The sequence below is a fragment of the Indicator indicator genome, chromosome 9 (assembly GCF_027791375.1).
Source record: "Indicator indicator isolate 239-I01 chromosome 9, UM_Iind_1.1, whole genome shotgun sequence".
NCBI lineage: Eukaryota > Metazoa > Chordata > Aves > Piciformes > Indicatoridae > Indicator > Indicator indicator.
In genome coordinates this window covers 37,744,601-37,813,254 of record NC_072018.1, presented here as the reverse complement: position 1 = coordinate 37,813,254, position 68,654 = coordinate 37,744,601, and the positions used below count along the sequence as shown (strand labels likewise).

The window sequence follows — 68,654 nt, the reverse complement described above, 5'->3', positions numbered from 1 at the left end:
CCCTGTCTCAGCAGTCCCCTCTCAGTTCATTGCTCCCTTTATGCCACCAGAGTGGCATTTGCCCCATGAGGCCTGCAGTGGAAGGAGGTCAAAGCCAGGGTGCAGCAGGACCTGCGAGCAGCTCTTCCTGCTGGCTGGGAATGAGAATGTTGCACTGATGACAATGCCCTGCCCTGGTGGTGGTCTTACTGCCCTCCCCTCTCTCCCTCAGCGGCCCAAGCCAGAGGAGAGCTGCTATTGCTGCAGCATCTGGGGCCCAACATGCGACGGGCTGGACCGCATCGTGGAGCGCTGCACCCTGCCCGAGCTGCAGGTGGGCGACTGGGTGCTGTTTGAGAACATGGGAGCCTACACTGTGGCAGCAGCCTCCACCTTCAATGGCTTCCAGAGGCCAGCAATACACTATGTGATCTCCAGGCCAGCCTGGTGAGTAGCAGTGCTTGTGCCACAGCTGGCTGCCCCTCAAACAGGGCCAGAGTCTTGGTGGTGTTGCCCTTGGAAAACTTCTATGTGGTGTGGAGAAGGCAGTGCCTGAAGGCTTCTGCTGTGTGCCTAGGACAACCCTACCACTACCAATTACTCTCTCTTTTCTCTCATGGACTCCTGCAGGAGAGCTGCTTTTAAAGAGGTAATGTTAGGAGTCTTGCCCTTTAACCTGGGCTGCCTTAGTCTTGCACAGCATACAGAATCCTTACAGACTCCTCACATTTGGCTTCTGCAACCAGTAACTAGTCCAGTCAGTCCCGGTTCTACCAGCATACTGCCTTTTGGAATGATAGCTTGCTGAATCCTGACTGCAGGAGCCAGGAGCACTTAGCAGTACTGCTTCATGATGGGATCTGTTTATCTGGGAGCTCTTCTGTGGTTTAGGTTCAGCTCTGCTCAGTGCAGGGTGCTAGAGCTCCAAGGGAGTTATTTAAACAGGCAAGCAAAGAGAGCAGAACTGCCTCTGGAGTTGGAGGGTGCTGTGAAAGTGCACCTTAAACATAGCTTAAAGTAACCTGGCTGCACTTCTGTGCAAGGCTAACCGATTGCATTTGATCCAAAATTAGGGGGTGCAAGAGTCAGTCTGCCTGCTGTGAAGTGGCAGAGCACCTTTGGGCAGCAGAGTTATACTAAAGCAGGGTGTTTTCAAATGCCACTGAAGTGGCAATTCCTGCTATAAAAGTAAGAGGAAGCTTCCTCCATTCCTTTGCCAGCCTTGCATTTGTAAGGCTTGACTTACCTCTAGTGAAACCTTCAACTGAAGCATTCCTCAGACCAAAGGAAGCTTTTGGATTTTCTGCAAGACGCCAAACTGGTGTCTAATTGAACTAAAAGTGGCTCTGCAGGAGAAGAATTAGCTTTTCACTGCATCACTGCAATACTTGGTGTATGGTGAGCTTTATGCAGAGCCATCAGCCAGCTGCAGCCCTCTGTCACCTTGCAGGGCTACCTGCTTGTCATGCAGCTGGGGAGGAAGCAACAAAGTGGTGGTGCAGAGCTTCATAGAACAGGCAAAGGCTTTTTGAAATGCAGTCACAGAAAGGTGCAGAAATAAACCCGTGGGCAGATAGCTGTGAAGGGACAAGGTGGCTGCAGCTGTCAGTGGTCCCTGGGGAGCTGTGTAGTAGCACAGCTTCCTGCCTTGGGTGTGGTGTAAGGTAACTCAGCCGAAGTTCTGAGCTTGTCTTTGAGCACAGCTCCTGCCTGAGCGTGGAAGGGGTTGGGTGCTTCTCACTGGTCAGCTCCTTTGCATTCTCAGTCTGTCACCTGTGCTTTGACTTGAGTCAGGGTCCCCAGGAATGTGATCGTGTCAGTGGCACGGCTCTGAAGTTCTGAACTAATGCCTGAGCCATTAATTCTTTGTAGCATGTGGCTCCAGGTGTGTGGTTGCAGCTTTGCAGGTCTAGATCCTACCTCGCAACCAACTTGTGTTGGCACTTGCCCTGAAGCCTTAGCAGCCACAAGTGGGCTGCACAGGTTCCTTGGGTTTGGGTTTTGGTTTGTTTCTTTTTGCTGTTAGTGTTCTATGAATTGCAGGTGATGAGTGAAGAACTGATTTCAAGCTTCCTGGCAGTTACAGATTCCTTGCCCAGCTGTTTGGGCACTTGGAGGTGAATAGTCCTTTTAACATTTGCTCTTTTTCTTTCTAGGCAACTAATGCAGCAGCTGAAGGAGCAAGGGTTCCTAGCTGAAGTGGAGGAGCAGGATGTTGCTAGTCTGCCACTCTCCTGTGCCTGGGAAAGCGGAATTGAATATCCAGCAACTTGTGCTTCAGCTAGTATTAATGTATAGGTAATAATTAGTAATTAACTGCAAGGTCAGTCGTGGAATTTAGGGCATTTGGGGGACCATTAACTTAATTCTTGCTAAAATTTTAAAGTGGGGTTGTTTGGGGTTTTTAAAGCTTAGGTTTGGCACAAATGAAACAAGGATTAGGAGCTGGGTCACAATTATCTGTGTTCCTATGGAAACTATTTGAATATTGTTTTATATGGATTTTTATTCACTTTTCGTCTATGCTACTCAAGACTGATCCTCAACTGTCAGACAAGTATTTGTAGCTTGTGTATGACAGACTGGGCTGAGCTTAGTGTTTTGTGACCTCCCTGTTTTAAAATAAAGTATATTGAAGTAACTGGTTCTCTGTTTGCCTCATCTGTGGAGAATGAGCCTGTCCTGGGTGGCTCTTGCAGCACTTCTAAAGGCAGCCCAGGTGCTGTGAGCTCAGAGCTTGCTAACCAGTGAATTACAGAGTTGCCATCTCCTCCCATCTCCTTGCTGGAGTGAAGGAGCCCCTTGGTGGGCAGGACAGCTCCTCTGTGTTTCTTCTGGGCTCTGCAGCAGCTGGGTGCTGTGGGGGTTGTGTGCTCAGCTGTGTCACAGGGTGAGCCCAGTGCTGGCCTGGCTCCTGTAACTCTGTCCCTGCTGTGCCCAGGGCTGCTGCTGGCTGTTCAGACACAGCCCCCTGGCTGCTGCTGACAAGCTGCTTGCTCTGTGTTTGAGGGTTTGGTTATGTCCTGGGGAGAGTTAAGCTGAAGCTGTAGGTGAGGGCTGCTCTAAGCCTTGTTGCCCGGGGCTTTAGTATAAAATAGGTAAGAGCTGGGTCTCAGCATCCTTTGTGCATGCAGCGGGGTTAGAAGCTCTTGCTGAAGGTCATGACAGTGCTTGCTGCCTGCTAGCTGTGGTGGATGACAGTAAACAGCTGGAGCAGGGAGAGTTGCTGGCAAACCCAGTGGGTTCTGACTGGAGCAGAGCTTTCTGGCTCCTTCACACTATGCTGGGTTACTGCCACTTACACTAAAACTGCAAAGTTTCTGCCAGACTAAGTGGTGCCAGGCCTGGATCTCTTCCAGTTGTCAGAAGGTTCTGGGCTGCAGGCATCCCTAAGCAAATACCTGGTGTGTAGAGAGGAGAACTTCAGGTGTCAAAGTGTTTTAAAGCCTAAGGCAATGTAGAGCAATTAGCAGTTACAGGCTCATCCCTCAGCAGGCTGAGAGGTTCTCATCAGTGCTTACAGGTACCTAGGGTCTGGGTGTCAGGAGGATGGGGCCAGACTCTTCTCAGTGCTGCCTAGTGACAGGACAAGGGGTAATGGGCATAAGCTTGAACATCAGAAGTTCCAACTACACATGAGGAAGAACTTCTTTAAGGGTGACAGAGCCCTGGAATAGGCTGCCCAGAGAAGTGGTGGAGTTTCCATCGCTGGAGACATTCTAAACCCATCTGGATGTGTTCCTGTGTGACCTTCCCCAGGTGCCCCTGCCTTGGCAGGAGGGTGGGACTGGATGATCTCCAGAGGTCCCTTCCAACCCTGCCATTGTGTGTGATTCTGTGATCAATCCAAAAGGCAGCACTGCTGGTGGGAGCAGTGGCTCCAGCAGGGTGAGAAATGAAGCTGAAAGAATCAGCCTCCCTTCTGCAGTTTCAGCTGAGGCCGCTCCTCACTATGGCCTAGTGCAGGGCAAACAAGTGATGGTGCCTCCTGCCTGAGCCTACTGAAGCACCCCAAGGGATTTATTTTTAATTTATTCTTTCTTTGCTTCACTCCTAGCTTCAGGCTTGTCCTTGAGCTAGCACTTGCCTTTGTTCTCATGCATGAAGGAGTTGGGGTTTTGCCTTGAGGTGGGAGGAGGTCTGGCAGGGAATTGTCTGCTGAGGCTAGGGCTGGCAGTGTGCTAATAATTAGCATTTTGATTAACTTCTGCTCCCTAAAAGAGCTGTAGCTGATCTCAGTTCTTTGCCTTCCTCTTCCATGGCAGGTGTCATAACCTGAACTGGTGCTCTGTAAGCTGTGTCCATGGAAAGTACTCAGGGCTGCAGGAGCTGTTACTCCTCTTGGACATCATCTGTGGGCAAGTAATAAAGAGAACCCCAAACACCAAACCCAGTGGCCTTTGCTAGCTGACTTTTAGTGCTTGGAGGAGCAAATCCTAGGCAGTGGGGATGGTGTTTCTCATCATGCTGAGCAGATGTTCTGGGCTTTGGGACACAGTGAATGGTTCTCATCTGACAGCTGCCCTGCTCTTGGCTTCCAGAGATCTGTACTGATCCAGTCCTACTCTTTCAAAACACCCAAGTAACAGGACCTGGTTGGCTGTCTGCAGGGGTTCACTCCCATCCAAACTAAGGAAAGGGGTTTCCTAGGGCAAGCTGGAGCACTATGTAGGGCAGCAAAGATGGAGCAAGGCATGCAGTGAACCCAGGGTTTAGTCTGACCTCCCTTCCCTCAGGCTTGGTCCACCAAAGCTTTAGCTCTGTTTGCTATGGTCATTGGCCAAATCCAGTTCTAATTGTAGCTCTTCATTGTTCCTCCCTGGAGCAAGCCTGTCTGATGGAGGGAGTAAGCTGCATGTCTCATGGTTAGCTCAGCAAACACCAAAGGGGGAGCCAGGAGCAGCCCAGGTCACTTCTTGCAGTACCATGCAGCAGGGTTAGGATCTGCCTTGCTGTGGCCACATCTGTCTGTTCTTTCCTGCTCCTCACTTACCCCCTGTCACTCCTCTCTGACACCAGTTGTCTTGGGCTCACTCCTGGAAAAAGGGACTTCTAAGGGCATAGCTTCTCTTCACCCCACTCTGAGACTTCAGGAGTGCACTATGGCTGTAGTGGCCTGCCCTGGGCTCCAGCTGGTGTCCTTTGGGGCAGATGTAGTTTCACACACCAAAGATGGTGAAGCAGGAGTCTTCTGAGACTGCATCAGGTAGAAAGGCAAAGGTGGGGATGTGTGAAGGAGAGGGAGAACACTGAGCTATGAACAGGCAGAGACAGGGTGGGAGCTGCTGGGACAGCATGCAGGGGGCAGCCTGCTCCTGGCTTGCTGCAGGAGTATGTAATGGAACTTGCAGACTGCAGCATGGGGCTGGCAGGCAAACAGTGCCTTAAGCTCCTGCAAGAGCTAAGTCTGTGCCCCCCCTTTGCACTCCCAAGCCAGGGGGAGGAGCAGCAGGAGCAGGGACCCTGCAGCTCCACCTGCAAGAAGGAGACTTCCTCTGGGACCAGGCCTGGAGCTGGAGAGAGCTCCCCTCACAAGTGGGGGGCATGGTTTGGACTCAGGTGGAGTTAGATTGGAGGGAAGGGAGATGAATGTTTGCACAGTGATGGTGGTTGAAAGCCTGGCCCAGGGTGCCCAGAGAGCTGGGAGCTGCCCCACCCCCTGGAGCTGGTCTGGGTGGGTTACCTGGGGCTCTGAGCAGCCTGCTTTGGTTGTGGATGTCCTTGCTGGCTGCAGGGGGTTGGACTGGATGAGCTTGGAAAATCCCTTCCAACCCAAACCCTTCTCTGACACTGGCTGTTCCTGCTCTCTCCTGGCCAAAGGCAGCCCCAGGCTGCAGTAACCCTGGCCCAAACCCCTTTGGTCACTGGCCACAGCTACTGCAGGAAGAGCTGAGATGAGCAGGGGTTTGACTGTCAAAAGGTGAAATATCATCAATTATTGCAGCAGTAATAATTATTGCTGTCTGTTTTCTCCTGCAGTAAGCTCTGGGCAGTGCCAGGAGAAGTGTCCCTGGGTTGGGCACGCAGCACCCTCTCATCCCTATGGCTCTGAGGACAGTTGAGACCTCTGGCTCTGGTCTGCTTTCAGTGGCCATGTTCTGAAGGTCTCCAGTTCATCTCTATGTACTTAGAACACTGCTCTGGACTGTCCTGAGAGTGCACAGACAGGTGTGGGCCTTGGATTTCTGTTTTGGCAAGCTGAGCTTGCGGTCCTCTGTGTGTGGGAGTGTTCATAGCAGCTAAAGCAAAGCAGTGTTTCTTCTGGGGAGCTGATGCTGAGCACTCAGAGCACTGCAGCCACCAAGACGTTGCCCTTTGCAGGGTGAGGAAGTGGAATTTTGAGCATGACCAATAGAGGCCCCTTGCATGCCTGTTTTGGTAGGGAGAGGTCACCCAAGTTACAGCAAGTGCTGGAGCCCTGGCAGAGGAAGGGAGGATCCCTTGGGAGCATGCTGCAGGCCTGTGTGCCCTTATCTTGCAAGCATCACTGCAGGCCAGCTCATGCTAGACCCTTACTCACCTGTGTTTCTTGACACATCCACTACAGCAGCAGTTTCCCTGAGCCAAAGCACACAGTGTGCCTTGGCACACTGAAACCTGCCCTCATTCCAGGGAGCTGGCCCCAGCCTTGCCCATGCTCGTCCCACGGAACAGAAGTGGCTTCATGCTCCTGAATTCCTGCTCTGGGAGTGCTCTGCAAGGGACCTATGGTTTCAGCCTGCCCTTGTGCTACTGCCCCTGCTGCAGGCCAGAAAGTGGTCAAGAAGCAGCAAAGCTGAGCAGGGAAGGAAACCAGGGCAGAAATGTTCCAGAGCAGTGCTGCCAGTTGATGCTCCACCATCCTGCTTAAAAGCTCCAGTCACTTGCTGCCAGCTACACCCAGCAGCAGCATTTCACCACTGGGCTGCTTTTCTGCAGCCAGGCTCACACCAGGCCAGTGCAGCATCTGACCAAAGGGCAAAGCAAAACAAAAATCCAACTTGCCATGGATGCTGCTGGGGTGGGATGGGGGAGGAAGTCCTCCTCCACCTGCCAGGCTGGGTGGCCAAGCTCCCTGGGTGGGCGCTGCAGGGCTCCTCTGCTTGTGTCCTCGGGGTGTCATCCCCTGTGGGTGCCTTTGCCTGGAACCTGGGGGGAGCCAGGGTGGTCCTCTGAACGGGGCCAGCACAGGTCCCCAGATGAGCCAAGCAAGAGCTGCAAGGTGGAGCGCAGCTCAAAGGAAAGCATCGACAGCCCCTGTCTGACAGCCAGAGAAAGCTTCCAGGCCAATCCCACATTGAGCGCTCTGGGCTGGAAGGGCCCTTCCAGGGGCATCTCGTCCAACCTCGCCCTGCAGTCAGCAGGGACAGCTGCAGCTAGAGCAGCCTGCCCAGAGACACATCCAGGCTGATCTGATGTCAGCCTGCAGCGTGAGCCAGCTGTGGTCAGAGCAAGTGCAGAGGAGGAAGGCCAAGGAAAAAGTGGGAGCAAAGCAATAAAGGATTACACAGTTCAAAAAAACCACAGCTCCTGCCCCAGCTGTCCTCTGAAACAGGAAATAGAGTGTTTGAGGGGTTTCATACACAGAAAACCTCAACATTATTGACTTTTAAAAATGTATTGATTAGGGCATTACCTCAAGTCTCTTCAGCTTCCACCCTGCTGCCTAAAGCCCAGCCTAAGGCTTGGCTCTTCAGTAGCTGAGTGCCACTTTTTATTCTTCCCTATGACTGCTGTGGGTGACTGCAGATCAGCGTTGGCAGGGGCTTGGGGAAGTCCAGGGAGCTGATTCTGTGCTGTCTTTCATAGAGCAGTTTGGCAGGGAGCCTGATGTTAAGTGACGTGGACAAAAGCTGGAGCCCAGGGGGTCAGGCTGGGTGCAAGGAGAAACCAGGAAAGGACCAGGCTGCTGGCCAGGCTCCAGCTCTGGAGGCTTTCCAAACCTGATGGGCTGAAGTCTTGGGCAACCACTATCTTGCAGCTCATCCTGCTTGGAGCAGGAGCCTGGGATAGAGACCTCCTGAAGTCCTTTCCAGTGCCAGCATAATGCACACCTCCCCCTCCTCCCCACCTCCCCAGTGGGACTGGCAGTGCCATGGGGCTGAGCCTCTCAATGGCACTGCCAATGGCTCCGCCTTGGCTGCCTTCCCACTGGTGGGACTCTGCTTGGTGAGGTGTCTGTGCCCCAGTGCTGAAATGGATCTAAACTGGACAACTGCCTTTGAGGAGCTGCTGAGGAAGGAGGACCCACTGCTGCCTCAAAAAAAAAAATCAGGTGGGGTAGGGAAGAACTGGCAGTGGCTGCTGAACCAAAGCCCCAGAGTGGTTGTTGGGGAAAAGGAAGGAACCACAGCCTGGGCCATGGCCTGGAAGAGGTTCCTCACTACAGAGCCCTGACCCTTGTAAGGTGGCATCTTGCCTTGCTGAAGCAGTTTTCTGTGCCCCCAGCTGCATGTGCTGCCCACTAGGCTGGGGCTGCTTCTCCTGGTTCAGCCAACAGCTCCAAAGGGCTCCCAGAGAGAGCTACTGGCAGCCCCAGGGCAGATCTGCTGGGACCCATGCCCACATCAGCACCAGGGCATGGCAGATGTCTGCCCCCAGGGGAGGAGAATCTCACTGGGTGGAAGGATGCAACCCAGCAAGCATGGGAGCAGGGGAGAGCAGCCACCATGTGCCACCCTGGCCTGGCCATACCTAACGCAGCAGCTCTGCCAGCAGCCTCAGGAGGGATGGACTCAGCAGGGAGGCCTGGGGAGATCTGTTCTCCTTGATGGCTCAGAAGAGGAAGGAGGCAGTACCCCAGCGACTGCACAGACAGCACACTGAACAGGGCGTAGCTAGATGGCAGCAGCAGCCTGTGCTGCAGCCTCACTGCTCCCTGCTGCATCCCAAAGCTAGCAGCTGCTGGCTGCTGCCAGTCGCTCTTCAGTGGTTTGAGCCCTTCCAGTCTGGGACCTTCCTGGGGCTCAGGTTACTGCCTGTGCACTTCACTTTGGGGGCAGAGAGGAGAGGTCTTCATTATCAGCAAATAAACTGACCTCCCCCGAGGGAAGCAGGAGGGGACCAGCACTTGCAGGACAATTCCTTTGGCTTTCGAGCTGAGAGAGAGCAGTGGGAAGAGAGGAGGTCAGAGCAGGCAGCACTGATGTGCCCTGCCCAGGATGCATTCCCCCCAGGTGGGTTCCCAGCAGCCTCAGGCATCCTTCTGCCCAGCATCACCAAGTCCAGAGGTTTGTGGGGCACAGCAAAGTCCCTGGAGTGTCTTCAGGTGCTGAGAGTGAAGGGCAGGCTGGTGGAGCAAGGGCTCCCTGCAGCCCAGCTGGCAGCCTGCACTCCATGTGCAGTGCAGCTCCTTGGGCATGAGCCTGGCTGACAGCAGCTGCAGCCCCCCTGGCTCCTCACCACAAGTGCCACCCACAGCCAGCAGGGCAATGCTTCCAGGAGCTGTGGCAGTTCATGCCACTGGAGATGCCAACTGCTGGCAACTGGGTATGTCTGAAAGTGCCACAGGCCAGCAGAGAGCAAGTGAGCAGCAGGTCCTCACCTTGCCAGGAGGCACAGCTGTCCCACAGCCACCTGCCACAGGCAAGGAGGCTTGCAGAGACTTGTGGCACACTCAAGCCAAGCAGATGTGGTCTGGTGTAGGGGGGAACCACCCTCAATTGGTGCTGGCTGAGGAGTGAAGAGGAAGATGACAAACCACCCAGATGAAGGCACTGAAGCTTGTGGCTGGGTGGAAGCAGCTCACAGAGGTGGCTGGCACAGACATAACTACAAAAATGTTGGGGGCACTGCAAAGGTCAGCAGGAACCTCACCACCTGCTGGAGGATTGGTCTAATGCCAGCTTTGAGAACCAGCTACCTGCATGTGGAAACTCATCAGAATTGTCCTTCAGTGTCCCCTCCATCCCTGCCCTGTGCCCTGGATGGTGCCAAACCCCACCCCAAGCTGCAGGACAATACAGGGCTCAACTGCCCAGCAGCAGCTCTGCCAGAAGGGTGCTTCAGTGCAGCAGACAAGCAGGGGGCCCTGGTCCCCTCTTGCCACCTCCCTGGATCATGCCACGCATGGTCACACAGCTGCTGCTTGGGCTTTCTGGCCCAGCCTGGATGTTGTCCCTCTGCAGTGCAGGTGGCTGTGGGGGGCTGCACATCACCCACGAGCAGCTGAGGGTTTTCTGCAGGAAGGTGCTTTGCTTTGGGAAGAAAAAAAAAAATCATCCAACTCCTGGCTGCTATTTGGTTGTTGCCAGAGCAACTGAGCTGACCCTGGCCTCTGCTGTCTGGAGAGCAGCCCCCAGGCTCCAGGCAGGGGGCACAAGAGCTGCGTGGAGGTGTGGGCAGGGTGGCCAGGCATGGGCAGGGTGGCCAGACGTGGGCAGCTGGTCCCTGCACAAGCACCACAGGACAGCATCACACTCAAGGGAAAAAATGAAACCCCATTTTCCTGGTTTCTATTTTCCAGCAGCAGCTGCACAGGCAGCTACCAAGAGGTGGGGGGAGGAGGGGGCAGCATGGAAGGGACCTCTGGAGATCATCCAGTCCAAGCCCCCTTCCAAGGGAGGGTCATCTACAGAAGGTGACACAGGATCACACCCAGGTGGGTTTGGAATGACTCCAGAGATGGAGACTCCACCATTTCTCTGGGCAGCCTGCTGCAGGGCTCCAGCACCCTTATATTAAAGCAGCCTCACCAGTCCTGGCAGCACCAAACACCAGGTGTGCAGAGAGGAACAAGGAGGGGACCTTGCTCCTCAGCTTCAGTTGAGACGCAATTCCCTCTGGTGACAGCCCAGGCAGTTAGGATTTTGTTTGGGAAGGGCCAGCCTGCTGTGGTCCTGGTGCACAACCTGACCAGCCTCTGGTGGTGGCCTTCCTCTTGTGCCTCTGAAGACAACATGCAGCTTTTTGCCTCCTTCTGCCCAGTGGCTTCTGACTTACATGGCCTGGCCACCAGCTTGGGATTCCCTCTGGGGCTGCACTGGCTGCCCTTTAGCCACAGTGACCAGGAGGGAGGACCAGCAGGTAGGGTCTGCTTCCAGGCTCACTGCTCTCAGCAGTGCAGACACATCTCCCAGGCTTCCACACAGAGATGCTCTGCTCTCCTCCTCACATCCTCTTCCCTCCCAAAAGAGGTAACAGTAATTCTTGGGTTCAGCAGCAGCAAGCTCTGTCATCACAGCTCAGAGAGCTCCAAATGCCAGCCTGCCCACAGGGCCAAGGAAGCCAATGACTGTTCCTAACCTTTAAATATTAATAGAGGGTGCCCTGCACCAGGGCCTATCCATGGAGACCATCTGCCTGGTGGCTCCAGAAATGCTCATCCTGTTCTTTGCAGGGGTTTATTACTCAGAGGCTAATGCTAAAAATAAGCTGCAAGGGCCTTACTTAAAACAAAGCCAATGGAAACCTGGTGGCAGGGAAACATGAGACCAAATCCAAGCCCCTCTGCACCCCAGGTGCAGCTAAGATGCAGCCAGACAGGTCCTGATGCAGTGTGAAAGGCAAGGGCAGGATTCTGAACAAGCTTAGCAGGGCCTGCAGCTCACACAGAAAAGCCCAAATTCGAGTAGCAACTAGCCCGAGATCTCGTGTGAGAAAATAATTACACAGCTCATTAAGGGAGGTAAAAAAGGACCCCTTGATGGGGTTTGGTGCCAGACTCAGCTGTTACCAGTCCCACTCTACTTTTTTGTTAACCATACAATTCACCAAGTCCCTTAACAAGTTGAAGCTTTCCACTTGGATATCATTGCACAAGTGATGAACCCCCAGCACACCAGTCCCTGCCTGGGACAGCCCTGCAGCAGTGAAGCTGGGAAAGCTTTTCCTTGACTTTTCCATTGGTCTGACCTCTGCCTGCACCAGCTCTCCAAGGACACATCCTGGAGGAGCAGCCCAGAAACTGCTCTCCCCTCCTCGTCCTCATTACCAGCCAGGGGAGCAGCCATGTCCTCGGAGGAGCTCTTCAAAGCACAGCTGGGATGTTCAAAGTCACAGCTTCTGTCTCTGAAGCAGGTCTGATTTTTCTCAGGAGAGCTGCTTGGCAGCAGCAGATGAAGCCTTTCCCAGTAATGAGCTGGGTTGTAATCAGAAGGTTCTCCATATCAGAAGCCACCTTTGAAAAGCTCATCCTGGCAGGGCTTCAGAGCATCTCCCCGGCCTGGTCAGCATTCCATATGTGCCTACCTCTCCTGGAAATCCTCCCCACTGGTTTCCTGAAGGCCAGCTAGCAGTGCCTTGCCCTGTGCCAGCCCGGGTCCAGATGACCTGCCCAGTCCTGAAAAGAAGAAACTCCTTAAAAGCTGGGAAAGCAGTGGGGAACAACCTAAAAACCATCAAAGATGAGACTGGGAAGTTTGAAGAGGCAGGGCAAGGTAAGAGAAATTGGGCGGGATGAAGCAGGACACAAGCCCTGTGTCTGCAGGGGCTCCTTGGTCCATGGCAGGCAGCAAACTGCATTGGCACAGCTCAGCGAAAATGAGAAAGGGACACAAACAGGATTTTGGTGCCCACTGGATTCAGACTCTTGCAGTTTGTTTCTGCAAAGACAAGGCCAAAATGAGCTCTTGCAAGGAGATGTTTGTCCTGATCAAATGAGAAGAGCTTGGGCCTTGTTATGCTGCTCCTTAAACCTGCTACTCACTGCAGCCCAAAGTGGAACCAGGAGAGGGGCGATGCCAGGAGAAGGTGGCAAAGCTGCCAAAAGCCTCACTTCCAGAAGCAGCTCAAGGATGCCAGAGAGGTGCTGAACTTGTGAGGGCCACAGCCAAGCAGCTTTCATGGCCTTGGGTACTCAAGAACAGGACCTCATGCCTGGCACAAACCAGACTCCAGAGCTGCGGCCCTCTCAGAGGCACACCATCCTGCCACAAGACCAGAGATGCCCCTGCAAGGAGCTGCCAGAGCCCATGGTGCCCATCAACACTTAAGCCTTATGCACCTCAGCAAGCACTGCTCAGCTGGGGCAAAATCCAGCAGTGTAAGCACCTTCACCACCAGGCAGGCTGCACTGACACAAAGGGCTGCAGTCAGACTTCAAGCACCCAGTAATTGCCTTTTTAAATTAGCTTTTCTTGCGGGGTCCTCCTGGGAAAGGCAGGCAGGCTCCTGACTGCCCTCCCTGCCTCTCAGGGCTGCAGCCACCAGCAGGGTGCCACAGTTCAAGGCCTCTTGGTTCTGTAGCTCAGCTACAGATTGCCAGGAAAAAATGAGCACAATTCTCTGCCTGGCAGTGCCACACGAGCAGACCACGGTAGGGCCTTCCTTTTGGACATGGCAACCACCTCTCTCCCAAGAGCAGTGGCAGCTGTCCACTGCCAGCACGCTGCACAAAGCACTTCGCTGTGTGCTGAACGCTGCCCCAGGGTCCTGAGCCCTGCCCCAGGGCCAGGCTGGAGCCTGCAGACTCGAAGCTGGGGAGCTCTCTCCAGGCTGCCAACGCCAAAGGCTGCAGCAGCAGCACACCCCTTGGTACCTGACAGGGCAGAGATGCCATTCCTCTATAAATCCCTGGTCACAGCAGCCCTGGGCCAGCAGCTTCCCCTGCATGGCCTTGAGCTGCCCTGCATCCAGCACACCCTGAGCTGTCACCTTGCAGCCATCCTCACCATGGAACTGCCTTCAGCCAGGGCCCAGCTGGCATGGAGCAGGAATGGTGTGGCCAGGAGGAGCAGGGCAGTGACCATGGCTGTGCTGGGCACTGCGGAGGCCACAGCTTGAGCTCTGGGTTCAGTTTTGGGGCCCCCAGTGCAAGAAGGACATTGAGATGCTGGAGCAGGTCCAGAGAAGGGCAACAGAGATGGGGAAGGGTTTGGAGAAGAGGGCTGGGGAGGAGCAGCTGAGGGAGCTGGGGGTGTTTGGTGTAGAGACGAGGACGCTGAGGGAGACCTCATTGCTCTCTACAGCTCCTGAGAGGAGGCTGCAGCCAGGTGGGGCTTGGGCTCTGCTCCCTAGGATCAGGTGATAGAAGGAGAGGAAATGGCCTGGAATGTGCCAGGGGAAGGTTAGGTTGGAGAGGAGGAAAAATTTCTTTGGTGCAGGAGTGGTCAGGGAGGTGGTGGAGTCCCAGAAAGGTGTGGCCATGGCACTTGGGGCCATGGTTTGGTGGCCATGGTGGGGCTGGGTTGGGGTCGGACTGGATGCTTTTCCAACCCAAACCATTCCATGATTCTATGGAGCAGGATCCCACTACACCAACACTGCTGCCCTAACCCAGCCACAGCAGGGACTCCCCAGACCCTTCGTCCTCACACTGCTGTGTGCTGTGGCCAAGCTGGTGATGCCAGAACAGGCAGCCAGGCTGGTCCTGCTCCCAGGCACACGCTGCTGGGAGCTTGTGGGTTAGGCAAGACAGGAATTGACATGAAAAGTAGTCTTTTATTTGAATTAATATCTCTTGGCATTAGGCAGATATTAAATAACACTGGAATGCACGAGACTACCACGAGAGCAGGGGAGGAGGTGCAGCCAGGTGCAGAACAGCAGTGCCAGCCACATGACCTTGGGGCACTCAGAAGCCACTGAACCACCAGCGAGTTGGACTCCACTGAGAAACACAACGTGGGGGGGGGTCCTGCCAGGCCTTGGTTAATGCAGTGGTGCTGGAGCACTGGCAGCAGAGAGGAAGAAAGGTTTGCATTCAGGAGTGAAACGGAGTGGAACAGCCAGGGACTGCTAGCCATGCACTGCTGCAACAGCCACTTGCTAATGCATAAATACCACACACAAAACCCCAGCCGCCCAGATTTGGGTCAGTCACAGACAACTAGAAGAAACAAAGCTCAAATTCTATTTTACGCCTTAAATAGATGACCTAAATATTTAAAATTTGACTTCACCATATATATATAATTTATATATATATTAAAAGAAAGTAAGACCATTAGATAAGTGCAAGCAATTTTCCTCAAAAAGAAAATTGGAACCATGCCCAGAAAAGCATTTTTTTTTCTTTTTTTGCCTTTTTTTTGCCCTCCCTAATCCATTCAGTCCATTTTTATTTACCATAGGAATTCCTCAACCAAAATAAATTATCTACATTGGTCAAGGTCCTACCTAGCATCCAGACGATCTTCAAGGTTCCTTCCAACCCAAACCATTCTATGAACCTTCTGGGGAGCTACTGGGACATCACCTTTCTGAGGGCCTAGGTGCAGTGGTGTCCCAGCAGCACCTTGCACTCCTCTGTGGCTGTATGTAAACACCGTCTGACGATTGCTGGGCACACCTGCAGCAGCAGCACTGCATGGAGCCACGGCGCTGTGGGGCTCCCAGGGGAGCTGCCGACAGGGAGGTGCACTGGTGCCACTGGGGACACACACAGAGGGTCTGGCAGCGGGGAGGTGGGGGAGAAGGCATCCATTTGCGAGCAAAGCCTGGGGCACGCCAGCCAGGGCCAGGCCAGCTGGGGCCAGGCCAGCCGGGGCAAGACCAGCCGGGGGCAGGCCAGCTGGGGCGAGGCCAGCCTGGGCGCTGGGAGCAATGTCCGCTGCAGTCAGAACTGGCTGGCGCTGCTGGGGTCGCACTGTAGCAACCGCACGATGGAGGGATCACTCTTGGCACCTTTGATGAACTCTTCCAGGGACAGCTTACCTGAAAGGCAGGAGGGACAAAAGGTGTCACTTTTCTAAGGTCACTTGATGTCACCAACCAACGTTTAAACTGCCACATGAACCTGAGGCTCGACAAGACTAAGTGCAGGACCCTGCACCCACGTTGGGTCTGCCGTGGGCATGGGGAGAGGACTGAGTTTGGTGGCCAGCACCCAAAACTGGTCACACAGGGAGGGATGAGCCAAGCTCCTTGTAGCAGTCACAGAAACTCAAAAACCTATGGCACACTTCTGTCCTCATGTCTGCCTCTTAAAACGATGTTTCCATCCTATTTTCCAAAGTTTTTGTCATCTTGGAAGAGAATTCTCAGAGACATCAGGACATTTATCAGCTTTGCCCTCTCCCTGCAATACTCCAAAGCAAAGCACAAATCAAAATCTATCTGCAATGTGCCACCAGGAGCACTTTCCCACACTTGGCAATGCAGGGCTGGCACCTTCTGGGGACCAGAAGGGATTTATCTCAGCAGCAAAGTGCAGCAGATGGAGGGTGCCTACAGCAGGTGGTGTGGCCACCGCTCTGCTGCACCTCTGCCAGTGCCGCAGCTTTCTGCAGAGCAGGAACGCTGCAATGGTCTTGTTTTAGGACCCTCTACATGTGGAGCCAGGGGGCAAAATGCTCCCTTGCATGAAGTCAAAGATCAAATACTTGAGGACTTCAGCAAGGCCAGGAATCTGCCCCAAGGGGTTGCAGCAGTAGATACAACATGCAGCCATCAAATTACCTTGGCGGGCGGCAAGTTCTGTACAGGACAGCAATGTGCCCTGGTGGCCAAGAAGGCCAATGGGCTCCTGGGGTGCATTCAGAGGAGTGTGGCCAGCAGATCCAGGGTGATTCTCTCTCCCTGGTGAGGCCCCACCTGGAATATTGCATCCAGTGCTGGGGTCCCCAGTTCAGGAGGGACAGGGATCTGCTGGAGAGAGTCCAACAGAGGGCTACAAGGGTGGTGAAGGAACTGGAGCACTGCCTTGTGAGGAAAGGCTCAGACCTGGGGCTTTTTAGTCTGGAGAAGACTTGAGAGGGGATCTAATACATCTCCAGAGGTCCCTTCGAACCCCTAATATCCTGTGATCCAGTGAGTCAAACCCTTTCTCTGCTAAGGTCACATCTTTCCAGGTCTCCACAGCTCAGTGCTGGGAACAAATCTTTGCTCCTGCTGAGCACAGCATAGCTCCTGATGTGGACAGGGGCAGCTGCTGCCACCTCTGCCACTGCCACTCCACCTTGGCTGGGATGAGAGGAAACACATCAGCAGGGCAGAGTTTTCCTTTGTGCTTCTGAGCCTGAGGCTATGAACCAGCTCAGGTGGAGGGGCTGTGGGGAACAGGCTATCAGATCATTGCTCAGGTGACTCCCTCACTGGCTTGGGAGCTGCTGTGATCCTCTGCTGTGCACACTGCAGGTGTGTGCGGCCATGGGGACAGGCACACGTCGCACACATGCACAGGAAGTATCATGGAGCCAGAGGATTTTTTGCTTTCAGGCATCCAAGTGCATCCCCAGCCTCCATTACTGACAGCCAGCCCTGGAGTGAAACCCTACCGAGGGCATCAGGAGCAAAACCTCCTGCCTGGGTCATGCTGCACCCAGACAAAATAACCCAAAGACCCTGGACTCAGAAGAGTTTCAGAGGAGCCTTTGCAGAAGGGCATTAACCCATGAAATGCTGGGGGACTACCTTCCCCTGACCCCCTCCCCTGCTGCCCACTTCCTCACCCTGTCTGTTATGGACCAGGGATGCTCACCGAGGCCAGGCAGAGACCAAAGGCGCTGGCAGGGACACCCCTACCCTCCACCCCCTGTCCCCAGATACCCTCCTCTGCTGCCACTAATGCTGGACCTCTATTTCCAGAGCCTCCAAAGGGGTGCTGTTGGAGACCCTACCATCATTGTTTGTGTCCATCTGTCTGAAGATCTTGTCTGTTCGCTTCTCGGGAGTGGATTCGTCCTCTGGCATTTTCATTACTGATGAAACCATTTTGTAGATTGCCTGAGTGTTAAAAAAAAAGGCAAAGCCAAAAGATACAGGAAAGTCATGACTCAAGCAATAAAGCATCAGGGTTGAGACACAGAGTTAAAGACTGCAAGCATGTAGCAAGAGAAGAGGCAGCTGACTCCAGAAGGCAGCGGCAGGGCTTTACAAACCCAAACAGGCAGCAATTTCTGACTGCAGCTTTTGTGGTGTTCATTCTGCTCCAGAAGGAACTCCCACACTCCTGGGGCAGCTGAACTGAGGGTCAGGGCCCAGATCAGAGCTGAAGCACAGGAAACAACGGTCTGTGGTTGTGCAGACTGCAGCTGGGCTGAACCCTTGCCTTTCTGGCTGTAGCTGGGCTGAGCCCTTGCCCCTCTGGCTGCTCTGGGGCAGGCGTGTGGGGCCTGCAGCGAATCTGAGCAGACAGAGGGGGGACTGCCAGCTGCACAGGGCCCTGTTTGGGCCCTTTCCTCATCTGCACCCTGGAGGCCCCACAATAGCCCCCCGACCAGTGTCTTTCTGGGGACCATGTGCTCAGTAGCCTCCCTGGGGCAAGAGGAACAGAGGCTGCAGCAGAGCCTATCAGGGCTGGGGCCGTGCTGCAGGAGCCTCACCTGCACGATCTCCAGCATCTCGCCGCGGCTGATGTAGCCATTGCCGTCCAGGTCGTACATGCTGAACGCCCACTTGAGCTTCTGCTCCAGCTTGCCGCGGGAGGTGACGCTGAGTGCGATGATGAACTCCCTGAAGTCAATGGTGCCATCGCCGTTGGTGTCGAAGGTGCGGAAGACGTGCTCGGCAAACTTGGAGGCATCGCCGTAGGGGAAAAAGTTGGCATAAATTTTCTTGAACTCCTCCACAGTCAAGTGGCCTGTGGGGCAGTCCTTCAGGAAGCCCTTGTACCACTCCTGCAGCTCGTGGTCTGTGAACTCGGTGTTCTCACGCAGGTCCTGCAGCACCTCGGGGCGCAGTTTGCTGTTCTGCTTCCCCATCCTCTGCCGGGCGCGGGGGCAGCGCTGCAGGGCGAGACGGCGGCAGCCTGAGCCCCAGCCCCGTGATGCGGACGGGCAGGCGGCTGGGCAGCCCTGCGAGAACGCAGACCCTGCCTGGGGCAAGCTGGAGAGGAGGAGAGAAAGGATGGCACAAACCACCCTGAGAACTCCTTTCTCCTCTGGTCTCCTCAAGGCTCTCTCAGCTACCAGCAAAGACGAGGGCAGGCGGTTGGGACGGACTGCTTGGGACATACTGACCCTTGTCATTGATCACTATTATTTGGGAAATAATCACACTCATTATCTGATCTGTCTGCTACGGCCTCACTCCTCTGTCGTGCCCAGGTCTGGGTCCCAACGCCTAGCCCAGCTCAAAGGGTGCCCTGATGCAGTGATGGAGGGGGAGGGGACAGCGGTGGCCATGCAAAGTCAAACCTGTCTGCTCCCAAGTGAAAGCAGGGAAGGATGAAGCAAGGGGCAGGGAGGGCAGGTGGCTTGGTGCCAGCTGCATTTGCATCAGCCTGATGCTCTCCAAACTCCCTGGCATAGGGAGCATCTCCTCCCTCCTGCAGGGACAGCAGCACAAGGTGTTGTCCAGAGTGAGACCCTCTGCCCCCAGACAAGCACAGCAAAGGCTTTTGAAAGCAGGTTTGGCACAGCAGCCCCCTCCAGGTCTGTGGGGTTACACTTTTAGAGAAGCTTCTTCAGTAAGCTCAGGATCCCTGATGACGGAAGAGAGCATTTCAGCTGCAGGATTTTATTTGGATCTCAGAAGGGGGCTGGGTTTGTGCCCTCTGGCAGCGCCTGTGGTGCCTGGGTGCAGGGGCCACTGACCAGCCACAGGACAGTTCCCTCAGCATGATGAGAGATGATGCACTTGAGAAACAACAGCAAAGAGGGGAACCATGAGGTACTTTTGGCTTTTATCTCTTCCAGCCATTCATGGCTTCCCAGCAACACCAACCGGAGCTGCCAAGCCAGAGGTTGGGCTGCACCTCCTTCCCCAGGCCCCAGAGGCTTATTCACAAGCTTTGCACAAAGCACAGCCTGGTGCAAAGGCAGCTAAGCAACAGCCCAACACCACCCAGCTACTCAGACACTGCAAGAGCTGAGCAACGAAGCAAGCAGAGACCAGGGAAAATGCAGCAGGGGCTGAGCACTTCCCAGAGAGTAAAAATCTCAGGCATGCACAAGAACCTAAAAAAAAAAGTTAGAGGTCAACAAAAACTAAGCTGCTCTCCAGCAGAGAGGCTTTCCACGCTGAACTGAAGCTGCTTTGCTTTGTACTCCACTTGGTCTGTGTCCCCTCAGCAATAACAACAATCCACATCCTGCTCTGTGCTCAGAGACAGCAGCAACTGCTCCAGCCCAGCAGCTGCCTGCCCATCACCAGCCCTTCCCTTTGCTAGCAGAGCTGCTCACAGCTCATCTCCAAAACTGCCTTCTTGTTCTTTTGCTAAGCCTTCCCCAACATCCCTCTGCTTGCTCCCAACAGGCAGGGACACCACAACTCCCAGTCCCTGCCAGCATCACTCCCAGGACAGCACTGGGCTGCCCCCCAGTTCCATCAGTAACTCCCAGCTGCTCCCACTGACTGTCCCCTGCTGCAGCCACTGTCCCCTGCAGTGCCCAAGGCAGGAAGCACAACGCTCTGCTCTGCTGCTGCCAAGCTGCAGGGACAGTGGCTTGGAGTAAGTGACAGAGGCTGTGCTCTGCTTTTGAAGAGCAGCCACTCTACCACACGTTCCCGTCCTTGGGCAAGCAGGTGCCTTTGGGTGCCCTCCTTCAGTGAGCTCCCTTGGCTTGGTGATGCCCGGTGCCACAGCAGCTCCTGCCTCACTGGCACCAGATCAGGCTCCCTGGGAGAGGGGCAGGGGCAGCAGCGCTGGCTCAGCACAGGAGCTGCATGTGAAGCAGAAATAAACTCAACTTTAATAGCTCACAGGGCTGGGCAATGCATGGTGAAGCTGCCAGCTGGCATTGGAGAGGCCTGAAGTCCTTTGTGCCTGTTCTGGAATGCCTTTAGAACCCCTGTGCCCTCCAGAACACAGCCCCCAGGCAGCAGAGAGCCACAGACTAGATGTCACTCCTCTGCTCACTGTAAGATTCATAAGATTCATGGAACGGTTTGGGTCGGAAGGGACTTTAGAGATCATCCAGCTCCAACCCCCTGCCATAGGCAGGGACACCTCCCACCAGCCCAGGCTGCTCAAGGCCTCATCCAGCCTGGCCCTGAACAGCTCCAGGCAGGAGGCAGCTACAACCTCCCTGGGCAACCTGTTCCAGTCTTTCCCCACCCTCACTGCCAAGAATTTCCTCTTCTCCAGCCTCAATCTCCCCTCTGCCAGCTCAAAGCCATTCCCCTTGCCCTGTCACTCCCAGCCCTTGTCAAAAGTCCCTCCCCAGCTCTCCTGGAGCCCCTTCAGGTACTGCAACGCTGCTCTGAAGTCTCCCTGGAGCTTTCTCTTCTCCAGGCTGAACCCCAATGGATGTTCATTTAATACCAGCTCAAAAGCTCCATGTTGAACAAACTGCAGGTGGTTTCAGCCCTTTCTCCTCTCTTACACCAGAGCAGCACCACGCAGTGCTCTGAACTCAATCCCTTGGTGTTTGTGAGCCTTCTGAAAGGCTTCGGGATGTGCTCGACCCAAACACGCCCCTGCAGTTGTTGTCACCAATTTGTTACCAGTAATTAAATATCCAATGCTAATTTATTAGAGCCCATCTCAAACCCACTGCCATGTGAATGGTGTTGCAAGGTAGCTCCTCCAAAGTGAGCGGCCTGAAGATCTCATTAGTGCTGGCACCCAGCTGGCTCCATTGCTATCAAAGGCTTCCATCAAGCCACTTCCCAGCGGCACCGTGGCTGCTTCAGCCCTGAGACCACTTGGAGGAGGGCTGCTAATGGAGATCACGGGGAGCTGGGGGCAGTCCTGTGATCAGGGCTAGGGGTGGCTTCTTAACAAGCCAAGCCACTCACTGCAGCGGGTGTGGGAGGCAAGTGAGGAGAGACAATCCTGCACCCAGCACTGCAGAGAGCCAGCTCCAGCTCAGCTGCCTGCCCCTCGCTTCCCACCATGCCAGGCTGACAGCCAGGGAAGCCCAGACTCAGCTTGGTGTCATCTGCAGGCTTGCTGAAGGTACACTCGATCCCACTGCCTAGATCACTGATGTTATCATTGACATCTCAGCAGGAACCCCTGAGGGACACCATTTGTGGACATTGAGCCATGGCCCACCACCCTCTGGATGTGACCATCCAGCCAATTGCTTATCCACTGAACATCCACCCAGCAAATCCACCTCTCTCCAGTTTAGAGAGCAGGATGCTGTGGCTGATCACGTCCAGTGCCTTGCTGAAGTCCAGCCAAATGACCTCCACTGCCCTTCCCTTGTCCACTCATGTAGTCACTTCATTGAAGAAAGCCACCAGGTTGGTCAGACAGGACTTGGCCTCGGTGAAGCCATGATAGCTGTCCCCTGTCACCTCCCTGTCCTCCATGGGCCCTATCAGAGCTCCATGATCTTCCCAGGCAAGTAACAAGAACCATCTAAAGAATGCTCTTGAGGTGATGCGACAAGGAAAAGCCCAGAATTAGGTCTGCAGACCAGCAGTGCCTCACTCCCCACAGATGTGAGCTACCACACTTCAGGAGCAGCAGCACCCACCTCAGCCATGGCACACAGGCCCTGAAGACCCCAGCTGCAAGAGGGAGATGGCTCCTTGGGCACCCCAGGTACCCACAAGCGAGTGGTGGTGGGAAAAGGTCACACAGAACACAGGCTGATAACAACACTCTCTGGCTATGCTGTAGCTGGGGTCAGTCAGCAGCCCTGGTCTGAGCTGGAAGGGAAAGGTGCAGCTCCCTGGGCCTGGCACAGCCAATGGCTTCTGGAGAGCACAGCCTGGTGCCCATTCCAATGCCAGCACCAAAAAGCGCTGAATGCTGCAGCAGAGGGCCCCGGATGCAGACAGGGTCCTGTGGACGCCTGGTCCTGCCTGGGGCAAGCAGTGCCCAGCTCACACACCACCAGTACCTGCCCAGAGCCAGGCTGCATGCCTGCAGCCAAAGGGACACCTTGGGACACATCCTGAAGTGCAGCAAGGAGCATCCTCACCTGCTGGGGACAGGGGAAGCAGCGAGACAAAAGAGAAACCTCCACCAAGAATGCCACCGAAACCCCACCCTGGGGCTGGAGGTCCACAGGGCTGGTGTTGAGAGAGGCTGAAGCTCCAGCCCCTGACCTTCATGGAGCAGGAACCAAAGCTGCCCAGTGAAGCAGCAGCCACACTGAATACAAGGAGCTTTGCAACCCTCTCCCTCTTAATCACACTGGGTGACTTAACCACACTGCTGAAGCAATCAGCACTTCTCACCTGCAGCTCACTTTGGAGCTGCATCCTTTCCAGCAGCTTACTGAGAGCAAGGGGTGCAAGGGAAGGACCATCTCCCCTCTGTCAGTCACACCTGCAGCTCCAGAAAGCTCAGGAGCAATTCAGGTATGTCACTGAAAGTCCTTCTGGTGACAGACCTCACCCAGCTCCCTGCCTGAGTTTATCCATAAACAGGGACCTGGGACTGTGTGGTCCCAAGCACATGATGCCCTGTCTGGACTGAACCCCACTGCAGAGCAGCAGCTCCTCCCTAGCTTGCCCAAGAAAGGTGCAACAGCAGACGTCCCAAATGGCTCTGCAGAAAGAACCTTCCCAGGCTGGTAGTCAGGGAGTCAGCAACAGAGGCTGAAACCTGAGAGCCACTTGTGGGGCTCTGGACTGCTCCAGTCCATTCAAAGCACTTTACTCAGGATCATACTCCTGAGTTACAAGGAAAAATCATTTAGCCTCTGACACTGAGCATCAGTGCCTGAACCTGAGGACCACCTGACGTGTGCCCCATGCACAGGCACCTGCAGGTGAGAGTGGCAGTGTCTGCGCAGCCACTGCAGCGCCAGCCAGTGCTGCCCCATCACTGGGAGAAGGGCTTGCAAGAGAATCACAGAATGGTGGTGGTTGGAAGGGGTCTGTGGAGACCATCGAGTCCAATCCCCCTGCCAGGGCAGGGTCACCTAGATCAGGCTGCACAGGAACACATCCGGGTGGGTTTGGAATCTCACCAGAGAAGGAGACTCCACAACCTCTCTGGGCAGCCTGCTCCAGGGCTCCAGCACCCTCACACCAAAGAAGTTTCTCCTGCATGGTTACAAATTCACTACAAAGACACAAAAGAACCTCAAAACACCCAAAACAGTCCTGAATTGCTACTGATGAGGAAAAGATGAGCTTGGAGCTGGGACCAGAAAAGCAGCAGTTCCTCAGGGAGCTCTTCATAACCATCTCCTCTAAAGGGCAAATATTCCCCAGGCAATGAGAAAAGCACAGAAATATTTCAAATAAATTAGGAAATTGGTTTCATTAGGGTGGGAGCAGATTGGACAGCCTGTGCCTGCAGCCAGCAACAGAAAGGCACGAGTGGATTTTCCTCATCTCCCTCTGCCCTTTCCTTTTTGGTTTGTTTTCCTTATCAAAACCAAAGGAAAAGCAGCCAGCCCCACTTAATCTGCAGATCCTGGCAAAGCTGGCAGGGCTTAAAAAACAGTAATTGGAGTTTGTTTACACAACATCAGAGCACAAGGAAGACATCTGCTCCCGGCTGCAGGCTCCACTGAGCTCTGGGGGTGCAGCACAGTGTAGGCAGAGGGAGCTGCAACCTTCTGGAGAAGGGGAACAGCCCAGCAGCCAGCCCCCCACTGCTGGTGTGAGCAGCACAGCTGGGCTGCCCTTTTGTGGGACAGGAAAGCTCTGCTTCATGCACTCATTTGGTGGGCAAAGGCAAGCCACAGCACCACCCTCTGCAGAACCAGCAGCCCTGGCAGAACGGATCCTGGGTTACGCTGCAGGAGAATTAGCCATGGCAGCATCCAGAGCCAGCCAGCAGCACCTGAGGCAGCCTCAGAGCACCACAGCCACTGCTAGGAAGAGCCTGGGGACAATGACACTTGTTGAGACAGTGGCAGGGGGCAAGCAGCCCTCAAAGGCTGCTCTGCAAGACCACCTTCACAGCTAGGGATGTGTGAACGAAACCCACGTGAGAGCTCTGATATCCCTCCCTTCTCCAGCTGTGCTCAGAGAATCACAGAATGGGTTGGAAAAGACCTTGGGAGATCATCCACTATCACCCAACACCATCTAATCAACTAAACCATGGCACCAAGTTCCTCATCCAGGCTTATTTTAAACACCTCCAGGAACAGTGACTCCACCACCTCCCTGGGCAGCACATTCCAATGGCCAGTCTCTCTTTCTGGGAATAATTTCTTCCTATCATCCATCCCAAACCTTCCCTGGCACAGCTTGAGACTGTGTCCTCTCCTTCTGTCACTGCTTGCCTGGGAGAAGAGACCAACCCCTACCTGGCACCTGCGCCTCAAGCACCATGTGAGGGTTTGCCCAAGGCAGTGCCTCAGGGGGTGCCCTCCAGAGCCAACGGTGGCGGGGATGGACACTGCTGTTCCTGGCAGGTGGACCCTGGACACAGGGCTACAGAAAACACTACCAAACCAAACACCTTCCCCAGCTTCTGCATCTACCACAAACCAAGATCCAGGCTGCCCACCAGGCTGCCCATCAGGCTACCCTGGGTTTCCAGTCTCTAGGGAGGCTGTAGCTATTTTCCTGGCCATTCTCAGCCACCCTTCTGTGTGCCAGCGCAGGTCTCATGTGTGAGAAACCACAGCAGCAGGGCCTTGCCCTTGCCGTCCAGGCACCCTTTGCCTAACATCAACACAGTAATTTATCATTTATTTCTTCCTCTTGAGAGCAACAGGAAAGGTTGTTCAAAGCTGTGGCCCTGGTTCAAAGGAGGGCACACTGCAGGGGGATGGTTCAGGACTGGAGGCTTCTGAGGGTCATGTGGACATTCCCATCAGCACACCATGGCAAGGCTGCTTCCCTTCACCTTGGAGCCTGCCAACAGTTTTTGGGTGGCTGCACCGTTGTTGAAAAGGGAAGACCAATGAGTGCTGCACCTTCATGGTTAGGGGAGTGAGCTCCAAAACTGATCTAGCACTGGGGAAGAGGTTTCTGCCAGAGGAAGAAGCAGCCGAAGGCAGTCTGGACCATGAAGGCACCAGGCAGCTCCCAGCTAAACCTCCTATTCTGTCTTTACAGACACAGGCAGGACCCTGATGCTGGACCCTCCTGAGAGATTCGCAGCAGGGCAGGAGCAGTCCCACACTTCCCCTGCACACTGAGCAGCATGAGCAAGCACCTTCAAGAGCATGGCAGGACCTCTGTAGCAGAGGTCATCGCTTGTCAGCTCTCCGTGGAGACCTCCCTCAGGTTTCACAACCAAACCACACCAGCAAGCATCGATCAGGCTGCCAGAGGAAGGGCAGCTCCTGGATTTCCTCTGCAGCTTCTGCAGCTGCAGGAGGGGTGGTGGGGCAGAGGGGGCAGATGACCATTTCTGCCTCATGGTGCAGCCCGGGGCAAGGCTCTCGGGCACTGAGGTGCTGAAACCTTCTCTTCTGGCAGAGGAGAGGCAGCCGAGGAGCACCCTGCGTGGCCCCGGCCCCAGAGCGGCTCCAGGCAGGGTGGGACTGTCCGGAAGCAGACAAAGCTCTGGGCAGAGATCTGTGGGGAGGAAGCACTTCCTACTTCCTATGGCCACTGAGAGGACCGGGGCTTTAAATAGCCACCTCCCAGGCCCTGCTGGAGACCAAAGGACCTGCTGTTGGAAGAAAGGCCTGGCACCCACCTGGCACCTGGCTGAAGGCTGCTGGGGGTCTCCCATGGGATGCAGCTGCCCCACTGTGGTGCCCACTGCCTTGGTGGGAAGGGGAAGGTTAGGCTGCACAGTCCCACTGTGACCAGCCTGGGACAGGGCTCTCAGCTTCTCCACCCAAAGTGCAGAGCCAGCCCTGCCCCCCAAGAAAACCCAGAAGCTCCATTTGCACTCTGTGATGCCAGCTCAACACCACCAATGCCTTCCCCATCCCATAGCCTTTAGCCCTTCCTCACACAGCCCAGAGGGATGCAGCAGCCCCTTCAACACAGGGCAGAGACACTGCATCTGCTCCATCCACCCCTCCCAGCTCCTTTCCTCCCTCCACCCCTACAGCCACACAGGACCTTCCCCCCCAGCCTCCTTCCTGCCTCTTGCATGGTCCCAGGTGTAGACCATGATCACTGGAGCTAGAAAAAGAAATGCCCCACTCCAAGTGAGCACCAGGGGACTGTTTGCTTTCCATGGATGCTGCACAACCAGACCCTGAACACAGCAGCACATCTCTGCAGCCCCCTGCACAGTTCCTCTGCACAGTGCAGTTATCCCACCCGTGCCCTTCCATGGACACCTTCAGCTGCCACCTCTCCCCTGCCCTGTTCCCTGAGCACTGGCCCAGTTTGGCCCCCTGCCCACTGACCTTCAACATCGGCAAGACTTCTGCTCAACCATAGCTCCTCCAATCTGCATTTCGTATGTTCTCAATGGCCTGGAAGATTTCATAATGGAAAATAAGAGGGAGAAGGAAGGAAAGCACTGGTTTGGAAATTCCCTGGCTAGACAGATGAAGCAGCAGTGTGCAAAGAAGCCTCTGTCCTCAAACCCAGCTGAGGATCCAGGCAGGTCAGAAGAACCAAGGGTGTGCAGGCACCTCTGGCAAGAGATGGCACTGAAAGAACCAACCTCAGTTTCCTGGAGGAGAAAACTGGTTTGGGAATCACACTGGTTTGGGAAGGGCTGTACACAGGCAGCCACTCACCGGTCTGGGGCTGTGGTTGTGACCTGCTGACAGCCACCAGGCTTTGCTGGGGCCAGAGCCAGCAGGGGTGAGGTCACAGCACCCCCTCAGCTTTGCAAGGGGGCAAGAGGCAAAGCTGCTTCCCACTGCAGTTACCTGCCAGGTGCTGGGCTTGCCAGACAGCAACCTGTGCTCAGTGTGCTGCAAGGCTCTTGTGTTCCCTCTGGTTCCTGCTGTGGCACTGCTGGGCTGAAGGCAGGCAAAGTGCAGCCAGAAACAGCCTGTGGGAGCAAGGGCAGAGCTGCCCTGCTGCTAGCCTGGCATGGGCTGACTGCAGCCAAGGCACTGAGTGCCACCACTCCTTCAAGTCCTATTTGGCTCCCGGTGCTTTCTGCTCTTTTTTTTTTTCCCTTGTTGCTTCCAAGCTGCTTCAGTGTCCTCTGAGTTTCTGCTACTCATCTCTGTCCTAATGGCTTCTGCACCAAGCCCTGCCAGGGTGGCTGCATCTCAGGACACCTGCACTTGAATGCAGTCCATCCTCTCCAGGATTTCTGAAGGCTCCTCTGGAAATGCCACATTCAGGCCCTGATGTGGCTGATGCAGTGTCACTGCCTGGCTTTCTCCCTGAGCTCTGACCCAAAAGCCAGTCAGGCTCTGCTGCCACCACCCCCTCTCAGGCTCACCCACTGGGGGGTGAATGGATTGCGAGAGACTTGGGGACACTGGTGGGAGAAATGTTGGCCAAGATCTGGCAAGGTGCTCCCAGCCCAGAAACCCAGTGCTGCCCTGGGCTGCACTAGCAGCAGTGTGCCCATCAGCTCAAGAGAGATGACTTTGCTGCTCTGCCTTGCTCTGCGGAGATCTCACCTGGAGCACCGTGCCCAGCTCTGGAGTCCTCAGCACAGGAGAGACTTGGACTTGCTGGAGTTGGTCCAGAGGAGGCCACAGCAATGAAAGGAGGGCTGGAAGCCCTCTGCTGAGGGAGTTTGGGCTGTTCAGCCTGGAGAAGTGAAGGCTCCAGGGAGACCTTAGAGCAGCCTTCATATACAAAGAGGGCTTTAAAATGATGGAGAAAGACTCCTTAGCTGGCGAGGGGCAATGGCTTTAGACCGCAAGAGTTTAGATGAGACATGAGGAAGACCTTTTTAGAGCGAGGGTGGTGAGGCACTGGCACCCAGAGAGGTCAGTCTGGATGGGGCTCTGAGCAACCTCCTCTAGTAGAAAACATCCCTGCCCACGGCAGGAGGACTGCCCTGGATGAGTTTTAAGATCCGTCCCAAGCCATCCTGAGGCTCCATGAGCATGGCTGAGAGCTCTGGTGCCAGTTCTGCACTTGTCTCCTGGCAAGGGCTGGTATTTGTGCTGTACCGGAAAAAATGCTGGCACTGCTGCTTGGTGAAGGTAAGCAAAATTCCTAAGTCTGAGGAGAAAAAATGTTCTCCAAGTTTAAGAGAAGAGACATCCAATGCTCAGTCAGGGCTGCACAGGCTGGGAGGCAGTGGTAGGAAGCAGGTCTGAGGTTTTGAAGGAGATGAGGCTGCTGCTTTTCCAGGCTTGCCAAGAGTAGCCATTTATCAGGCAGCTCCTCTTTACCCCCAGCCCTGCCCTTGGGCCTAGTTTCAGCAAAGCCTCCAGGCTGATGTTTGCTGCTGCAAGATTGCTGCTGCAGTGCTCTGCTCTTTGGCACAGCCACAGACCGCTCTGAGCCCACGCCCGGTGCCTGGCACGGCAGAAGCCAAAGCTTCAGCTGCCACTGTTCTGCACCAAGGTGGCTGAAGGAACCAAGGGCAAGCTCCTGCCCACGACAGAAAGAGCAGCAGCCCTTGGCAGTGCCACAGCCCTGCCTGCCTGCAAGCACCATGACCCAGCCTGCAAGCCGCACAGCCCTGCAAGCCTGCAAGCCCCACAGCCCTGCCAGCCTGCAAGCCCCACAGCCCTGTAAGCCCCACGGTCCTACCTACCTCCAAGGCCCACGGCCCTGCCTGCCTCCAAGCCCCATGGCCCTGTCTGAGCCCTTCTTTGCTCAGCTGTGCAGATCCTGAGGCCCCCCAGGCTCCAAGGAGGATCCCTCCTGCTCAATGCACTCAGGGGTGTCTTCAGTCACCTCATTCCCTAGGATGCTGAGGAACTTGTTTGGTTTTTTTGCAGAGCAAAGTGCCTCATGGTCTTCCTGTTTATTAGAGCTCTTCCTGTGACATGCCAGACCTGGGTCTGCCCCTTCAGGAGCTACAAACCCCAGCTGCTGTGGATAAAGCACAAATAGCTGTGAGTGGAACTGCTCTGGTTGTACTGAGCAGGACTGCAGCATGGCTGTGGCCTGCCCTGGCTGAGGCTGTGGTCTGTGCAAGACAACCAAAGCTAACCTGCTGCCTTGTCTGCAGGACAAATCCATGTTAGCCTCTGTTCTCATGGGGCATGAGCAGTGGAAGTGCTGCCCCTTGGTCACCCACCTCTTGTAGAAGGAGAAGGAGCTGGGAAGTCCTGGTGTGACCTGCACCAGCAGGCTGTACATGTGGGGATATTCCAGGACCATGCTGGAACACTACTTCTTTGTGCTGTTTTTCCAGTAAGCTTCACACCTCTCTCTTTAGACCTTCTCAGCAGGTGAGTTTTGCAGAGTTTGGGAGGGCACAGATCAGGTGCCTGATGCTGTGACACTGCCAATTGTCATTAAAGAAGATCAGGAGGTGGTTCTGAGAGCACAGGGTAACCCTGGGGGTGGAGTCCCAGCAAAGTCATGGAAGGCAGGAGGAGTGCAGAGCCTGGGCAGAGCTGAGCACAGATTGACCCAAGGCAGAGAGGTGAAGAGACAAATCCCTGCCTTGGAGCAGTTCCCAGTGCAGATAAGGAGGCTTGGTTGCTGAGGTAAGACCTTGCCCAAGGTGCTGTGTGTGGCCCTGGGGCCAGAGGCCAGGTAGCTGCAGGGGTCTGTGCTGTGGGGAAAGGGAAACCTGCGTCTGAGAGGGGCAGGAACCACCTGGTCAGGCAGCCAGGAGAGCCAGGGCTGGTGTGGGCACAATGGCTCTGCTGTGGTGTGCAGCAGGGGACAGCTTCTGGGGAGGACAGTGTGGGACCAGAGCAAGTGTGGTCCACAGCACTGAATGGAAGACAGAAGATGACTTCGAGCTGGTAGAGGAATGAGCCCTGTGAGGGGCATGGTGGGAGAAGGACTGGGGGATGAATGGATTGGGTGCCACCAGCACCCCAAGCCTCTCCCATCCATCCCCCAGTCTGTGCTGACATCAGGGACTGCCTGACCCAGGTGCAGGACCCTGCCTTTGGCACTGTTGAACCTCATGAGGTTTGCAGTGCTCCAGCCTGTCATGGTCCCTTCCCTGGGCTCTACCATCTGCACCATTCATTGTCCTCTGCAGCTTGGCTGAAGGAGCAACCAACCCCAGCATCTGTGGCATCGGGGAGGGGTGTTAACATCCATGGGAGCACCTCACAGGAGGCAGGTGAGCCGGGGCTGCAGAACCCACACGCAGCTAGCCTGGGCCACAGCTTCCACCTTTGTTTATCTGTATGCAGCAAACTGAAGGCTCAGTGACAACTCAGACTAAACAAATGAGCTCCTGAGATCATGGCAATGCCAGAGAGCTGCCTCCCTCCCTTCTGGCTGTGCTCTGCTCATCTCTACACCGTCCTCAGCCTGGTAAGAAGTAAAGGAAATCCACTCCCCTTCGGTTTCTGACCAGAGAAAGCCTCAGGAGTCCACAGGCTCCTGGGAATTTTGAGCTGAGGAATGTTCCTCTTTCAGGAACTCATCCCTGGGAGCCTTGGCATGGAACAGACCTGCAACCCTTAAACAGGCAGGAATGGAGCCCCAGGGCCTCTGCTGCCAGCCTCACCCAGCGAGCCACCTGGCTGAAGCTCCTGGCCAGGCGTGCCAGGACGTGGCAAGGAGAGTAGCAGGGCACCACGGGGGCAGTTATGCAAGGCAGGAGGCAGGGTGAGAGGATAGGAGGGCCGTGGGACGCAGGGCTGCCAGCCACGGAAAGCTCATCAAGGGCTTTGGCACAGCTGCTGGCACCAGCAGTGCGGGACCCCCCCCGGCACCCCAGGAGCAGGGAGAGGCTCCCAGTGGGCTGCTGCCAGCTTTGAGCTTGCTGGGCACACGCCCAGAGCTGGGGGGTGCTGGGGGAAAGGGTTGGAGCTTCCTCTGCTGCCCTGGGCTCTCCCGTGGGGCTGGGCTGTTTCTGGGTTGCTGCTGCTGTGCCCACGACACCTGGCACAGCTCAAGAGGAGCCTGGCTTCCAGCTTCTGCTGAGCCAGCCCAGTTCCTGCAACACTCTCACAGGACAGCTCTGCCTGGAGGTGTCCCAACGCCTGCAGGGGGTCAGGCAAGATGCCCTTCGAGTGTTCCTTCCAAGGCGGTGCAGCCTGTGAGTGCCAAGGGGCAGCCAAGGCAGTGCCAGCGATTGCTGCTCACAGCTCGAGCCAGAGGCACTCAGCAGCTGCTCTAATGCCCTCACAGACAAGCAGCTGTTACTGTGCCTTCAGTACCCAAACTCCACACCTCAAAATGCCCAAAGCCCAACAAACCAACACACAACCAGCACCTGAGTGGCCAGAGAGAAGACTTCAGGGGAGCTGCACAGCAACCCAGCTGCTGTGCCTGCCATGCACAGCAACCCTGCTGCCCTCACACACCCACTGCAGCAGCTGCAGCCACTGGCCACCAAGCCCAGGGCAAGGTCAAACCATGGGCACACCAAGGAGCATCCCTGGGGGACCCCACACCATCAACAACCCCCAGTGAAGGAGCAGCAGCCCCACCCCAGTTGCAGTACCAGCAAGGTGATGGCAGCCCCTGGTAATCACCCAGGCCCTGTGCCACCACTCCAGGGTGCAGGAGCACCTCCTCCCTGGATGGGTACCATCCCCACAGGGCCATGCAGCAGAGACAGAGCCACCAGGGCTTGGGCTTCCAGCCAGTTGTGCCTCTCACCCCACACCTTGCACCTTTCTCTTTCCCCCTGACTACTCCTTCCTGCTTGCTTCAGCAGCTCAGGCACTCAGGGTCTTCACGGAGCCCCTCCATGTGGCACAGCCTGGCAGGGTGCTGAGTGATGGCAGCGTGACTGCCCTGCTGCCCAGAGGGGTGCCAGCTGCCCCCACTTGCCCCTCAGCTGCCCCAAGCTTAGACAGGGTGATGTTCCCTGGGCCCAAGTTGCCCACAGCCCTGTGTGGAGCAGCAGTGGAGGCCCTTGGGGCTTATCTTCAGAGGAGCTTTCCCCCTGAACTCGAAGCACAAACACAGGCAGGAACCAGGCAAACAGCCTCGCTGTGCCCGGCCACAGGCTCCACATCTGGCACCCTCCAACACAGAGTGCTGGGTGATGGTGGAGAGCAGACAGTGCCAGGACCCCCACATGGCCCCATTACCCTCTCCAACAGCCCCACTCATGCTCATGCAAAACAAGAGTCTCTCCAACACCAGATGAAGTCACCCCAGCAGGCAGGCAAAGCCTGAAGAGCTCAGAGGGGGAACACAACCTTAGAACAGCTGTAGCACAGTCTCACAGTAGATCAGAGGTTGGAAGGGACCTCCAGAGATCATCAAGGTCCAACCCCCCTGCCAGAGCAGGATCACCCAGGGTAGTCTGCACAGGAGCACATCCAGGTGGGGTTGGAAAGCCTCCAGAGAAGGAGACTCCACAACCCCCCTGGGCAGCCTGCTCCAGGGCTCTGTTACCCTCACTGCAAAGAAGTTTCTCCTCATGTTGAGCTGAAATCTTCTCTGTTCTAGTTTGAACTCATTGTTCCTCGTCCTGTCACTATGCACCACCCACAAGAGCCTGGCCCCCTCCTTCTGACCCCCACCCCTCAGCTATTTATAGTCATTGATCAGATCCCCTCTCAGCCTTTTCTTCTCCAGACTAAACAGCCCCAGGGCTCTCAGTTTCTCTTCACGGGGGAGATGCTCAAGTCCCCTAAGCATCCTCCTGGCTCTCCCTTGGATTCTCTCCAGCAGGTCTCTGTCTCTCTTGAACTGGGGAGCCCCAAACTGGACACAGGATTGCAGCTGTGGTCTCAGCAGGGCAGAGTAGAGAGGCAGAAGAACTTTCCTAGCCCTGCTGGACACCTTTCCTGCTGCATCCCAGGATCCCATTGGCTCTCTTGGCCACCAGACCACATTGCTGTCCCATGCAGCACTTGCTGCCCACCAGCACTCCAAGGTCTTTCTCTGGGGAGCTGCTTTCCAGCAGGGCAGCCTCTAACCTGTCCTGGTGCCTGTTGTTATTTCTCCCCAGATGCAGGACCCTGCACTTGTCCTTATTATTCCTTCATGAGGTTTGCCTGCACCCAGCTCTCAGCTTGTCCAGGTCACATTGAATGGCAGCACAGCCTGAGGGGGGTCAGCCAACCCCCAGTTTGTATGATCAGAACTTGCTGAGGGCACTCTCAATGCCCTCACCCAGGTCCTTCATAAAGATACTGAACAAAACTGGATCCAGTACTGATCCCTGGGGGACACCACTGGCCACAGGCCTCCAAGTTGACTCTGTGCCATTGATGACGACCCACAGAAGTGGGCAAGGGCTCCACTCCCAGCCTCTTTTCTCCTTCACTCAGGCTCAGGACATGCAGGAGCACTGGCAGAGGGTGCAGCTCACCCCTCCCAAGCTTTGCTGCAGACATTTCAGAGACAGAAGAGCCAGCACAGGATGATTTGTCACTTCCCACCAGAGCAAACCACAGCTCTGAATCCCTGCTAGCCAGGAGCTGCCTGCTGCTGCTGTCCTGCAGCTCTGCAGCCACCCCTGCAGCTCTGCAGTTCTCAGAGTTCTGTTTAACCAAGTTATGGGATCTCAAGAGGTGCCCCAAACGTGTCAGCAATGCAGCCAGAAGGGCTGAAGGGTCTCTGAGCTGTTGATGGTTGTTCAGTCTGTAGGTGCCCAGGGGGAATTTCTGGATCTGGGAGCCCAACTGGCTGCTCAAACACCACCTTGGCAATGCCTGGCACAGCACCTGGCTTCTCTCCAACATAAAACAAAGATAAAAGCCTGAAAGTTCCCCTGGCTTTCCAAACTGTCTGCTGGAAATGCCCAGAGAGCATCAGGCCAGTACCCACAGCAGCAGCAAGACTTTGGCAGCACAGAGCAGAAAACCTTCCAGAAGCAAAGGAATCTACGGGAGGCTCACTTTGTGCCCGCAGCCTGATGTGGCTCAGCCTCCAGGCTCCAATGGCAGAATCACATGCACCAGGCTCTGCTCAAAGGGCAGCCCTGGGCCAGCCAAAGACCACTCAGCTGCCAGCACAGAAGTGACTGCTGCAGAGAAGCCTTTTCAGGGCTCATCATTTGCAAGTGCCAGCTCCACACTAGTCTGGCCTCAGCCCAGCAGGAACAGGCCTTCACTGCTTGCAAGAGCCACTGCTGCCCAGACAGGGGTGAGCTGTCCCTTGGATGAGAGACAGCTGAAAGGTCACAGCAAGCCCTGGTGAAAAGGCAGGCACAGCAGCTGCTGCAGCTGTCAGTCCCCTGGGCAGAGGTGGATGAGGGGAGGCCACTCCACACATCATGGCATTTGCCAGGTCACCCTGAGCACCCCTGGCTGCTGCAGGGCTGCCCTGCTGAGCAACCTGCCCAGCAGGTGTGCTGCCAGCCAGGTTGGGGGCACTGCCATGGTCCCCCCTGCCCAGGTCAGGTCCAGGTCATACAAAGGTGAGGAACCCCTGAAGGGTTGCCACCAGCCTGCACAGCAGGAGAACATCTGCAGGCTGAAGCCTTTCCATCTAACAAGTTTGTCTCACAGCTGGTTTCAGAAGCTCCACCTGTGCCACAAGTGCTTTTCTCTTTCACCTTCACCCTTTTTGCAGTGGAGAGTAAGACAAAACCCAAGACTGCAGTGAGCTCAGCAGGGAAATGCCACTGACAGGATGTGAAATGGAGTCAGACATTAAATCATTCTCCTGCCTCACTTCATCCTGACACCTCACCACCCAGCAGGGAACTGAACCAGTTCTGTCCCTAAGGAGCACTGCAAGCTCAGAAGCTCAAACCTCTCTTCCGTCACTCTGTCCCTACCCTGCCTGGGTCACTGCCGGGCACCGCGCGATGCTGACCTGAGCTACCCAAACAGTCCCTGACTGCACCATTCCTACCACATCCCTTTGCCTCCCTGGTGGTTCACAGCCTCCTGGGGTGCTGGGGATCAGGTCCGGGGTGGGGCGGGACCCTTGAAGCTCATACAAGGCATCCCCCCTGCCCTCACTGCAAAACCAAGACCCCTTCCCAGGCACAGCTGCAGTGTGGCTGCCCCTGGCCCTGCCCACACACCATCACTGCCCTCCACAAGAGCCTCTATGGCTCCTGCCACCTGATACAACCCTCCAGCATCCTCCACTCCTCTGCTGGGGGAAACCAGCACCCACACTGCCACCCCCGAACACAGAACACCAAGGACCAGCTGTGGGCAGCCAGAGCCTCCTGTGCACACAACCTGCTCTGCCCCAGCACTGCCAGGGCTGAAGGCATCTCCCTGGCACAGCCCAGGAGGCAGCCAGACTCACGGTGTACAGATGCAGGACAAACCTTGGGATGCATCCCCTCCATCACTGCCTCAAACCAACAGTCCTGGGGAAGGACTTGAGCAGCACAGCTCCATGTGGTGCACTGCCTGGAACCCTGGCTCCATGTGGGGCACTCCCTGCTGACCCTGGCTCCATGTGGTGCTGCATGAGCAGAAGCAGGACAGGAGCCAGGCAGGACAGCTGCAGATGGCCAGGCCTGCAGCTCACTGAGCTGTTGAAGAGGAGCTCTGTGCAGCAATCCTGGGTTTTGCTGGGGTGAGGTGTGGCTGCTGGGAGCACTGGGAATTGCTAACTGGAGAGGACAAAGCTGACCACAAGCTGGCTCAACATTCATTGTGAAACTGCAGTAGCTAGAACATGCTGCATGGCTTTTTCCTACCACGGTGTTAGCTGTTGTGGAAGGTGCAGTAACAGGAGAGGAGGCAGCTCGAGAGCTGACCTGAGCTGCCTGCAGCCCAGCTGCTCCTCTGGCATGTGCTGCACACCCTGCAAGGGCATCCCCAGGGTGATCTATGGCCATCCAGGAACCTGGGCAGGAGGGACTGCAAGGAGACACTGAAAGTCCATCCCAGACATGGCTGTGATACAGCCACGGCTTGCCCAGCACCCTGCAGGCTGGATGTTGCTAGGGAAAATCATCACCCTGCAAATGTCCTCACCTGCCCATGGGAGAGGAAGAGCCAGAGGGTTAACAGCACCTTTCTGCAGCACAGCTACCAGACCAGAGCGAGCTGATCACTGAAGGGGCTACAACAGAGGCCAGAACAATGTAGGAAGCCTCAACAAGCCAAGTGAAGCAGGAACAAAAGGGCTCCACCAGCTATGTCTTGCATCTAGATCTTTCCTAGGAAGCCTTTTGTAGGAGCTGGAAAGACAATCTGCTCACCAAGAGCTTCCTCACAGAGGGATGATGGCAGCTGGCTGCTGCAGAACTCATTTCCTTTGTCCTGCACAAGTGGTAACTCAGCTCACAGGAGAGAAAAGAAGGGAAAGGCAGGAGGGGCAGTGAGGAAAAGGCCTGGCTGTTGGAAGAGGCCAACTGCTGGGCTGGAGCACCCAGGTCAGCATCAGCATTCCTGCAAACCTGCCACAGGGAAGCAAGCAGCTCCCATCAGGAAAGCCAGCAAGTGAGCTTGGGTGTAAGTGAAGAAAGCAGCAGCAGGGCTGGCTCCCAGAACACAGAAGGTCAGAGCCTTTGCAATCCCAGCAGCCTCTCAGGGGGAGATCTGCAGCTGCCCTAATAGGGAATGAAACCATCACAGCAGCCTGGATCCTTAGTCCTGGGGGGAAGTGCTCTGAGAGCCTTTGCATGATGAAAGCCTTCCAGCTGCTGCTGCTGGCAAGGTCTTGTGCTCAGGGCTACATTTAGCCCCGAAGAGGACAGCTTCTGTCACAGGGAGTACATTAGAAGGCAATTCAGAGCTGAGCCTGTTTTAGATGCTCCCTGGTGGTGCCCATCTTCCTCTAGGCTACAGAGAGAGCCTGGGGAGACCAGGCTTAGCCTCTGACCATTACGCCACAGGCTTTCTTTCAATGCTACAGAAGGAAGGAGAAGCCACCACAAGGTAATGGCACCCTCATGGTTCAGGCACCGACACTACAAGGAAGGTTTCAGGCTGTCTCACCACCAGAAGGCAGTCATGAAAAGGGGACTGAGAATTGGCCTTCTGTGATCACAGCAGGCACAGCTGAGAGTTCTAAACTAAAGGGAAAAACCCTCTGGAGCTGGGATAATCAGAACCATGAGTGAGCTCCCACAGCTGGCTTTGATAACCAGCCATGGGGACACTGGAGAAGGTGGACAAGGAAAGCAGAGAGAACAAAGAGCACACTGAGTGCAGCAGGCAGGGGGCAGGTGTCAGCCAGGAACTCCTAACTGGTAACAAAACAAGCCAAAGCAATGACACAGTGACACTGGGGCCAGGGCAATGGAATGCAAAGGTCAGGAGGCAGGAGGAGAAAGGCAGGAGGGCAGCAGCCGTGGCCGACCTACAGCTGCTGCCGGCTCCAGGCTGCCTGGGGGGAAGAGGAGAGCGACGAGGGCTGTCCTGCCCCTACAGTCTGCATGGGATAGAAGTGCTCACAGGGTTTATCTCCCTGTGGGACTGCAGCTTCCCAAAGGACTCAGCTGAAAAACCTACTCTCGACGTGAAGAGCTGACCGCAGAGTCCTGCGGCTGCTGACCTGGGGAAGGGCAATGCTCATTTAGCCACTCTAAGAGCTCTGAGTGCTCACAGAAGGTAACTCTGGAGGCAGCTGCAGGCATGGAAAGTTGGCTCAGGTAGAAGAATACTCCGAAGGGAAACCCAGAAAGTCACTTTCAGTTTCCCATAAGTTTTAAGGAATCACAGGACCCCAGTGTGGAAGTCCCCTGGGGTGAAGTGCTCAACCACACACTGCTTAGAAGCTTGAAGTATCCTTATGGCAAAGACGGAAAACAGCAGAAAGAAAGACCTGTAGTAGCTGGAACTCTAAGCAAAGTGGGGGAGACATCAAGGTAATGAGCCTCACTCTAACTGGAGAAACAGCCATGGAAAAAGAGACTTCTAGGACTAAGCAGAGTGCCTGCAAGGAAGGGCTGCTCAGCAAAGCTGTGTCACAGAGGTCAGGAAGCAAAAGGGTAAAGAGAAATTGCCAAAGTCAAGCAGAATTAGATCATGCAAATAAACAAAGAGCAAAATGTTCTTGAATGATACAAACCAAAAAAGAAGAGGAAGACCAAGGGAAGTGGCAGCCCAGCAGCTCTTGGCTGATGTCTTAAAGGAAAGCCTGAGAGGAGAGGAGCTGCTGCTGCAACCACATCAGGAAGGTGAGCAGCAGATGTTAAAAACAGCCCCAGAAGGCTCACCAGAACCTGACCTACGAAAGAGCCCTGAGGAACTAAAACTGAAAGTGGGGCAGGTTCTGATCTGGGAGGGAGAAGAGGCTCTCAGCAGGGCAAGCACTCCAGAAGGGACCTGTTTGTTGGCTTGGGTCTGCTCCCCACCCTCTGCAGCAGCCTGAGACTGGACCTTGTGGAGTTGGCTGTCCTGAAGGAGCTGGGCCAGTGCCACCTTGGACATCTGAGCAACAGGACAGTGGTGGCTCAGATGCATGGAGAAAACGATCTGAAAACAAAGCCTAAAGGGGACTATCACCTCCCCCAGCACCCACAGACCACCCCTGCTGCTCCCCTGCAGCATCCCCACACTCACCTGACCCCAGCACTCCATCACTCTTGCCTGCCCTCCCTGGGCAGCAGCTACACCACAGGCTCCCACACCAGGGAGCTGGAGGGAGACCTTTAAGCAGTGGCCATCAGATCCCCTCGGAACAGGCACCAAAGCTACCTCTAAACAGCCACATCTGTTCTCCAGGGGAGCAATCTGTGCCACCTCTCTTAGGAGGCTTTAGTAGCAGTGACCCTAAGGGCAGAACTTGGCTCCAAACACACTTAATGTAGCACAGGTATCTGCCTGGACTTCCTGGACACTTCCTGCTCCAGGGTCCTGAGCACACTGCATCAGCTGCAGGCACTGCATGGCTGCTTCTCCCACCACAGGGAGCTAAGAAAAGGGAACTCATTTACCTGGGAAAGCTGGGATGGAACCTGTGCAGTATCAGCCCAGCTTTTACCCTCCTCATTCTCCAACAAAGTGTCACTCTCAGGGCACACAGGGTCACCTTTGGGAGACAAGGAAATATTTCCAAGTGCAGAGAAAATACTCCCTAGAAGGAGATGTAGCTCCTTCCTGTACCAACACCAGTGGAAAGATCTTTACCTCATCAGGCAGCAGAGGTGCAACCTGCTTTGTAACTCCACCAAGCTCCCCAGCATGGTCTGTGGCTCCACCACAAAAACAGTGCAGGGGCAACTCCACTGCACCAGCAGCCCCCAAAGGACTTCCTGAGGCAGCTGTGCTACTGCAGCCTGGTGCAGAGCTTTAGGACTGGCAGCTGCAAACGTGTTGAAGAGGTGACACCTTCAGAGCATGCCCCAGGAGCCACCTGCAGCCGTGCCCTGGCTTTCAGAGCTCACTGCCTTTGGAAGTCTCTCCATTCAAGCTGCTCACCTGTGCTGCGGGCTCTGCCTCTGCACCACCCAGCCCAAGGCAGAGCTCCTGAGGAGGAAGGCAAGAGGTAAGCAGAGGTGCCCAGAACAAGGCCTGCTACTGAGAGTAAAAGGGTTGGTGAATGGTTGTCACATGCCCTGCACAGGATGCCACCAGCTGACAGAGGAGCAGCTCTCGAGCAGCCTTACTGACCTGGGACACCTCCAGCCAGCCCCAGGACCACTGCAACAGAAGATGCAACACCCTCCTGGCCCAGGGAAGCCGGGGGCGGTGGGGCTGCATACGGGGCCAGGAGAGGGGGCTGCAGACGGGGCCTGGGGGGGGCTGCAGATGGGGCCAGTGGAGGGGGGCTGCAGACGGGGCCGGGGGGGGGGGGCTGCAGACGGGGCCGGGGGGGGGGGGGCTGCAGACGGGGCCGGGGGGAGGGGGGGGGGGTGCAGACGGGGCCGGGGGGAGGGGGGGGGGGGTGCAGACGGGGCCGGGGGGAGGGGGGAGGGTGCAGACGGGGCCGGGGGGGTGCTGCAGACCGGGCTGGGGGGGGGGGGAGGGGGCTGCAGACAGGCCCGGGGACAGACGTTCTCACAGTGTCACAGTGCTTGCATGCAGAGGATAGAAACCATCCTGCAGCTGGCCTGTGGCTGAGCAGCCCCCATGCCATGACCCCAGCAGCCACATTCCAGCTCCAGCTGCACAGCAGCAGCAGACACCAGGAAAGGCCAACCCCAGGGACAGGCCACGGCTGTACTGGGACAGATTTAGTCTCCTCCTCCACTTTTGGCACACTCCCTACAGAGACAATTCCCAAGCACCTCACAGTTGTTCCTCCATCCTTGGCATCACTCATCCCAGCACAGAATCACAGCATGGAGAGGTTGGAAGGGACCCCCAGAGCTCATCCAGTCCAACTCCCTGACGGGGCAGGGCACACAGAACACATCCAGGTGGGGCTGGAAAGTCTCCAGAGGAGACTCCACAACCTCTCTGGGCAGCCTGCTCCAGGGCTCAGCAGCCTCACCCCAGAGAAGTTTCTCCTCATGCTGAGGTGGAACCTCCTGGGCTCCACTTTGTGTCCATTGCCTCTTGTCCTGTCACAGGACACCACTGAGCAGAGCTTGGCCCCTTCCTGCCCCCACCCCTCAGAGATTTACAGACATTGCTCAGATGTCTTCTCAGCCTTACCAAGACTAAACCTCCCCAGGTCTCTCAGCATTTCTGCATAGCAGAGATGTCCAAGCAGGCCTCCAGCACAGTGCCAAGGACTTTGTGTGTGGCCACCACACAGATGCTGCTCTTCCAGATCAGCACACAGGAGTCTGAAGCACAGCCCCTGGCAACATGCTGTGATCTCACCAGGAGTGTCCATCTGACAACAACTGATCTGGTCCAGGATCTCCTGAATCCAAGAACTTCTGCATCCAGCCACCACCCACTCAGCCTACAGCAGCCCTGCTCTGAGGAGATTCACACCGATTCAGATTGCATGGGGCTGGGAGGGAGCCTCCAAGGGCATCCTGTCCAACCTCCTGCAGGCAGCAGGGACGCCTCCAGCTGGAGCAGGCTGCCCAGGGACACATCCAGGCTGAGCTAGAATGCCTGCAGGGATGAAGCCTCAACCACCTCCCTGGGCAGCCTGTGCCAGGGTCTTACCACCCTCACTGTGCATGCAGGGTGATGCTCCTGCCCTGCTGCACTGGCACAGGGTGCAGGGGCTGCAGGCAGAGGGGGGCTGCTGAAGCTGAGCACCTTGTGCCCTGATGGTGCCATTTATAGCTCAGCTCTCACTTGTGCATCTCCCTGCCAGATTAGGAGCCTGGCTCAGGCAGGCCAGGGGAGAGCCTTAAGAGGGTTAAGTGATTTGGGGCAGGATCAGCTCTGTCTCCACCCTGCCCAAGGTTAACCCTTCCATGGCCCTGCCCATCCTGGACAGCAAGCAGCAGGAGCTGAGATCCTTCCAGCATGGCCAGGAGCAGACCTCCTCCTCCTCCTCCAGGCCTTTAAAGAAACTTGGCACAAAGGGAGCTGATGCCATCGAGGAAATGAAGGCTTCAGGAAGACCCTAGAGCAGCCTTCCAGTACCTGAAGGGGCTCCAGGAGAGCTGGGGACGGACTTTTGACAAGGGCTGCAGTGACAGGATGAGGGGAATGGCTTTGAGCTGGGAGAGGGGAAAGTGAGACTGGGGAAAAGGAAGAAATTCTTGGCAGTGAGAGTGCAGAGAGGCTGGCAAAGGTTATCCAGGGAGGCTGTGGATGCCTCCTCCCTGGAGGTGTTCAAGGCCAGGCTGGATGAGGTCTTGAGCAACCTGGGCTGGTGGGAGGTGTCCCTGACCATGGCAGGGGTTGGAACTGGATGAGCTTTGAGGTTCCTTCCAACCCAACCCTTCCATCACTCAATGAATCCTGGTCACCCTACCTAGAGCTCAGGGTTTCAAAGAGCAGGGAAAGGAAGCAACAGAGCTCTGCATAACCCAGCAAATGGTGGTGTGAATCCAGACTCAGATGGTTGTGAAGAGCACAAACTCCAAACAGCCTGCAAATACCTCAAGTCAAAGGGTCCTTGGCCTTGGGCCCTCTGCTCAGCTCCTCATGTCATAATGAACCTCTCTTCTTCCACTCTGCTCTCCTGGCTCTCACACAGTACCCAGACAGCACCCCTGTAGCCCTTGTAGTCAGCCAGGTCTGCTCTTCCACAGAGCCACAGCACAGCTGTGCCCACCACAGCCCAGCGAAGCAGAGGGTACAGACAAGCTGTGGGGAAAGAACCCATCAGGTTCTGCAAGCTGTGCTCAGCACCCCTGACACAGCAAGAGACCTCCAGCACATCCTTCCCAACCTCTGCTCAGTCCTGCAGGGCTCCTAGGAGAACCAGGGAGCATTACAACAGCCAACTCTATCTGGCACCTCATGGAGGGCTTCAAAGGGAACCATGGCAAAGGATTCACTTCCACCTCCTAAGGAAATGTTTGCTTCAAGAGAACAGTAATTTAAAAAGTATGATTAAACCCAGTCTGGAGGCACGCAGCAAGCGAGGTCAGACCCAGGCTGAAGCTGAGCTGACAGGGAGAGAAGAGGCTCTGAGCTGTGTGGGGCACCAGGAGGGATGACACAAGGCAGCTGAGCTCTGCTGTTCAGCATCCTTCCACACCTGGGCTGTTCTGTCCTCTCCTCTGCTCCTTGCAACAAAAGGAGGGGGAAAAAGGGGAAGAAAAGAGATGATGAGTTCAGATCGAGCTGAAGAATGAGGAAGACAGGAGACAGAGCTGCAAGGAGAGAGGGAGGAAATTCACAGGAAGCAACCAAGTCTGGGCAGGGAAAAGCAAAAGCTGAAAAGCTGTGAAAGCAGATGGCTGGGAATGGGTTGGGCTTCTGCCACTGCCAAACCCTCCTGAAATGCCCTGTCAAGGGAGCTGGCACTCAGGCCATGGGTAGCCCCTGCCCACCAGGTCTTTGGAAGGCCAGGACAATACCAGCCCCTATGGAGCTCCAGGCTGGGACCCTGGCTTCAGAGGGGAGTACACTGCTTTGTTGTGCAGCACTGCAAGCCAGCAGGAGCTGCAGCAGGCTCTGGCGGAAGTGTTTGGGTCAAACTCTAACAAACACTGCACAGAGCTACCTGCTGGGATAAGCACAGCTGAGCCTGCAAGGAGAAAAGCCCTCCTCTGGCAGTCCATCCCAGAGCAGCTGTGAATCCTTGGTGCTGCAGAGATTTCCTTCAGGGAGCAGCAGCCACTGGATGACCTGGAGAGGCATCATTCATGCGCCCAGCACCTCCAGCCTCAAGCCAAGCCCCAGCAGCAGCCTGAGCTCTGGGATGGAGGCAGGAGCAGTGCCACAGGCCCTGGCTCTGTAGAGCCAGCTGGCCCTGTGCTATCTGCAGAAGGCAGCCTGAGGGGATCTGTTTCACTGCACAGCTGCTCAGGCAGCTGCCACTGGTTCCAAAGTCCCTTTCTGACCATGCAGCTCCACACTGTCCCAGTGCCATCCATCAGAACTGGCATTCCCAAACCTCAGACTGATGAAAGCACCCAGCAGCAAATGTTGCACTCAGGGGGCTGCTGGCATCCCCAGGATTAAAGCAAAACAGCTCCTGGGTTGTGCCCCTGAGGGGATGTGGCTCCACTCCCACGGTGCCCGAGACAGGCAGAGCCACCACCACCACTCCTGACCAGGGCACCTCAGAGCACAGGAGGCTGAAGTGAGAACAGTGCTTGAGGTGCAGTGAGAAATACACCAAACTTTGACATTTGTTGAACTAGAAGCAGAGCAGCTGCTTGCCCTGGAGAGATCAGCAGGGTAGAGCTACTGCTAAGTCACACTGCCCAGGGGGCAGAGAAAGCAGCTGGCTGGAGGGCACCAGCACAGAGCTACTACACCCCTGGAAACAGCTGAAGAACGAGACTGCAAACCCAAACCCTTCTCTCCCAGACCCAGGCTGCTGCCTCTGGAAGCACACTACTCCAAGAGGACAACCTGAAGCCACTTCCCAGGCACTCCACCAAAGCAGCTCCTTGCTGTGCATCTGCTGCCATCTCCCAGCCCTTTGTGGGTTGCCATTTTGCAGGAGAATTCATCTCCCACTGCAGTGGTGGACATGGACCACTCAAGCCTCTTTCCTGAGCCTTTCAGAGGAGCAGTCTCTCAAACAGATTTGGTCACACTCCAAACAGAAGTCCCAGCCCAAGAGAACAAAGCTCTTCTCCCAACTCAGAGCACAGGGCAGACATGGAGGAAGCACTTCCAGCACCTTCAGAAACCAGTCCCCAGGCTTCTGCTTCCTGCTCTCACACCAACAGACCTCTGGTGTTCCTCATTACAGCATCACAACACTCCAGAGCTCAGAGTCTCAGGTATTGTCACCTGGGCATAGACTCAGGAAGCAGCTCCCTGGTGGCTGCAGTGGAAGGGATCAGAGCCTGAGGACTGAACTGCTGTGAGGGGTGGGCAGTGACAGCAGCTGGCAAGCCATGGAGCTGCCTCCTGCTCTCACATCCACCCCACACACAGAGCCCTGCAAGGATGTTTGCTGCTCACATCTCTAAGTTAACCCTTTCACTGCATGCCACCTCCCTGAAGAAAATGCCAAACTGTACCCCTGGAACACAGGCCAAGCGCTTTGTGTTGTGGAATGAAGTCTTCTATCCTGCAATCCATTTCATTACCACTGCAGTGGGCTCACCACACTCCACTGCCTGATTAAATCAACATGCAGACAATTCATTTTCAGCCTTTATGGTGTAAGCCAGCAGCCAGAAAGCTAGGAAAGGAAATCTTTCCCACCCCTCCTTCACCAAAGCAGGGACAGAGAGCAGCATTTGCAGCCCAGTTTCCAGCTCTCTAGCCCTGCCTCTGCACTTGAACAGAATGGTTCAGCTGGAAGGGACCTGCCCTGGTGAGCTGGTCCAGCTGCAGCCCCTGATGCTTCATCCCAGCCCCAACACCAACTAGACAAGGGTCTGGTGGCCACATCAGCCACCCCCAGCAGCACACGGCAGCCCCTGGGACTTTGAGAAGGTTTTCTGGTAACCCAGGGGCAGCAAAGCACCAAATGCTTAGGGAGAAGGAAACAAAGCTGTGTGGCTGAGCTCATACAAAAAATTTCACCCCAACCCCACTGCTGCTCTACTGGGACTCCCCCAGCACCCTGCAGGGGAAGGGTGACATCTGGGCACAAGAGCAGATGGAGATGCAACACCTGCTGGTGTTGGGGTGAAAAACCTTTACACCACCCCCTAACCCTGAGCCAAGCCCTCAAACACGAGAGTGAAGAAAGCTAAGGCGAGCCCCAGGCCCTGGCTGCAGCAGGAATGCAGCCAGAAAGCTGCAGCAGATGCTCAGCCACCCTGAGGGGGGTGAAATGCTTCCCTTGACTGCCAGGCACTCCCCTGCAGCTCAAGCACCTCGAGCACTCCAGGGGTGCAGGGAACAAGGCCTGGCATGCTCTGCAACAAACACCTCACACAGGTCAGACCCCACAACACATCTCCTGTTCTGGAGAGCTTCCAACCCCACATGGCCACTGTGATCCTGGGCAAGCTGCTGTGGGTGACCCTGTGCTAGCAGGGGGCTGGACTGGGTGGCCCCCAGAGGCCTCTGCCACCTCCACACTGGCATTCTGGGAAAACAGGATGGGGCTTCCAGCCTTCACTTCAAAACTACCATCCAAGAACCTCTGCCTGCCTCCAAGCCTGGCTCCTCTCAGGGCCAGCATCATCCCACAGCAGAACTGTTCCCATACTGTGTATGGCAGCCGTGACAACTGCTGCTCCTCCACCCTGCCTGGCACCAGAGATCAGCCCCCAGCCAACCAGCTCCCATGCCCAGCTGCATAGCTTGTGCTCAGCAGGGAGCAGGACTGAGAGCCTCTGCAAGAACTCAGCCCTGGTGCTGCTGCTGGCAGCCCTACAGCATCTTCTCTGGCATGGTGCCCACCCCAGCACAGGCAGCACCCAGCCACCACCACTGCCTCTTGTTCTGAGCAGGTATTGAAAGGTGTTCTGCAATCCTGGTAAGTGAGGACAAAGCTGCAAAGCTTCCCTGCTTCATCTCCAAGGCAGGCTGAGAGGGGTGCAGGTGGTCACTGAGTCCCCCCCCTGCCCTGGGTGTGTTTGTGCTCATAGGACTGCAAACCACACCTGGCATAGCCAGGGCTGCCCACTGCAGCCTTCCCACCAGCATCACAGAGCCCTTGGGTGCCACGTTTCAGTTACAGAAACCAAGCTGCTGACCAGCCAGGCTGCCCCAGGGTGCAGAGCCAGGAGGATGCCCACACTGAGCCACTCCATCATCCCTCCTCCTGTCAATCACCAGCTCCCCTTGCAAATCCCAACGATGCCAGAAGGATGCCCAGAAAAAGCCACAAGACTCTGGTACCCACAGCTAGACACAACCCACACAGCCCTGCAGTGCTGACTCCTGAGACCCAGCTGCAAGGACGGTCATCCTGACCAGCTTCCTGTTTGCCCATACTGAGGAGAACCAGGCCCCACTCCTCCTTTCCCAGGGAAGGCCATGGCTTGTCCTCCCCTCCCCCTCTGCAGAGGGGCTGGCAGCCTGCCTGACCCCAGGGATCCTCCAGCCAGGTGCTGCCCATGGCCACCTCCGCCTGCTGCCCCCAGCCCACCTCACTGCTGGGATGGATGTTTGTTGGTGCTCCACCAGGGCAGGAGAAGAGTGAGCCAAGGTTTCACACTCCATTAATTAACGTTTAATTAACAGGGGTGGAGCCTTTGCTGAAAGCCAGCAAGGCAGAGACAGGAGTGCTGGGGTGATGTCCACATGAGGTCTCCTCTCCTTGAATCAGACAACTCCAGCAGGGCTCAGATGGATGACTCCACAGCACTCCCTTGGTGGCTGCCCAGGCGCCCCAGGAACAGCCCCAAACCCACTGCCCCCACACCAAACCCCCACTTACACCAAAGCTCCTTCCAGTGAGTTCCCAGGCCCTGGCCTCAAGCCAAGGCTCCCTCTCCTGTTCTTCCCAGCCTGGCCACCATGATGGAGAGGCCACAAGCAACTGCAGAACAGAGGAACTGACTGCAGGGCAAGGGAGCAGCAGAAGTGTTGAGCTGCTGACTAATCTGAGCAGGCCTGACCGTGCCCAGGGGCCGTGTGCCCACGCTGGGGTGCCACAGAAATAGCAAAGCGCCTTAGCCCCCGCTGCCAGCCCCGGGACTCGCAGCCATACCTTAATGCAGCTTAGCCAGAAATAGCCCCACCTGAGTTCATCCCAGCAAGTAATGCTTGATAATCCCAGTGACAGGATGAGCACAGCTGTGCCAGGGAACCCACAGGCCAGGCTTGCATTAGCAGCCTCCTGCACACTGCACAGCATCACGGCAGGGCAGGGCACAGCCCCGAGTCTGAGCAGGCAAGTGGCAACACCGACCAGCAGAGCAGCAGAGGTGTGAGGAACACACACCCAGCACCCCCATGGCTCTGCAGGAGTGCTTCAGCAGCACAGGTTTCCCCAAAAGGCCACGGGACCTTCAGGGTTCTGAAAGTGCTACCCAGAAGAGGTGCCCAGAAGAAAGAACACCAGCCTGGCACATAGGGTCCGGAGCCCTCAGGGCCTCTTCTCACTCCCCACCTGCATAGCTGCCAGCAACAGCAGAAAACCCAGGGGCAAGCACATCTGCAGCTGGCAGCTCCCTGGCTCTGCACACAGAGCACTACAGACCCCAGCCCCACAGCCCCTGCCCTCAGGGCAGCAGCTTGATGCACCTTGCAGCACCTCAAAGCCCAGCTGGTGGTCCAGGTCCCAGAACTGCAGTCACCCCCAGGCTGGGCTGGGCTGCGACCCTGAGCCCACCCCGAGGCTGGGGACAGGGCTGGACTCAAAGATCTCCAGAGGTCCCTTCCAATCCCTAACCCCTGTGACCCAAGGAGAGGGGGTTCAGGAGCTGTGACTCACAGCAGTGCTCTGGCAGAAGGTCCATCAGGAGGGCTATGAGCCTCAGTCAGAAGCAGCTGGGGTTCAGCCAGCACAGCAGCGATGCTCTGGCTGTGACTGACAACCAACAGACATGAGGGGCACTAAAAAAGCCCCCTGTAAATGCTAACCAAGGATCTCCTGGCCAGAATGAGCATGCACTTGGGTGAACACAAGCACAGCACAACACCAAAACCCAGCTTCCTCCCCTGCCCCAACAAGGAAGCCTGGAGGGCTGCACTTCATCTGTGCAAGCACTTCAGATCAACCTGGGACCATTAACTATGGAAAACTGATCTGGAAGCTGGAGAGGTCCATTAGAGGCTTGGGACATTCAGCTGTCAGCCATTAGTGTGTCTGAACACCCAGGAGCTCTAATAGCTTCTGTCCTGTGCAGCAGGGAAATGCAGCTGGAGAGTGAACTTCCTGAGCAATTAAGGGGCAGTGCTATCATTGGTTAATTGCACTGGAAAGAAATCCAGAACTGAAAGGGGAAACAAGAGCCCACATTGGTCTAGAACCAACACAAACACCAGCACAGGCTGCTGGAGGGCAGAGACCTGCCTGGGACTTGCTGGAAGGCATCAAGATCCAGTTCAGTGGGCATGGGGGTGGGTAAAGTTAGACCGGGTGATCTCTAAGGGCATTGGGGTGGGTAAGGTTGGACAGAATGACCCCTAAGGTCTTTTCCAACCTCAACGATGCTGTGAAACTGCACTGGGCTGCTTCAGCCTGAGAGGAGCTTCTCCAGCTACAGCACCCCAGCACCAGCACTGCTCAGCAAGCTCAGGCTCCTGAAACCCTTCCCCGACCTCACGTCACACACGGGTGACAGGAAGGAGCTAATGAAGTGCACACAAAGGAGGCAGAGGGAGGGCTTGGGTGCAGGCAGGACAGAATGAGTGCCACGAAGGCATTCTGTGATTCCTTCAGAGTGGCACAGAGGCAGAAGGGAACAAAGCCCCTGGCAGGGTCCCACTGGCCAGTGTGAGCTGTTAGCAAAGCACAGTGCAGTCTGTAGACTTCTCTGAGCCAAGCACCTTTTAAGCTGTGACATTGATGTCACTGGTGAAGGCTCAGGAAATTAATGTTGGTGCAAAGGTGAAGTTCAGCCCTCTGATGCCAAACCTCCACAGCCCTGCCAGCTGTGCCACAAGCTCAGCAAATGCAAACCTCTGCACCCAGCCTGGAAGAGAAGAGAACAGCTGCAGCTGCTGGGACTGAGTTCCCCTCCTGCTGACCCTGTGTCCTGAGGGGGTGGGCTGGGCAGCACTCACCACCTATCCTGGAGCCTCTTCAGACAGAGTGCACAGGGCTCGACCACCTGGGGGAGGAGACACAAAGCAAGTATCAGTTGCAGCACAGCCTCCTCTCCTCCCTGCCTCTCGGCCCCCCTGCAACGAGCACTGTTCCGAACCACAAAAGAGCTCAGACTTGGCCTGAACAGGCAAACCCTGTTCCAGTTCCCCCTGCACTACACAGCGACTGCTGCCTGCAGCTGTGCTTCAGCTTTTGGCCTGAGGCAGCTGAAAGCAGCTCCCAGGTGGGAAAACTCACAGCTCCCTCCCAGACTGGTACAGGAAACTATTCCAGTTTGAAATCCTGCTAAAAGCATCCCTCCTGCTTTCAGTCTTCTCTCTAAAGCTCATCCTTCACAATAAGCATCAAGTCTGAGCTCCAAAGGGCTGCTCAGCTTTGCACTGCCAAGTGTCACTGCCAGGGCCACGAGCTAAAGCCAGGAGAAACACAGCCAAGGCAGAAGCCCAACCTCAGGCTTTCTGGACCCACCAGGCACTGCTCTGAGGGCTGGCAGCCACTTCTCCTTCCCTGCAGCAGGGAGTGGGACAGTTTGCATCCCTTCAACATCTCCCAGGTGTGAATCCAGAGGGGCAGCAGTGCCTGAGGAGTCAGGAGAGCACCAGCAGTGAGCCCACCTGCTCCTGTGACTCCTCATCTCAGAGGGTTAGCAGATCAAAACTAAGTGCCTGGCTGTGATTCCCACCCTCCCACAGAGCTGACCAGGACTTCTCCACTACCAAGGCCAGGGAAGCATTCACCTTCTCCAGCCCCTCCACACCAGCTTCCCTCCTGTCAGACCCTTGCCTGGCATGCTGACCCCACACCTTCTGCAAAGAAAATCCCAGATGCCTCCAGCCCACCCCTAACCACCTTTGGTCTGCACATTGAAAAACCCCAGCCATGAAACGAAAGCTTCCCCACAGCCTCCTTCAGCACTTGGACACCCCTGCGGGGGAGCTCCTTCCCTTTCCAACCCATCCAAACTCATCACTGCCTACCCTGAGCCCTGCAGACATGGGGCAGGGGTTCCAGAACTGCTCCCCTTGCAGCAGCCTTCCAGACACTGCCTACCTACTGCCCAAGCCTTCCCCTCTCTGCAGCGCAACAGCCCCCTCCTCACAGTGCCTCTTGGGTCCTGTCCTTTTTTTTTTTTTTTCTGTCCTGGTCCCTCATTTTCTCCAGGTGCCTCCCCAGATGCAGTGCTCCATGCTGGCTCCAGAGATGCCAAAGCACCAGGAGATGCAGCCCATGGCACAGCAAGTCCCTCCTCCTCTTGATGGAATCTGCTGCTGCAGCAGGGTGGTGCTGGCAAAGCAGGATGTGATCCCCCAGGAGCACAATATGTGTTTCAGGGAGGCCTCTCCAACCACCCTGGAGAAGTCTGCAGAGCCAGAAGTGAGGGCAAGTCCAGAGGAGCATCTCTGGTGTGAGTGATGGATCCCCCAGGATAGTTTCCTGGGTCTGTCCAAAGCTATTTGAAAATCCAACCCCTCCTCACAAGTGCTTCCAACCTGCCCCTGTTCAGTGCTGCCTGCTGAACCTGCACCAGTATTTTACAACTGCAAGGACCAAAGCCACAGAGCACCTCTGGAAGTCCCTACCCAACATTCTGAGCTTGCTGCCACACTGGAGCAAAGTCTGGAGCAGGGTAGCACAGCCACCCTGCACCAGCCAGAAGGTACAAGTTTCACCCAAACTTCTTTTCCCTCCCATCCCTCTGAGGACACCAACCCAGAGGCAAAGCCCTAAGCAGGGCTGAAGCAGAGCTGTCAGCTGCTCTCCCAGCTACAGGGGCTCAAGGACCAGACAGGGTTTGCCCCAGGCTCCTCCATACTGGCTGTTAACCATGAGCTCACCTGGGCATCCTTGGGTGAAGTAAGGCATCAGCTCCCAGGAGGAGCCTGCAGTGCCAGACTGGCTGTCTGTGCCCTCCTTGCCCAGTACCCAGCGCTGCCTTCTCTGCTGCTCCGCAGCCTGGAGATCTCTCCCCAGCTGCTCACAAATGGTCACCCAGAACCTGAACAGAACCAAAGCCAAGCTCTAGCCAAGACCCAGCTGCCCTACAATCATCAGAGCCAGATAGGTGCCATGGAGGTGCCATCTTGCCCTGCCATGGGGTCACCAGACCCCCCTGCAGATGTCCCCTGCCCTGGGCACTGCTGGTGCTGCTGAGGGGCATTTACTGGAGACCAAGCCACCACAGGTGTCCCCCCACGTCTGGAGGGGTGCTGGAAACAGCTTTCCCCCAGGCCCAGGGAACCTGGCACACAGATAAAGCAAAAGAGAAAAATTCTTCAGCAAGTGCTGCCCAAGTGGCTCTGCTCTTTGTCCTGGCACCTGCAGCAGTCCTCTGCTCATGGGAAGGAAGACTCAAGGCTTCCCTGCTGCTCTCAAGGTCCTGGGGCAGGCACTCGTGGAAGTTACCCCCTGGCAGCAGTACCAGCACTGAAACAAATCCTTTTAGCTCCAACATCTTTTTAGGAAGACAGCCTAAGCCCCTCGCTTACACCAGCTCTTCAGGCTGCCAGCCCAGTCACACCCAGTGCCAACCCAAGGGGCAAGAGCTGAGCCTGGGCAGCGGCAGAGCAGGGAGCAGCTCAGAGGCTCTCCTGATTTCTCTGCTGCATGGCTGACACCAAACCGCTATCTTCTCCATTCAGCAGCCCCTGTGGGACAGTGCAGGATCCTCTGGCCATGCCTGCACAGCCCACAGGAACAGCACTGCCCAGTCCTTGGCCAGGCTCTGGCATCCCAACAGAATTTTGGGGGCTAAAAAGGCTAAATTCTGACACTGTCAGAAAGCCTCAGCTCCAGCCACAGGGAGCAGAGGGCAAGTGGCTGCACATGGTGCTGCCCCTGGAGCAGCTCAGCCCCGGGCCAATTAGCAGAGAGGGGTAATTGAGTTAGCAGCAGCACCTCAGGGCAGCAATGGAACTCCTGAGCAGAATCAGAGGAAGAGGAGTCAGTGAGTTCTGCAGGCTGGGCAGGAAGAGCAGCCAGATGCTGCCTTTGGGGCTGCCAGCAAACAGCCTAAAGAGGAGCCTGCTGCAGACTCATCTGCTCCAGGTCCTCCTTACAGACAGAGCTCCACTGCTGGGCTGGAGGGACCAAGGTGACAGCTGGGTTGTGCCAGACCATGCCTTGACCTACCTGGCAGGGGTGAAACCCCAGTGGTCAACCCCCACAGGCACTGCAGCTCTGCCACATCCTGCAGCACCCTCAGACCTGCTCAGCTTGCTCCAGAGCCCCTGCAGACTCCTTCGCTCTTCTGTTCAGGAGGGGGCTGGACCCTCCTCCCCCTTTGAGTCAGATGGGACACACTCAGTAGATTCCCTTCCATGTGATGAATAACCTCAGCTGCTGTGTGCACCTCTCCTCCTTTGATGGGCATCACAGCAGCCTCTCTGTCCCAGCCCCCATGGGTTTCCCTCTAGTGATGCCACACTTGGCCGATGCCAGCCAGCGACCAGAGCCTGCCCCAGCTCCAAGGCTTCCACAACTGCACAAGGACCAATCCCTGCTGCCGTGGGGGTGCCCTGTCCATGGTGGGGACATGCCTGCAAACACCATGAGCAGCATTGCAGACAGCCCCCAGCTCCAGCTCCAGCCTCTGCTCTCCCTTGCTGGACAATTCTTCAACCCTACTCTGCTGGTTGGTAAAACATGGGGGGGTCTTATTTTCTTTTTTATCTTGCAATGTAGAGTGCCTCAGCAACAGTCCATGGACAGCCAGGAAAGGAACTGGAACTGTCCTCTCACTTGTTGTGCAGTTGGGCTGGACTCAGATGCACAGAATGGGTTGGGTTGGAAGGGACCTCAAAGACCATCCAGTCCCAACCCCCTGCCCTGGGCAAGGACACCTCCCACTAGAGCAGGTTGCTCAAGACCCCATCCAACATGGTCCCCACTGCTGGCACCTCACCTTTGGCTGCTGCACTTCTGCACATGCAGCTGGTGGAGGCACTCAGACTGCACATGCAGCTGTGCCTGTGCTGGCTGACAGCTGCTCTGGAGCATCTCCACCTCTCCCATCACACAGCCCACTGACACTCACCTCTCACCCCCTTTCTCCTCCTCACCCTTCACACCAGGGCCAAAAGTCACCATCCCAGAGCCCAGGCAGCAGCTCTCAGAGGTCTCACCTCAGTGCAATGAACCCAGAGGGCTCTGTCCTCCAGGTTTGCTTTCTGTAAGGCTCCCACATCCCAGGAGAGGAGTCTGTCACTCCACCCTGCCCACCCAAGGGCTGTCTCTGCCCATGTCCAACCTACCCATCTCCTGGGGATGCCCTGCCACGGCTCAGGGAGCCCAGATGCCACTACATCTCAGGAGAGGCTGACTGCCCTGCCTCCTGGGCAGGTCCTCCAGCCCATACAGCTCTTCTGGCAGGGGGGACTGGGGCCAGGCAGCTGCAGAGCACAAGGGAAGAATCAAGCACCAACAGCATCAGGAAACGCAGCAGGGAGGAGCTCCCAATGTGCCTCAGAGGCTGTGTTTGCTTCTCTGGAGAACCTCCTGCCTGCACCTGCTGACTGAGCCCAAACAGGCTCCCAGGCTACTCCAACTCCTCATGCTGCTCTTCAGGCATCCAGCTCCTGCCAGCTCTCTGCCTTCAGGTTTGCTGCCTCTGCTCTTGGACAACTTTCTAACATAAATTCCTGCAAGCTGCAGCCTGTTGCAGCACCACCAGCAGCAATGCCTCAACTTCCCCTGCTCACCAAGCTGCCCTGGCACTGCCTGGTGAACTCACCCTGCTTCAGCCAGGGGAAATGCAAGGCCAGGTCCACCTCAGCAGGCAGCACAAAGCATGGTGAATGCTGTACCATTAAAAACCAACCAACCCCAGGGGCTGGGGCTGCAGGCTGGGGGTGCAGGGCTGGGAGCGGGGGATGCAGGGCTGGGAGCGGGGGATGCAGGGCTGGAGCTGCAAGCTCTGCCCCCACAGCAGGTTGCTTTCCCTTGGCACTCAGTCCATCAGGTAAGTCAACAGTGCTCACGACAAGATGTTTACCTAGGTGCTGAAATGTAAACTCTTCAGGGGCATGAGGCCCACGTCTGTCTGGAGGACTATGAGCTGTGCTGCCACCCAAGCAGAAACATCATCACCATGCCTCTGCTGGGACGTAGAGCCACAGAGATGGCACCAAAAGGTCCTGCCCCTCTGGTCTGACCGTGGGGCTCCAGGAGACCCTGGGTGCTGCCCACACATCTGCACTGCACAGCTGCCAAAAGACAACTGATAAATGCCCCACACTGCCCACTCTGCCTGGCACAGCAGGACGCAGGCAGCCGGGAACAGAACCCTGACAGGTATTTCCTTCATTTCTTCTTGGAAAGCTTTTCCCCAGGACAGTTCCCTAGACTGCCACTGTACACTCCCTGCCCAGGAAGTTTCTCTCTCCCCTCTTTCAGCCTCTCTCTCCCAGCTGCACGTCCCTGCTCCACAGGATGCTCCAAGCTAAACATCACATTGGAGCGACACAATGAAGGTTTGGGAGGGCTGGAGCGAGCAGGGAAGGTCATGGGAAGGGGGCTCTGCCAAAATAAGATCTGCTGAGGAGCCAGGCAGGACAGGGTCAGCTGCCTCTTGTCAAAGCAGGCTCTGGAACCTGGCACAGGGACACTCGGCGCAGGAGCTGGAAGGGCTCAAAACCTCTCCAGGGGCTGAATTCACTCAAGCCCCAAACCACAGTGGCAAGAGCTGTGATGGCACAGCCAAGGTGCCTCATGCAGCCTTAACCCTCTGCACACCGAGGCTCTTCCACACCACACAGACCCACGCTGCAGCTGAACTCACAGGGAGCTGATCACAAACTGCTGCTCCTGGGCACTTCTCCTGGCCAGAAATTCACTCTCTCATCTTTGCAATGCAAGGGGGAAATCTCCCTGCAAGCAAAGCACACACCAGAGGCACAGGTGCCTTGCTAACCTTCAGACAGTTGGAAAAGCAACACCAAGAGCAAAATCTCCTGTGGGCATCACCTACAGCTTCGGAGCTCAAGAGACAGAGACTTCTCCAGGCCAATGGCTCCTCCCTGCTCTGCCAGGGCAGGCGGTGGCTTCCCCACAGGCAGCTCTCCCACAGCTCACCTTGGCACAGGATGGCCCCACACCCCCAGGGTGTGGAGCTGGGGGCTGTGAAACACAGCTGAGTGAGCCCCTCCTCAGGAGGTGACAGGCTGGAAGCCCCCTCCCCTCTGCACCTGCTGGGAGCCAGACACGTGTCAGAGCTGGCAGCTGGAGGAGGCTGATTGGTGAGCACCTTGACGTCAAACTTGAGGATCTGTCACCACTGCTATGCCAGTGAGGGACTTCCTCTGACACTGAGGAACAGGTTTCAATGGAGGCTGACAGAGCCTGGCATCCTCATGTCTTGATGTGGACGTCAGGGTGAGCTGGGAGTGGAGGACACAGGTGATGGCAAATGGGTACCCTGCAAACCCCACACCAGCCACTGCCTCCAGCCAGAGCTGCAGAACCTGGCACTGGGCTGTCACAGACACTGTCACAGAGCTGGCAGTGGTGCCAGCCCTGAGGAGCTCAGTCTGAGGCTCTGCTGTGCCCCAGCACCCAGGCATCTTCCCTGAGCCAGGGCCTGCCCAAGCAGTGGGCAGGAGCCAGCGAGTGTGCTGTCATGGAAAGCAAGGGGCACAGATATTTAAAAGCCACCAAGGGTTCATCTTTCTGCCTGATGACTGCACCAGGAGGCAGGCTGCCTGCAAGCCCCTCAGCAGTCATCAATATTCCACAGCCAGCCTTGGCCTCTCACATCTCTACGGCTCCAGAATATTAAAATGTCCCCAAAACATCCCTGCAATGCTTCCATGACTATGAGCAACGTGGAGCACTCTTGTTGGAGACAAAATGTGCCCCCACCATGCACAGCCAGCCAGCAAGCAAGGCACACCAGACCCCAGCACCTGCCATGGGCACCAGCACCTCGAAACAAAGCTTGGCACCAGGATGCAGCTAACTGAGAACATTCCAGAACAAAAGGACAACACCTGAGCCAGCTGCCAAGGAAGAGGATCCCTGAGTGTGTCCAGCACCAAGGCAGAGCTTTGGAGAGCAAGAGCCCCTTCCCCTCCAAACCATGGCTGCCGAGCTACACCCACCAGCAGCAGCACTCGGAACTTCCTTGCCTTGGTGGTCCTGCTGCGTGGCAGCCTGGCACACCTAAGGGACAGGTCTGGCAGGCTGCAGCAGACACCTTCTCAAGAGCTTGCTGATGGTCCCTGGCAGGGCCATGCAAGACACTGGTAAACAGCAGGAGATCCCAGAGGGGACATCGTGGTCAGAGTGGCCAAGCAGCTCAGGTCTGGCCAAACCCAGGTGCTGGAAGCCATTGTCAGAAGAGATCCTCTTCTGCCATGGGCACAGCAGCAGCTTCAGGTCTCCACTGGAGGATCCAGCAACACCTTGGCAAGAGCTGGCAATGGGATTTCCCTCCTGCAAAGACTCCTCTCCTCCTTCCAGCTGGCAAGGAAATGTTACCAGAGTCACAGATTCCCTCTCCTGCAGCCACCAGCTGCTTCAGAGGCTGCTCGTGACCTGAAAAGAGCAGGACAGACTCTGTGCTCCTTGGCAAGGTGCCACCAGGGTCAGGAGGTTTCTCTTCCATGGCTGGACAAGCCAGGCTCCAAGGTTCAGGACATCCTTAGGGAGATGGGGGAGAAGGGCTAGAGGATGAACTCGCCATGTGCATCTCCTGGGAGAAACACTCTTGGGACCAGATTTGGGACAGCCTCAGTCAGAGTGCCCAAATGGAACAAAGTTGTGGCTGCAGCCCAGAGAGTTCATCCTCCTTGGCTTTCAGTCCACTGCCACAGCTCCAACTACCCTCAGCTGGAAGGAAAGCAAATCTCCCTTAAAAGAACCAACAAAAACTTCTGGTACACCTTCTGACAAGCCTAGAAGAGCCTCTGCCCAACCCAGGCAGAGCTGCTGCTCCCAGGATAAGCCTGGTGTGGGGTCCCCACAACCTGAGATGGGGCCACAGGCATCCCTGAGGATACAGCACCCAGTGAACCCCAGCTGATGAACTCCCAGCAGCCATGAGTCAGTAGGAATTGACAGGTCTCCCACAACTAATCTCAGTGAGCTGGCTCCATCTAAGCCAAGGGGAATCATTTGGGGGATCCCCAGGGCAGGGCCAGGCTGGACACACCACCTTCCACTGGACCCTCCAGGATGCACTGCACAGAGCCAGGAGAGGGGCTGGGCACAGGCTCCTTCCCACTTACAGGGCTCTGGCTTTCAGAGACTGGTCACAAAAACCTGACAGTCAAATACCTGCACCTCCAACCCCCTTTCCTCAAGTGCCTTCTTCATTAAGCCCTCAGCACAGCAGTGCTCACTGTCTGGAAAGGCCCTGGAGCAGCACTGACAGGAACTCAAGAGCCATAACCCAGCCCAGCAAGAACCAGGGCAGCAGCTAACCATGAAGAACCCTTTGAGGTGAGCCCTCTCCTGTTCAGCATCTCCAGCTCTCTGTACAGGAGCTCCAGCAGGACACCACAGAGAGGAGAGGCAGTGCAGGACAGAAGGGTATCCAACATTGAAGAAACTCAAACTGGAAGGACCAGCAGAAGCCCTGGGCCTGTTCCAGGTGGTACTTTGACACCTGCTGGGCAGGCGTTCCTCAGCCTATCTCAAGCTGCTGCCTTCCCTTCAGCTCAGGTGCAGGGCACCCAGAGGTTTCTAACCTGTTTGACAGATGTGACTCCAGGCCCTTCCCCGTGCCCTGCAGAGCAGGGCTGCTGTCCTTTGAGCACAGCTTTCACCCCTCCAGCCATGCTGTGGTGTGTACGTGCCATGTCCTCCCCTGTGACTTCCCCAAACTCCTCCAAAGGAAGCCTGCTTCTCCCCAGGGCAGTGCTGAGGCAGACACAGCAGTGTCTCTGGACAAGTTCCATCCACCTGCTGAAGAAGCTTCCCTGAAGAGCCAGGGAAGGCTGCCCCCAGCGCCAGCTGGCTTTGGCACACTCTCTGCAGCAACCCATGCCCCTCGCCCTGTGGGTGAGCTGCCAAGGGCAGAGCATCCTGGGCATGGTGCTCTGCAGGGAGGAGAAAAGGATCCTGACCAGCTCCTGCTGGCTGCCAGCGAGGAGCAGCATCCCTTCTGCACACTCCCAGCCTGGGTGCAGCAGAGGTGGCTGGAAGCTGGTGAGGAAGGCTTGCAGCAGGCCCCGCTGGCTCCCAGCCCCCCCGAAGCATTGCTTTGCCTCCCGCCTCCCTCCTCCCACCACCACCCCCCGCTCTTCCAGAGAGACTCTGCAGGAGCCATGTGCCAACCTTCAGGCATGAGCATGATGTGCTTCCTTCTCCCACCCATTACATGCCAGCCTTTGCAAGAACTTGCACGGATCTGGGGGTTGCCCACGGGAGCAGCCACGGGGGCATGCGGTGTGGAACGCTCCTGGCACCTCTGCTGGTGGGAAGCACCTTCCCCACGCTGATGCCCTGCACGGCTGGGAGTCACAAATACACCCCCCGCCACCCTGACCAGTCCGGCAGCTAACTCGCTACAATAACCTCATTGTCCCGGAGGGAAACAGAGCCTGATGGCTAAAGCAGCTGCCCGAGCTGCGACGGGGCTGCCGGCAGGCGCCGCCGGAGCCCGGAACGGCTTGCAGGGCCCCGGCACAGGGTCCCAGCACGGCGTCTCTCCAGCCGCTCTGCGGGCGCCCACCAACGCCTACCCCCGTGCAAGTCTCCAGGTGTCCCTGTCGCCCACATCTAGAGCTCTCCAACCCAAGTGGCTATTTCAAGGGACACCACCAGCTCCCTTCTCTGCACACAGGAAGCCTACAGCAAGAGCACCGCCAGCAAGCAGCCTTTTCCCCGCTGTTAAAGAGGCATTGATCAACCTGCAGCCCTTCCCATTCAGACAACCCCTTGTCGAGAGGGCAGGAGACGGACACAAGGTAAAAACCCTTGCAGAAGCCACCAGAAGAGCTGGCAGGAGAACTCCAAGACTGGTGTGACCCGTGTATTGCTCCTGGGCTTGTTCTTCCCGGCCAGACCCCACGCCGATGGTGTCGCCTGATCCAGCCAGCTCCACAACGGAGTGCTAGGGAAGAGGGAAGCAGCCCAGGCTGTGGCTGGCATCTCCTGCATGCAAGGCTGCCAGCATGGGTTTCCACAGTATCTCAACCAACACAGATCACCGTGGAGAATCCCTTACACCACTTGCTGCTCGCTTTGCCTTTAAAGAAACACATGCCTACAGGACACGGGATGCTGAAGCAAAGTGCTGCTGCCAGCTCACCCATCCAGATTCCCAGGAGTACCTCCAAAGCTGCACTGTGCATTACAAGCAGCATTCCTTAAAGAGCCACAAAGGCACACTGCATGCACTGTAACCCACAGCTGCAACACTCCGTAGACCACCAGATCAATCTTCTCTCCCCCCAGCTCCTGTCTTCCAATTCCAGTGCAATCAATGCAGGACTCATCCCAGGGGTCTACCACTCATTAATCAACTGAGCTTCCAGAAAGGTCACATCCCCGGGAGGCTCAGCTGAAGAATGTTCGTCCCTGAGCCACGGCCAGGCTCAGGGAGGTGAGGAGCTCCTTCACGGATCATTCGTCCCCATTGCTTACGGGCTCACAATTACTTTGCCACCAGAGCGTGACAAGAGGCAGGAGACATCCAATCTGGGGGAGGCACACCATGCAGCAATCAATGGGTTAATTAGCAGGTTAGCAAAACACCAGCGACCCGTGAAAGCTTTCACACAGCAAAGGGCTGCTGAAGTGCAGATAATGGTTTGCGTTTGTTACCCTCCCGGGATTACAAAGGACTGCTGGAACCACGGAAACCTCGGGCATTGATTTTCAACATTTTCTGCTTATTAAGGCTGAAACTCAATCATTTTGCAAGAGCAAATCCCTTCACAGGCCATAGGCAGGATCCTGCGCGGTGCAGATCGACGCTCAGCATGAGCTAAGGCAAATCTCTCGCCAGAAGAAACGGGACTTCAGTCCAAGCTGAGCTCCATGCAGCTGCTGAAGTTGGGCACAAACTATTGCCCGACTCAGAAGCTGATCTCACATGATGGGAGGTGTCCTGGGGACGCGAGGAAAACACAGTTTAAAAGAATTGAAGCCTGGGTGTCCTCCATGCCTCGGAGAACGCTGTGTTTGTTACTGACGGCACCCCACAAGCCGTGCCCAGTGAAGCCCAGCAGCCCCCTCCCTGAAATGGGGCTGGCGGCACCCTGCACACGCAGGCAGTGCAGCCTCCTTCCTCACAGCCTCACAGCACCACGAGCAGAGAACAAACCACCCAGCAGTAGAAAATTTGAATGGAGATTGTCCCCTCGGCCCAGCAGCGCTCTTGGCTGCTCACACAGCACTCGGTACTGCACAGAGCATCGCCTAGCTCGATGCAATCCCTGCAGCTCGCGTTGCTAATCGCAGCCATCTCCAACCGTCTCCAGCCACCCGCACGTGCCTGCTGCCTGCCTTTGCCTTTTTTTTCCTTTTTTCTCCCCAGAGCCATAATCCAAGATGTACGTCGCTTACGCTACAGGGGAATCTTAGCCTTCAGCTTCCAAAGACAAGCCCAGGTTACCGCCATGCCCACGGGTAGCAGAAGAGGCACCGGGGTGCCGGCTGCGACGCGGCGAGCCGAGCAGTGCCCCCGCCGACCCATGCCCGCTGCCTGCCAAGGTCTGCCCACGCCCACACGAGTTCAGCATCCTGCTGCCAGAGCACCCCCCCTGCCGCCGTAGTCCTGGGCTGGCTGCTCCGTGCCAACAAAAGCCCCGTCCGCGCCAGCACGCCGGCTGCTCGGCAGGGCTGCTGCCAGCCTTGCGACGGCCACACGCTTCTCCCCCGCCCGGTTTCCTGCACTTCCACCTCTACACTGAGAGATCCAAAACCGAAGGCAAAAGCCACAGAGCAGCGGAAAATCGGCGTGAGGAGGAGGCAGCACATATTCCGTTGGCTGGGCAGCAACTCCCTGCTCAGCCCAAGGCGGCGAGATGCAGCTTTGTCATCTGCTTTTGCCCAGCCTTGCCACGCTGGGTGCAATCAAACACCGCAGCTTAAGGATCCTCTTGCCTGCACCTGGACAGAGCTGGGGCAGATGCAGCAAGATGGACACTTGGCTCCAATCCCTAACCCAGCGATGCCAGCCAGCAATGCCAGCAGGTCCCCGGGCAGGACAGCAGTAGCGTGCCAGGGGGCTGCTGGCACAGCTCCCGCTTAGCTCCAGTTTTAACTTAGGGGATCTGTTGAACCCCAGGCCATGACAGATGGCTCCTGCTGGGAGAGCCGCAGAAGGGTTTTGGGGGGCAGTGATTGATTCCTCCCTTCCTTCCCCCACAGAAAAGTCATCTCCCCACCAGTCCCTGGCTTGTGGCTGGCACTACCGGGCAGTGCTCGGCTTCTGCAGGTGTTCCCGTGAAGGAGCTCAGGGGTTTGTCCCAAAGGTATCAATCACCCAGCTGCAGGCAGGAGAGACAGTCCTGCTGAGCACCAGCTGCTCTCCTCAGCCACCCTCCCGCTCCAGAGGATACATGCTGACCTCTTCCCAAACCCACCACAAACTTATCCACATGGAACCTGGCTCGCAAACGCCCTCGTCTTGCTGTGTTCCCTAGCTCTTGCTACCCCAGGTATTCCGGTAGCTGCTGCCCCCGGTGCCCCCCGCTCCCACCGCTGCCCGGGCAGCTCGATGTAGACCACAGCTGGCAGCTGTCACCACCTCCGGGAGCCGAGCGTCCCCGCGGGGACGGGGGACACCGCGGCACCTCCGAACCCCCGCTGCGGGCGGACGCCAGCGTTTCCTGGAAGTGGCACGCAGAGAGCGCGGGTCCAGGGGAGCCGGCTCCATGCAGCGCCCATGCGCCAGGAGCTGGACCGTGGACACCGTCTGCCGCTGCGGGCAGGACCGCGGAACCCTCACCCCGGGTCGGGCTCTTCCCGGGGGGCTGCATATGCCCGGGCACAGGTATGGACACACATTCGCAGGAGCGGTGCCGGCAGCACTTCGCGGCTCCGCTCTGAGGCAGGGCCACCGCCGCTGTCCCCGCTCGGGGCTCCCGGCGGCTCTACGTCCCCCACGGGCCAAGGACGCTCCTGCCCCGCTGGCTCCGCGTCCCGCGGGGAGTGTGTGGGCTGCACCGAGCACTCCGCACCGCCATCCGCCGGGATCTTCGCATTCCTGACTGCCAAACAGCCCCCTCCGAACGCCAGAAAAGCCTCCCCGCCGCGCGCCGGCCCCGCTCTCCCGCAGCTCCTACGGCGGAGAGCGCAGCGCGGCCGCCGAAGTTCCCCCGGGAGGCGGCAGGGCAGCCCCGGTCCTCACCCGGCTGGCGAAGCGAGGTCCGGCGGTGGCCTGGGAGCGGCGGCGGCGGCTGCGCTGGGGCTTCGCGGGGGCTTCCCGGCAGCTCGAAGCCCGCGGTGGCGGCGGGGCGAGCCGCACGCCTGCAGAGCGGCGGCGAGCGGGGCGGAGGAGAGGAAATGGGCGGGAGGCGCACGGAGGGAGGAGGGGAGAGAGGAGGGGAGGAAGAAGCCGCCGCCGGGGACCGCGGACAGCGGGGGCCGCGGCTCCACTTCCCCGGCGGGGCGCGGGCGGACCGGGGGCGGAGCGCAGCGCGCAGCCGCTCCGCGTCGTGCGCAGCCCCGCGCCAGAGCCGCCCTGCTGCCGCCGCTCCCGCCCCGCCGGGGCACTTGGTACGGCCCTGCCCGCCCCCGCGCCGCCGCCGGGCAGGAAGTGCGGGGCCGGGGGGCAGTGCAGGGAGGTGGCTCCGGGGCTGCGCGGCCGCGCAGGGCGCGCCCGGTCCCTCCGGGCTGGCTGCCGGCCGGCCGCCCGCATGGGCGCGGGGCGGGAAAAAGTTTGGGGGTTTCGGGGCTCTTTTTCCTTCTCTTTGATGCCAAAGTAACCGAGGAACTCCCGGGGCACCGACATCGCCAGCGCATACAGGGGTGCGGACGTGTCCCTCTGCCACCCGGGGTGCCCCGCTCCGTGCCAGCAGTGCCCCCGCCGAGGTGGTGCGGGTGGGCTTGGCGCGGGTGAATGCAGTGCCATCACCCGGGCCTGTGGAGGGCTGCAGCCCCCCCGGCTGGGGACACGGCCTGGCAGTGCGGTGCCAGGCAGGGACTGGCACTGCCTGCCCGCGGCCCCATCACAAAATGGAGGGATTTAGGGATTGATGCTAATCTGCTTCCCGAGGGAGGCAGCTGGAGAGCAGCTCAGAATCGTGTCCCGCAGCAGCAGCAGAGAGAGGGGAACCTTCCCCGTGGGGTTTTCTGTTCTCCCAGCTCCTGCCCACCACATTTTCAGGTCAGAACCAGAGAATTCCCTGTAGCTACCACCGTGCCTTATCTCTGCCTCCTCCTCTTGCAGGAGACTAAGGACGTTCAGTGCAGTCTCCAGATAAGAGCTGAATGGAGCTGAAATCAAGGCCACAACAGCATAAAAAGATACTTAAAAGATTTTAACGACCAACCCTGGGAAGCAAGGGGGGGTGGGAACAAGCAAACCCCCACCCCCCCATTAGCATAGCAGCAGCTTTTCAAAGCTTATCTCTGCACCAAGCGAACAGATTTCTGTAAGGAAAGCAAAAGAGAAAAAAAACGAACCAAAACACACAACAAAAAACCCAACAACACAAAAGCAACCAAGCCCCAAACCTTTCATTTGTACTCCAGAGCTTGAACGCATTGAACCTGCTCACAGTGATGTGAGGAGATTAAAATGTTCCTCAGCAATAACCACTGTCCCCAAGGCCACTCAGAAATGGTTCAATCTGAAAAAAGAGAGTAATAAAAACATCATCCCAGGGCAAGGAACAAGCCTGGAAACTGAGGAACCTGAGCAGTTAACCTGCAAGCAACTCCACCAGGAACACACAAGGGAAACCTCTCTGTACCCCCACTGCTGCCCACCTCATGTGCTGGGAGCTGGGCTCTTGATGATGGCAGTAACCCTCTTGATGATGGCAGTAACCCCCTTGATGTCCCCAGGAAACCTCTCTGTGCCCACCACTGCTGCCCACCTCACGTGCTGGAAGCTGGGCTCTAGCAGGAGATGATAGCAGGGCAGTGACCCCCTTGGTGACAAACCCTCCTTGCATAGCATTGTCAGACATGGGTGGCCATGGGGCTGTGGCTCTGCTATGCCTCTCTGGCTGCTCTGCCAGTTGGCATCACTAGGAATAGGTGGCAAAGGAGCAAGTACTTGCTTGAGGCCTGCTGGGAGAGTCAGTCTGTGGCACTCAGTGCCACTCTCACGTGTGACACAGCTGTGGCACTTGGTCCTGCTTCCATTTTTAACGTGGCTGATGCCCAGATGCTCGTGCTGCGAGACCTGGGGGCACCTTCTGGGCAGTGGGAACTTGCCACAGAAACAGCCCTGCTGCTCCCTCCTTGAGCACTCTGCTGCCCTGTGGATCAGCTCACAAGGAATTGCATAAATGCTGAAAGTAGCTCTGGATTCAGCAGTTCTTGGGGACCACACAAGAAGCACCAAATGGGACACTGCCATCATTCCTACCCATGCTGCACCCCAGCTGGGACCAGGTGGAGGACTGTGCAGGCCAGACAGAGAAGCACAGCCAGGACTGCAGAGGTTGCTTTGAGCCCTGATGCTTGGCGAGGAGCAATTCCTCAGCTACAGAAACCCTTGGGAAGCAAGGAAGGGTCACCTTAACAAGTCACCAACTGCTCACCAACAGCCTGAGATAAAAAGAAGCTGCAGCCCCACCCCTGCAATGAGTTTGTGAGGGCTGCTGCTCCTACCCTGCAACCTCCCAGCTCTGCTGTCTGGAGGGTGCCACATGGAGACAGCTAGCCTTGTACCTGCGAGGTCAGAGCCACACCGAGGCAGCTGCTTTCTCAGTACATCCTTGAGGATTCTGCTGCAGGAGCTCAATGGCCTGAGAAGAGCTGGGGGCAGGGGCAGGTGGGTGGTCAGAGAGCTTAGATCCACCACAACGCTTACTGTGGCCTCTACTTGTGTCCTCATCTGCAGCCTGCCTCCTGTGCCAGTGAACCAGGCAGATGTGACAGATACAGTGGCACCAGGACACCTGTGTGGGGCTGCTCTTATTCCTCTTTAGGAGGGAATGGTCTCAGCTGCCCCCTTGCCAAGGAAGGGGAATAGTGAGAGCTGTGCTGATTGGCACTGAGCCTGAGAAGAGCAGGTGTGAGCCTGCACAGCTGGACAAAGGGCAAAACCACACTCTGGAACCTGTCTTTGTGTGGAGGTTGCCCCAGGGGTACCCCAGTGCCCTCAGAGGGACTTGCCACTGGAGCAGCCAGGCCACCAGGCACGTTGCCACCTGTCAGAGCACTTGGGGTCCTTCCAGAGCCAGGGAGAGCAGCGCTGGGAGCAGCAAAAAGGAGACCTGGCTGCCTGCTTTCTCTTGCCAGGAATAGAATGGCTGAGGGTGGAGAGATTAAAAACAAGGAGAGGAGTCTGACAGAGGTGAGGAATTTATGAATTAAAGCAGCACATTTCCATGTCATTTACTGCTGCCTGCTAATCTGCAAGAAACTTGGTTTTGCCTGCCAGGCTGCAGCTGCTGTGCTAGGCACTGAACTCAGATGGTTTGGATGTTAATGTGGAAGCTTCTTGGGCAAGAAAGAGAAGCCCTTGCAGAACAGGGACAAGTCAGAAGCCTCCCTTCTCTCCATGGCACCCTGGGGCTTACCACAGCATTTGCTGGGACTGAGCATCAAAGAGTGTGGGGCAGGAAGTGTTTCAACTAAAGCTGTGAAAACCCTGGGATGTCCTTGGCTGCACAGCCTGCACACCCTTGCTCTGAGCTGCTCCTACCAGAGCTCAGCCTTCCCTGGCCTCTGCCCTTGCTCTGAGCTGCTCCTACTAGAGCTCAGCCTTCCCTGGCCTCTGCCCTTGCTCTGAGCCGCTCCTACCAGAGCTCAGCCTTCCCTGGGCCCTGTGTACCTGGACAGCCACTGCCAGCACACAGCAGCAGGGCATTTGGTGGCCACCTGTGATCCCAGGCCACATAGAGAGCCTCAGCACCTTTGGTCTTGGTGTTCCCAGCTGGGCCTCTAACCCACACTAGGAGCTGGCTGAGCTTTAAGTTCCCTTGCAGCCCAACCACCCCTTGGTTCTATTCCATTGGTAGGAAAGAGAAGTTCAGTTACTCCCTGCTGGGGGGACCCAAGGACATTAGTTATGTCTGGCAGATTCTGGAGACATTGCTTCTGCTGGCAGAGGTGAGAAGTGGTGAAGTGGTGCCAGTGACTTCCTAAACCAGATGCATTCCTAGAACTTGCTGGGCTGGGCCACCTACTCCAGAAGAGCTTCAGCAGTGCAGAATTGGTGAGCAGTTTGCCTCCAGCCATGCAAAGAGCTCCCAAGAGGGACAGCACTGCTGCCCTGCCCTGGCTCCTGCTGGCAGCAGCCAGGCTTCAATGCCAGACAAAACTCCATTTTTTGGAACAAAAAGGGAGGTACAAACTTATTGCAGCAGGAGCAGGAAGAAGGAGATCAGGACTCTGCAGCCTTTGGGGTCTTCCAGTGCCTTTCTCTCCCAGCTGCTCCTCTTTGAGTTTTCCTCTCACATTGGCAATGTTTTTTTTCCACTGGAAGCAAGGTTCTGAGCCACCTCTGCAGGAAATATCCTGCTCTGGAGAGGTCTTCTCCACCAGGCAGCAATGGGGCTGGCAGCTGCCACCCTCCCCACGGCAGGTCCCATGCCTTGGTGGTGGTGTTGCAGTCAGAGTGCATCCATCCTCTGGACAGCTCAGCTGTGGGCAACTCAGATGTGGAGTTTTGGTCCTGGGGTTGCAGCCCCAGGCAGGCCAGGCCTGCACCAGGGGAGCTGGGCTGCATTTCTGACTCATTGGTTTTTCAGAGAGGTTTGCAGCGAAATGTCCTCAGCAGTTGCTGTGCTGCTGCCTGACTCATGCTGGAACACCAACCTCATGGTATTTGAGTGGAGCTGTAGCCAGGGGGGTGTGAGGGGTTGGCATTCACCAGCTTCAAGTCTGTCCAGCACCTCAGCACTCTGATGTTGGCATCTCTCACCTGGGGCACAGGGGCAGCCCCTCAGAACACCACTTTGGGAAGGGGAGGCTGAGCTCTCTTCCAGGAAGCCTTCATTGCTCCTCCAGGAAGCCTTCATTGCTCCTCCAGGAAGCCTTCATTGCTCCTCCTGACAGGTGCAGTGTTTGTGTGCAGCCTCCCAGGCGCTCAGTCCCAACTCCCTGCCCATGCCACTGCAGAAGGGATGCTCAGGGTGGCTTTGGGTGCCCCAGGGATGGGCAGCAGCACAGAGCTCACAGCTGTGAGTGGCACTGCCCTAGCACAGGAGCAGAGGTGGGTGCAAGGTGGGGGCAGAGAGCACCCACTGCCCCCCCCAAGGTTATGGGAGAGAGGAGCCAGGCTGGTAGCCAGGTGAAGCCTCTGTCCCTGAGGGAAGCCCCAACCCCACTGTGCTTTGCTTCTGCTGAGGCTGGCTTGCTGTAGGGGCTGATGCCATCCCTCACCCTCCCCGTGGGTGAGCAGCAGCCCTTTGCCTGCCCAGAGCTGTGCCTGGAGGGCACCTGGCCCTTGCTGCAGGGTAAGTGCTCAGCTGCCTCTCCCTAGGCTGTGCAGTGCCAGGAAGCCCAGGGGCCTGGGCAAGGAGAGCACCAGGGTGGTGAATTTGGGGAAAAAAAATGCTGCAAGGATGATTTCTTTGCTTTTCAAAGGAGCATTCCAACTCTAGCTGTGGGTGAAGGGAATGGACAAATCCCCCAAGGCTGGGGGCTCCTATTTGCCTTCTCAGCACCTCTGCAGAATGCATCTGAAGGCTGCCTCAGGTCCTGCCTGCCTCAGGTATCGCTACTCTGCTCCTACCCAGAAGGGATGGGAGGCAGAAGAGGCTGTCTCCCTTTGCCCTGCTGTCCAGGCTCTGCAGGGGCACCTGCAAGGCCCAGGGTGCTGCTCAGAGCAGTGCTCAGCTGGCATTGCCCCCACACACTTGGACTGGAGCCTGCCCTGGCCCCAGCTGAGGAAGCCAAAGGGGCTGTGCTGGTAGCAGCCTCCTAGCTCTCTGCTGTGGTGGCTTCACACCTTCCAAACATGCCTC

The 68,654-nt window shown here is 56.7% G+C and overlaps 3 protein-coding genes across 4 annotated transcripts in view; 1 reads left to right on the top strand and 2 right to left on the bottom strand.

The window, feature by feature from the left end:
* Positions 1-2,588, top strand: part of ODC1 (ornithine decarboxylase 1) — an 8,803-nt gene extending 6,215 nt beyond the window's left edge. For both annotated transcript variants that reach the window (XM_054383645.1, XM_054383644.1), the window contains 2 exons: positions 212-426; positions 2,136-2,588. In XM_054383645.1, the coding sequence (XP_054239620.1) occupies positions 212-426; positions 2,136-2,277 (357 nt within the window). In that variant the 3' untranslated portion in view covers positions 2,278-2,588. The remainder of the gene's footprint in view (positions 1-211; positions 427-2,135) is intronic.
* Positions 2,589-15,454: 12,866 nt separating this feature from the next.
* Positions 15,455-49,608, bottom strand: HPCAL1 (hippocalcin like 1). Its single transcript, XM_054383339.1, has 4 exons — positions 49,575-49,608; positions 18,162-18,563; positions 17,457-17,562; positions 15,455-15,552 (listed from the first exon to the last, which is right to left on the bottom strand). The coding sequence occupies exons 2-4, from the start codon at positions 18,537-18,539 to the stop codon at positions 15,455-15,457; spliced, it is 582 nt and encodes a 193-aa protein (XP_054239314.1). The 5' UTR covers positions 18,540-18,563; positions 49,575-49,608.
* A 13,237-nt stretch (positions 49,609-62,845) lies between these two features.
* LOC128968811 (uncharacterized) lies at positions 62,846-63,517 on the bottom strand. Its single transcript, XM_054383394.1, has one exon. It carries the CDS (start codon positions 63,515-63,517, stop codon positions 62,846-62,848), a length of 672 nt encoding a protein of 223 aa, XP_054239369.1.
* Positions 63,518-68,654: the final 5,137 nt, after the last annotated feature.

What these genes read in the sequence shown, in the direction of transcription:
- LOC128968811 (XM_054383394.1), bottom strand. Translation starts at nt 63,517, where the DNA reads ATGTCGGTGCCCCGGGAGTTCCTCGGTTACTTTGGCATCAAAGAGAAG.
- HPCAL1 (XM_054383339.1), bottom strand. Translation starts at nt 18,539, where the DNA reads ATGGGGAAGCAGAACAGCAAACTGCGCCCCGAGGTGCTGCAGGACCTG. An exon ending in AGATGCTGGAGATCGTGCAG is followed by an intron (nt 17,563 to 18,161) that starts GTGAGGCTCCTG and finishes TTTAACACTCAG; the next exon opens with GCAATCTACAAAATGGTTTC. An exon ending in GATGGACACAAACAATGATG is followed by an intron (nt 15,553 to 17,456) that starts GTAGGGTCTCCA and finishes CCTGCCTTTCAG; the next exon opens with GTAAGCTGTCCCTGGAAGAG.